The 71,336-nt window shown below is 44.3% G+C and overlaps 5 protein-coding genes across 5 annotated transcripts in view; all 5 read right to left on the reverse strand.

Annotated features, from left to right (window-relative positions):
* Positions 1–13,124: 13,124 nt before the first annotated feature.
* Positions 13,125–29,399, reverse strand: LOC144103512 (uncharacterized). The gene is made up of 9 exons (XM_077636210.1): positions 29,392–29,399; positions 25,917–26,029; positions 22,369–22,518; positions 19,609–19,730; positions 18,511–18,679; positions 17,402–17,524; positions 16,228–16,596; positions 13,888–13,983; positions 13,125–13,435 (listed from the first exon to the last, which is right to left on the reverse strand). Exons 1-9 carry the CDS (start codon positions 29,397–29,399, stop codon positions 13,125–13,127), a joined length of 1,461 nt encoding a protein of 486 aa, XP_077492336.1.
* A 1,741-nt stretch (positions 29,400–31,140) lies between these two features.
* Positions 31,141–40,612, reverse strand: LOC144105102 (venom protease-like). Its single transcript, XM_077638287.1, has 8 exons — positions 40,400–40,612; positions 40,197–40,259; positions 39,231–39,304; positions 37,360–37,457; positions 34,965–35,106; positions 33,561–33,675; positions 32,274–32,413; positions 31,141–31,394 (listed from the first exon to the last, which is right to left on the reverse strand). Exons 1-8 carry the CDS (start codon positions 40,587–40,589, stop codon positions 31,194–31,196), a joined length of 1,023 nt encoding a protein of 340 aa, XP_077494413.1. The 5' UTR covers positions 40,590–40,612; the 3' UTR covers positions 31,141–31,193.
* Positions 40,613–48,918: 8,306 nt separating this feature from the next.
* LOC144103513 (uncharacterized) lies at positions 48,919–50,701 on the reverse strand. Its single transcript, XM_077636211.1, has 2 exons — positions 50,368–50,701; positions 48,919–49,218 (listed from the first exon to the last, which is right to left on the reverse strand). Exons 1-2 carry the CDS (start codon positions 50,699–50,701, stop codon positions 48,989–48,991), a joined length of 564 nt encoding a protein of 187 aa, XP_077492337.1. The 3' UTR covers positions 48,919–48,988.
* A 1,064-nt stretch (positions 50,702–51,765) lies between these two features.
* LOC144103514 (uncharacterized) lies at positions 51,766–53,938 on the reverse strand. Its single transcript, XM_077636212.1, has 2 exons — positions 53,623–53,938; positions 51,766–52,106 (listed from the first exon to the last, which is right to left on the reverse strand). Exons 1-2 carry the CDS (start codon positions 53,936–53,938, stop codon positions 51,877–51,879), a joined length of 546 nt encoding a protein of 181 aa, XP_077492338.1. The 3' UTR covers positions 51,766–51,876.
* Positions 53,939–69,747: 15,809 nt separating this feature from the next.
* LOC144105105 (rab-like protein 2A) overlaps positions 69,748–71,336 on the reverse strand; it is a 13,299-nt gene continuing 11,710 nt past the window's right edge. Inside the window, exon 8 of the mRNA XM_077638288.1 lies at positions 69,748–70,024. Coding sequence (XP_077494414.1) covers positions 69,950–70,024 — 75 coding nt within the window. The 3' untranslated portion in view covers positions 69,748–69,949. The remainder of the gene's footprint in view (positions 70,025–71,336) is intronic.

The raw sequence follows: 71,336 nt of genomic DNA on the forward strand, positions 1-71,336 counted from the left end.
AACGGAAAGTTGTCTTCCTCGACGACACATTTCTGCATCATTGAGCATGCTTCCGATGGTTGCCATTTCGGGTATGGTACTTTTTCAGTGAATAATGGATACTGCATTTACGGGCCCGTTGATGGTGGAAGCACGAACATTCTTTTCGAATACCGGTCTTCGGGCCTCGGGTGATTGTATCACATGGGTATCACATGGTATCACATGGGTATCACGGGTATCACATGGGTGGTACTTCTGTATGGGTATCACATGGTATCACATGGTATCTCATGGGTATCACATGGTATCACATGGGTATCACGGGTATCACATGGGTGGTACTTCTGTATACAGTATTATCACTTAATGCAGTATCTGTTCAAAGTTATGATGTGGCTTTAACCTCCCTGCTAAAACGGCTGGTGGCCGTTCGAGTGACGGTCTGAGCTGTGCTCTCGAAGAAAACTTAGTCCTGGAACATTAGCTGCTGATGGCTGTCTTCTCACTACTGTGTGCGTGCAACCCCCCACCCCCCCTTCCCTCGCGTATCTGCAGGAATACATAAAGCCATTCATCTCTTTGGAAATGAATAAAGTCAAGTGGGCATTCATTGTGTTCGTAGTGGGTGTTTTCATGCATTCTTTGTGAGAGCCATCGATGTCCATTGCAATATCGGTCTTCTCATCATATTGATCTTCTTGCCGATGTGACCGTTGGGGCCATTTTCAGTATTCTCTCCCAGCGCAATCCCACGCCAAATACTCGATAAATGAACTGCTTCTATCCGATTACGGGCAGTAAACAGCAACGGAGTAATGACGTTCGCCCAGAATTATGTCAACGAAAATTCAGTGCTTTCTCCTGAAGCTTCAGGATGCTTCGTTTCGCTGATAACCTTACACCACGTCGAGCATGACGAGAGATTCGTAATCATTACGCAGCGCGATCTGTTTAGGACTAGTACTATGTTATTATTAAAACAGCACTACTAAGTTCCGCAAGTACAACAACACAGATTTAATAAAAATTTCTGAAACATGATTCAGTAGTTCATTACTGCTACCGAGCATCATAATTAGAAGACTCCAAACGTTCCTCTGGGTGTCTTTCTTAGAATTGCACTAAAGAACACGCGTCATTAAAATAGCATCGCGAAGAATCTTACGTAGTAAACATTTATTGAAATGATTTGAAACCATGCTAGAAGAACCGGACAGCTAAAATCAATGACACGCTTTTACGAGATACGCTGCAGCCTTGCAGTGACTCCGATTTCAGCCAGTGTATTTCATTCATTCATTCATTCATTCATTCATTCATTCATTCATTCATTCATTCATTCATTCATTCATTCATTCATTCATTCATTCATTCATTCATTCATATTTTTTTCATTCATACACCGGAGTGTACAGGAGGCCAAGGTGAAAGCCGTTCTACGACGGCTTGAAGGGTCCCTGGACCCCAAATACAGTGGCAGCGGAAAGCATAAACACATCAAGAAGAAAAGATTGCAGCCTTATGCTACGGTTACGTGAGCATGCGCAAACTTAGAAAAATTATTCAGAGATTATAGACAGAGATTATATGCACAGAGATTATACAGATTATACAGAGAGGATCTATGAAGTACATTCATGTATGCACAGAAAACAAGAACAGAAACATCCATGATGACAATCAGTTTGTAAATAACTGTTTAAACTCAGACAGGGTTAATTTCACAAGATCAGTGCCTTGTCTATCGTAGTCATTTAGAAGCCTCGGTAAAATATTCTGGAGCATTTGTGTACCATAATTGGTGTGGCATTTTGGGATTTTCCAGTATTCTGTATTTCTTGTGGGGTATGGCAGATCATTTTGCGTCAATCCTGCGACGTCCAAAAGGAGAGATATCGAGTGTTTTGCGCTGAAATAGAACACGCGAGACAGTATATAACGGTATAAATCATGTGCTTGGTGCACGTTGAACTGTTTAAAGAGAGGGGCAGACGATTCTGTATATTTTAGATTTGCAATTATGCGTAAGGTTCTTTGTTGTAGCTTTAACAGCCTGTTTAAATTTGTCGCGGTAGTGGTGACTTATACTAAAAAGCAGTAATGTAGAGAGGACACAATGAGAGCATTATATATCATTAGCTTTACTGATTGTGGAAAGCAGTAACGGTGGTGATTTAGTATTCAAGTGACCGAGCTTAGTTTCTGCAATAAGTTATTTACATGATCATCCCATTGCAGATTCTCTGAAAAATAAACACCCAACACCTTAGCATACGAAACAATATCTATTTTGCAATTTCTGAATCATGCTGAAAGCTAATGCGTCTGCCCTTTGGACGAAAAATCACTGCATTTGTTTATTTAGTGTTTATTTTTAGATGGTTATTGCTCGTCCACGTATCAAGCTTTCCTAACTAACTATTCGCTCTCATTACTAAATCAGTTTCACAAGGTGATAAGATAAAGATACTCGTGTCATCCGCATATATGACTAGCTTAATGGCGGGACAAATGTGGGTTATGTCATTTATATACAAATTAAAAAGTAATGGTCCGAGAAGGCTTCCTTGCGGGACGCCCGTAATAATTTGTTGTTTACTAGATAGGAAGTCATTTACTGAAACAAACTGTATCCTGTTTGAAAGATGGCTATTTATTAAATTCAAGGGGAGACCGCGGATTCCATAATGGTTTAATTTATCAAGAAAAATTGAGTGTCTTATGTAGTCGAATGCCTGGGTGAAGTCCACAAAGATACCAGCAACCAACTGTTTATCCTCAAACTTGTGTAATATGTATTCCTTTTGATCCATGAGAGCAAGTTCAGTGGACATATTTTTTTCAAAAACCGTATTGGGCTTTAGTTATAACATTGTATTTGTTGCAGAAACAAGTTATTCGCTTGAACACAACCTTTTCAAACCCTTTGAAAATACAGGATGAATATAAATAGGTCGATAGTTTGAAACATCAAGACTATCGCCTTTCTTTAAGATAGGCATGACACGTGCGACTTGCATTTTGTAATGAAATATGCCGGAAGAAATACACAAGTTAAAAACGTATGACAGAACTGGACCGATAATATCTATTACGTATTTAACAGGTCTAATCTTCACACCATCAGAGTCGCAGCTATGGTAGTTTTTCAGGTTTAAAAATGTAGAACTGACTTCAGTTGCATCTGTTGGCTCTAAAAATAAATTGTTCGGATTCTCTGGTCGGAGTACAGAACAAGTTCCATGTGTTACAGCGCTAAAGTCTCGGTGTACAAAATAGTCATTAAATGTATCGACCATATTTTGTCCATTCAACACCTGTCTATCATAAAAAATTTCTGTGACCATCTTTGTCTTTTCATTTCGCCCCATTAGAGAACTTAACTTGTTCCACGTAACGTTTGAACGCGCCGAACAAGAAGAAAAAAACGCGAAAATAGTATGTTTCCCTGGACTTCTGCAGTTCTTTGTTTAGAGAATTACGAAAGGATTCAAAATTGGAAAGGTCTGCCTCTTCGCGGGTACGCAGAAATTTTTTCAACAGACGGTCTTTCTTTTCAATTTTTCTCAGAAGCGGGCTGTTACAACCTTTTCCTCTGTGGGCAGGTTTGTAAACAAAATACTTTTTTTAGACTGAAGTGAACGAGCACAGAAGAGCCTCATAAGCAATGTTCACGTGACTCTCGCGAGAGACATTGTCCCAGCATAATTTACTAATTTCTAGACGAAAAGCATCAAGAGCTACCTGGGAAATAACTTCATAGGTTGCAGCAACAACTGGAAAAGAAATTCTTAAAATATTCGTAACAATGCTGCAGCACATCGGTAAATGATCGCTGACAGACTACGCGAGCACGCAACTTTTTATAGAAGATGGATCACAGTTAGATATAAACAGATCTAAGATGGTTTCTGAGTAAAGGGTGATTCGCGTGGTTGAGCTTATAAGATTTGCACAGCCATTACACAAGAGCATATTTTCAAATTCAATTCTGTGTGCTGGTGCAACCCATGTCAATATTAAAGTCACGACGAAGAATAATCTTGTATTGATTTTCATTAACAACTGAGAAGAGATTTTCAAGAAAATCAATGAAATCACTCATACAACCACCGGGAGGGCGGTAACAGATAGCGATGACGAGGGCATGCACCTGTACACGCACAACCTCGTAATCACGAATTACACATGAAAACTCCGACAGTAAGGTCGCTGGCAAGGACTCACTCACAGGTAAAGACACGCCTCCACCCCGGCGAATAGACCTGTACACGCAGAAGGATTTCATCCCTGGTTGCTGGAAAGTATTTGCACTGTCGGAATGCCATGTTTCCGTGAACATAAGAACGTCAAAATAATCATTTAGCTTCTGAAATAAGCAATCGAGCTCTTAAACTTTGTTACTAATTGACTGCACATTTAAATGAAAAGAGTTTAGGAGACCCTTTTTTTGTAGCTCCAAGGGTTGCAACTAAATCGTTTAATGCTACCTGGCCCAGACATGGTAATTGGACAGAAAAAAAACTATTCTTGATTTGCGATAGCAAGCTACGTTGGAAGGTCAGATTGGCTTCGTATCAAGATAGCCCAGTCACCGTCTGCCTTTCGCAGGAAGATTTTGCCGTTCCTATGCTATGCGTAACGGTGACCTTTCTCTTTAGCCCAATCCTTCACTGTGCGAAGCAGCTGGCGGTTTTGGTTCGTCATGTTTTCCTGAATGAAAAGACCAGAATTCTTTTTCTTCAGCTCATTTCTAGCTTCGAGCTGTTGATCCCTGACAGCTTGTCTGGCGTATCGAGCAATTATACCGGGCGTTTTGTCATGCTTAGCAGGCAGGAGGAGTATAGCAGAAATATCCATTTCAGAGATGATCGGTATACCAACCAAGTTGGCAATGGAATTTACTTTATCTACTAAATTTTCGTTTTCTGAGACCTTTACCCCGTGAACTTCCAGGTTTAATCGCCGACTACTCCATTCCAAGTCATTTAGCCCATTCTTCAGTCGCTCACTTTCCTCGCCTGTGCTTTGGACCCTGCCCTCTAGAGCTTCCACTCTTTTACCAAGCTTTTTTGTGTCATTTTCTTGTGTTGCCACGCGAGCTAGCAGCTGATCATATTTATCGGAAATTAACTGCACAGCTTTTTCGAAGTTAGGTACGGTTTCTTTCAGGGGCATTAGGGCGTCTAATATCTGATTAACGCATATCAAGATAGACCTGAGATCATTTATTTCATCTGACATAAATCTTTCGGTCTGATTTCCTGTTTTGCGCTTGGCAGACCTGCATGTAGGGCATACCCATTTCTGTTTTGCAGACCCAGATTTACTCTTGTATTGTTTTTCTGTTAACCCAGCGCAGCTTCCAAAGTGGTAGGAATCAGTACACTCCCTACATACAAAAAACGCTTCAGCTAAGGGAAACTCTGTGTTACATGTGAGGCAAACATTGTCAGTATGCATAATAATTAAAAAAGGCAGATGCCAATTTTTACAGCAGAGACAGCGGCGTATATTCTAGCAGTAGAATTGCAAAAAAGAAGCACCAACCTGCAAAAAGGCAGAGTTGCGTTTAGCAGTACATTCTTCGTGCTGCTGCCGCTGCCGAATGCGTTCCGCCTTCCGAAAGCAGCTATTCATCTTCAGTGTGGTTGCCAACCGCGATGCCCCTGGTGGATGCTCGATGCCCAGATGAACACGTGCGGGTTTATGCGCTGAATCAGGCCCCAGCCAATGCTTGCAGAGCAAAGTTGCGGCCGGTGATGAAAACTGCAAAAAGGCAGAGTTGCGTTTAGCAGTACATCCTTCGTGTTGCTGCCGCTGCCGAAAACTTTGCATAGTTTATTCGCCATCATAAGAGAATGCTTTTGCCAGGGAGAGGGGGAGTGGCGGGAGGTCCAAGGTCGCCGAAAGGTCTCTACGCTGTAGGGGAGGTTCTGATTCAGCGAAAGGTAGTTGTTCGGATGGCCGCTTCATAGCATTGCAAACAGCCAAGGCCTCCATAAGTATATGAGGAGGCAAAACCCTTGTTTTTGTGTGGTATCTTAGTTTCTTACCCTGTAAGCCTCTTTCCTCTCCATATCTCATCTCTTTTCTTCAGTGCATGCTAGTTAACCGGAACATCATCTCATTAACCTGCTCACATTTCCTCTTCCTTTCTTTCTTTCTTTCTTTCTTTCTTTCTTTCTTTCTTTCTTTCTTTCTTTCTTTCTTTCTTTCTTTCTTTCTTTCTTTCTTTCTTTCTTTCTTTCTTTCTTTCTTTCTTTCTTTCTTTCTTTCTTTCTTTCTTTCTTTCTTTCTTTCTTTCTTTCTTTCTTTCATTCTTTCTTTCTTTCTTTCTTTCTTTCTTTCTCTCTCTTTCTTTCTTTCTTTCTTTCCTTCCTTCTTTCTTTCTTTCTTTCTCTCTTTCTTTCTCTCTTTCTTCCTTTCTTTCTTTCTTTCTTTCTTTCTTTCTTTGCTGGCCGCCGCAGTGGCTCAGTAGTTACGGTGCTCGGCTACTGACCCGAAAGACGCGGGTTCGATCCCGGCCGCGGCGGTCGAATTTCGGTGGAGGCGAAATGCTAGCGGCCCCAGGTGGTCGAAATTTCCGGAGCCCTTCACTACGGCGTCCCTCGTAGTCCGTGTCGCTTTGGGATGTTTAACGTCCCAATACACCAACCCTTTCTCTTATCTCTGCGTTGCAGCAGTATAACGCAGTGTTCGCACCTTAAACACGCAAATATATCCTTTAGTGCTCGCTAATCCCCGAGTTCCTGTGCGCTCAGAACAGTCACATTGCTCACAGGTGTTGGCCACAAGGTGGACGCCGACATTTCAGGCCCGGCCACCAACCAGAAATGGGGCTCCATCTTGGGCATGTCCTTGCGGTCGCTGGCCACAGTCGGGATTCTGCTGGTGGTCATCGCTGTGGCCTTCACCTACGCTCTCGTCTACCGCTCAGGCCGTGCACAGCGCTGGACTCAGAAAACGGCGGCGCGATTGGCTAACGACACTTCCGAGGCCATTTGAATCACGCACGCCCACGTCATTCATGCATATGATTCTGCAATCAATGTACACACAACTAACCAGACAAGAAATGCTGTCATTTTTCCTAGTAAGGATTACGATAAAATACGGCACCTTGAGTGCCACTCTATTAAAGAGAGTTAAATAAAATACCTATGCTCAGCTTGTCTGTACCGCAGCAGTAAATGAAATATCTGAATTGCCATAAGTGTGGGTAGTTTTTTTTATGTTGCCTGTCATTCAGACGGAAAGTTAGGAAGGAATGAAGTGTTTAACAAGAAAAGAGTGCCACTATGATGTTTTTTTTCTTTCTTAGCGAAGTTCTCCTGTTCCCTCTCTTGTTTCGCTCATACGTTGTTTGAAGCTTTTTGTTTGTATTCAAATTTTGGATTTATTTAGCTTGATTTGCCTCTTGGAACTATAGTGACTTTATTGTCCTTGCAGTGCTTGAGTAATGCTTTGCTGTTTGCTTGTTTTTTGTTGCTGAAATGGTCGCAATTTATTAAGGTTTGTTTCGCATGCGACTCGGTGTTCCTTGTTCATATATGTTTGTATGTATGCATTTTTTGGGAAGATCAGGCCCTAGTAAGGTGCGAAATCACGATTTGCTTGCTCTTCCTTTGTTTGCGTGAAAATGTAAATCAGAACAAACCGAAATAATACTCGCCGCGGTGGCTCAGTGGCTAGGGCGCTCGACTACTGATCCGGAGTTCCCGGGTTCGAACCCGACCGCGGCGGCGGCGTTTTTATGGAGGAAAAACGCTAAGGCGCCCGTGTGCTGTGCGATATCAGTGCACGTTGAAGATCCCCAGGTGGTCGAAATTATTCCGGAGCCCTCCACTACGGCACCTATTCTTCCTTTCTCCTTTCACTCCCTCCTATATCCCTTCCTTAACGGCGCGGTTCTGGTGTCCAACGATATATGAGACAGATACTGCTCCATTTCCGTTCCCCAAAAACCAATTATTATTATTATTATAAACCGAAATAAAAAAGTTCGGCTTCATGTTCATCAGGTCCGCACGATTGTCGCCTTGGTTTGCCGTAAATGGCAGCTAAAAGAAAATCACGCTTAACCAACTGCGTAATATAGCACTGTGACTGGTCTTAAACACTATTGAACATCGCAAGAGAATATAACGTCTCGCTGACTACAATAATACAATTTTATAACAAAAACTTCCATTTGCTACGGGAACAAAACGCCTCGGGGGATATAAATATGCAAAATATGGCACTTCAGTACTTTTGCGAGGATATTGAATCTAAAGATGCATATCGGCAAGCATTCACATTTCAAGAGCAGGCTTAAAAAAAACAGTTTAAATCTGTTTGTGTATATGCAAATCGGGGCTAATGAATGTCGATGACTATGTTTTGTTGTGCTCATACTATGCTGTTTACGGATTTCAGGAAAGTTTAATTATTTTTATTTGAAACAATTGCAATAATATAATTTTCAAATGAGAAGATGACTACAACGCTAGACTGTTGCTTTCAGGTTATTAGTAAGAAGGTTGGAGCGGAGCTCTGCTACGATGCAGCAATCACTGGCCGTTCTCTCGCAGGTGTTGACAAACTTGGAAAGAATTACCGAATAACAAACAGAGAAGGCGAGGAAGAACACACAGAAGAAGCTGACATGAAATAACCTTAGCGAAACCGTGTTCATCGTGATGAAGAAAAATACGCCCGTCTAGAGACGACTTAGTACACTACTGGCAGCAAGAGACAAAGCCCAGGTCGCGTTTTTTTTTTTGCTATTGATATAGCTTCAACTGGCTCAACTGTCTGCGCTGATTACTTGATTCTGTTGACTCCCTCGCCGTTGATTCCGTCGCCTGCGTGAATGAACTGTATCCAGGCATGTGATTAGGATGCATTCACGGTTGTTGCGGTAACACCACAATATAACTCCATGTCATAAACGATGCAAATAGAGTGTCTTTTAGCAGAGGTACCATAAGGTGTAAATAGCTTTCTACTAGTAGCCGAAATCACGAAGAGATGGCGGCCAAGAGAATGTCTCTTGTATTCAGATATTCCATATACTAGTCTCTTAGCTTGATATTAGTGGGGCTGCACTTGTAGTGGAAAGCACAACTTCACTGGCAATCCTGAAAAAGGCGGTATTTGTCTGAAGCCTCTTAGATAAATTCAGAAATAAAATAAAGGTTGCCGCGACTGGAATTCACATCCGCGGCGGCGTGAAGAGATCATCTTCGCGGGCCACTGCACGAGGTTCTATGCTATCGCCGCTTCCTTTCTTTATTTCTTGTTTACTGTTAAAGAAAAGGTTGCTCTACTATTACTGTGCTATCACCGCAACCAATCACGCCACGTGTTAAACTGCCACACTATCGCGTTGTGCATTGCGCGTTGTCGTCTTCATCAAGTTGCATCCGTGCGCAAAAAACTATTAGCCTCCTACCCAGCATAATCCGCAGGTGGAGGTAAAGCCTCTGAGACAGTCGCAAAAAAATGCAAACGCGCATCAATGCTCCCTGGGCCAGTGGGCACCTTGGTAGCGCTTTGAGGTGCTTGGTGGTGGTGTACACATAAAAAAAAAAGGGTTCTTTCGCACAACTTTCCTTTTTAGGAATGCTAAACCAGCAGCCCAAAATTTTAGAGTGTGAGCGCTACTCCTCAGTGTACTATTTCCGATTTAGGTGTGGATGAGACAGTGACCTTCAGTGCCTCACAAGGTCAAACTAAACTTAACTGCATGGTGGTATGGCCCTAGCTATGGTAGTATGACCACGTGATCATGACTATGACCATTGGGTACCTGGTCTTGACCTTGACCCTTGACCTTGACATTTGATTTGGAACAGTGGGTAGCACATCGACAATGACCTTCAATGCCTCACAAGGTCAAACCGAACTTAACTGCATGGTGGTATGGCCCAAGCGGCGGTAGTATGACCACATGGTCATGTGACCATTACCATTGGGTACCTGATATATCTTCACCCTTGATTTTGACTTCGACTTTTACCTTGACACTTGATTGGAGACAGTAGAGACCATGCTTACAAGAGCTTTCGATCGTATACCGAGCCACATTTAATCCCAGACATTCTTTTTCTCTGCGTTGTAATAGTTGCTAGGTATTGAAGTATTTAAATAAGTGGGTGGTGCCAAATTCAGTCATATATGTTCAAAATAAATTAGAATATTTTATGGCATATCACTTTCTTTGTGGCTAGATACTCGGATTTCGCGTGAAAAACACAAGTGAGCTAGTCTCTTAATTTGCCGCAGCGTGAAAATGAAACCATTCAACGCTCTTATCTATGGCTTTAATGAGATTCAATACGTTCCTCTATTGTTATGATCTAAGTCGTAGTTTTCTTTTATGCATGTCGCTAGTTTAGCGTTCTATATACTGTGGAGAATAAAGCATTGGGCGTTAGGTATGGTTCCTTAGTCGAGGGACTGTGTTCTTTGATCTTTTTGAGTTCTTACAACTTCCGTGGTGCAAGCGGGCCGGGCAATTCATTTTCGTTTCTTCTTTGGACTTCTGGACACGTCGCATGTGTTTGCAGAGCGTTATTCCATGAACGGTAAGGGCAGGGCGACATTTTTTTTAATTACCCGAACTAGCGAATATATGTGCTACCAAGTCCGCGGCGCCAGTAGGTAGTGCGGACACAATATTATTCTGTTTATGTTTATTTTCACCCTCCTGAGCATTGTACAGGCGCTACCATGCCATTACGTTTTATTGCGTGCTACAAACAAGATAACAACTCGTTTACTTAATCTCTAAAACAACCCAAGTACACATTTTGTTGTTACGCAGATATTTCCTGTTAAAGCTAGGTCGGCTTATGTGCGAACTCTGTGTATAATCAAAGCTACTTGAGAGAGAAAAGAAATAATTTTCCATTTCTGTTGGAGATAGGATTTCTAGCCTCATTTCGTCGAAGTGGGCCTCTATGCCGTCATGCTGTGATAAAAAAGTCACATTTTTCCGTAAAAAAAATATGACCAGAGAAAAGAGGTGTTTTGGCGAAGCGTCGGCATTTCCTGTATTTATCTCGCCCCAATCACATCACATCTTCTAGGTGGTGCCCTAGAGCTGCCAGAGACACATGTTACCTCAGTGAACCTGCTGGGGCTATATTGGTTGCTCTGCATGCGCAGTATTCATTTTCGGTTCCAAGTGTCCAACCTGCTCTTCTCGATGCACTTGGAAAAACATAATTTGTTAGCTGCAAACCATGAGCGCAGCACATCTGCTAGCGCCCTTCCGCAGACCCGCAGCGCGCAGAAGTTGAAGTACATGTGACGAGACAAACTATCGCTTTTTGTCGTAATTACGGCATATTTAACTGTAATAAAAGTGCTTGATAATATTGCAAATTTCCAACATTTAAATCTCGTGACACTTTATCAGAATAATTTTATTACCGTCCTGCAGACTTCACGATGACGAAATATAGGAGCCGGTGAGAGTACATTTAAACGCTCTTTGTTGCAATGATATGCCGCATGCTTTAGGATGTGAGTTTATTTATTTATTTGCTCCCAAGGTGGAATTGTTAGGGAAAAGACAGGTTCAAAAATAACAGTGAAACAAACGCGAATGGGATTAGGGCTGGAGCACTCCAGCAGACCTTCATTAAGTCTTCCGAGAAAAGGTCAGTGTTCGTTCCAGATACGGCTGAAGTAGTGAGGTGACTCAATTCCTATCTAAGCTTGGGCATGACGGAACAGAAATAAGGATGGTCTTTGACTGTTCAAGGTACGCAACTGCACGACGAAATAAATGTGTTAGAGGAGAGCCAACCCCATTGTTAACCGGTGCCTTCTCTATAGGATTAGGCGAAGGTGTGGATGCATTAATTGTTCATCGCAAAGAAAAGGGGGAAAAAGAGTCCCAAAGGTTGTGCTAAAGAAGGAGTAGCTATTAATTGTGAATAATGAACACTGACAGAAGGGTCGACAACTCATAGTCGTCTTTCTCTGCGTGTAAAGGAGCAGCTGAGTGCGTCCTGTGAGGATCTGTAAAGTGTCCAAGGAAATAGTTGCATGTGCACTCGCAGGGAGGGGAAATTGGGAGATTTTAGACTAAGTGCGCAGGAAGAACATAAAGACTGTATAAACAACTCGTAAACAGTTAAACTTTTTAGGCTTCATAACTTCCACATGACATACGCCGAGTGTTGCGTGGATCAGAGCGCCTCGAGAAATGGTTTTCTTTGATAAACCTCTGCATTGTTCGTGCTTAAGTTTCACACAGGGGTGGCATTTGGCGGTACTTTAAACTTTTGTGCTACGTTTGGTTTGGGTAGTGTTTTGATTCGATGAGAATTAAGAGGATGTCCGCGTCAGATTCGGCGATGCGGGACGCATAAAAACGTTTGCTCAACAGATGTACGGGGAGAGCCAGCAGCTCTTGTCGAAAAAAGAACGTTCAAAGCAGCCGAATGGGAGAGGTGGAACGAAGAGGGCTCGCCAGTCCTCTAAGGGCGACAGATGGCGCTGACGGTAGAGTCGCTGCGAAAGCTCCTTTCCTTTGGTTCGTCATAGCGGCACATGATGCGAAGTTTCGATAAAGTTTCTCTGAATAAAGATACTTAATAACCCAAATTTAGCATAGATTAAAAATTACCCCAAAATGATTCTTTTTGCTAAATGTTAGCCCGAACAAATTAGCTGTTTAGTAGAGGGACACATTTTACGAGGCACTCGGGGAGAAGGAGCAGAATGCAGATACCACTAATCTAATGCAGAATATGAGGGCTGTTAGTTGTTACGGTTAAAACATTTCTGCGCCCCATACCAACACTCTGGTTATGAGGCACGTTGTAACTTGTAACCGTGGGCTTTTGCTTAGCTTTCTATTTTCCTCGCCTCGCCTCTTTTATATTTATTTTTACTTAAATATACCAAATTTGGCCCTATACCTTCTCGCACATTTTATCCGCAGTTGTAAATAAACCTGCACTGAAACTGTGTTATAGGTGCAGGCCACACTTCTTTGGGTTCAACACACTTCTGTAGTTAACTTTAGTTTAGGTTTCAGATTTAATATATGCGAGTCTTTTTTCATTAAAGTGACGAATATAGAGGCAACATAAGAATATTTCAACGCCGTACGGTGAGAGCTCCTTCAAATATTGTCTTCAAAATCGACCCAAGTTCCTAACGAGCTTCATGATGAGGTCTTTGTATACGCCTTTGTGGTAAAGGATGATTTGGCCACCGTTGTTTGTGTCACTTGGCTCAGGGAAGTAGCCTGACTGAGTGTAGAGTTCTGGCTGAGGTAATGGGTGAGAGGAGGGCCCCAATCCGCCAGCGTGCCCTTCTTGGGTGTGGTCAGTGAGCATGAAAGAGTTTGACGCTTGATACTTCTGGCCACTCAAGCCTTCGTACAGCAAGGACATCGGAGGCTTGATCGTTGGTAAGTCGTCCTCAAGTCCATGGCGGCGGTGAACTGTAAGGAGACAGGTAGGATGTTCAGGTGCGAGCAATTTAAATCTGCCTTATGAAGATACAAGCGTAGGAGGACGGAATCGTTGGATTATTTATTTGGTTATTAGAATGTCGCTAGCCAGCACTATTTATTTTGGTCCTGCGCCTTCGTACTGCACCAGGCACCAAACAAAGAAAAATTTTTAATGCTTTCACTTAGCTTATTGCCTCATATACTGATTGATAAACAGTGCAAACGATTCCGTAAGAGTGAAAAACTGATTCATACTTTCTTTTTCGAGAGGTTTTTCTTTTTGTGAAACCCCAGTTTGCATACATAATCTTGCTATTTACTTTTCTTCGTCACAAAGCCAATCGAAGGATGGCAATCAGTGGTCGATAAAAAGTATTGAATGGCAAAAAACGAGCTGAAAATCGTCCGGAAAGCCACATGTGACCTGTCCCAAGGCTTACCGCATGGAACCATTTGGTAGCGAAGCCTGAAGCCAGCGTATTCAGGCTTGTGAGTTCCGTTGGATACAAAACTGATGACTGTCGCCCCAGTATCCACTGAAAGAACAACAAATTCACAGGAACACCTAATTACATTTTGATATGGCAGTACGGTAGCGTTATAAGCAGTTAATGCCTTTAACGAAATTGAAGTCACTTCCAATCTAATGACGCCACTGTTCTCTAGCCAATCAGCGAATTTTAAAAGCGACAACACTTTTTTCGCCCGATGAGGCTTATAATGCTATGGTATTAAAACGCCTCGCATAAGTTTTGTGTAAACAGCCAATAGAAATATTGAACCTACTGCTTGGTACATCAGCACCGAAGCGCCGAAATTTGACCCGGACAAAATGAAATAAAGACGCAACGAGCAATGCTAACAAATGATATGTCGGTTAAAATAAACATATTATTACTCACCCCCGAAGATTACATTTCGGCACCAACTAGCACAATTTACGAACCATGTGCTAGCTACGACCTCTCGAACTATGATCGCGAGAGGTAGTGGCTACTGTGCTCTAGAAAGGACACATTACTATTCCATTATCGCAAGCAAAATTTCTCCGCTTTGAGCTCCTAAAATCAACGCGCCTAGAAAAAAAACCCTAATTGAGTTAAGTATTGGGGGTGTCAGTGCAAACTCTGCTTGTTGTTGCTGGCGCAGGTCGCTCAAAGACGGGTGAAGGGAAAAAATGCATACACTTTTCCCCCTACCTATTAATGCAGGAGTGGAATTAAGGGCTACAGGAAACGCTAGACAATTGGCATGGAGAAAAAAATGAGTTGAAAGAAAGAGCTGCGTAAGAAAAAAAAATTGAAACAGCAGGCACGTCGGAGAAACCACGTCCACCGAATGAAATACTGCAGCAATAGATGCCCCTAATATCCCCGCGCCTTCAACCTTCAACTCGTCTGAATGTCGTAGAAGCTTATGCAAATGGCAGCTGTCCATGTAGAAGTTAGCTAAATTTAGGGCAAAATTAACTATAACAGCGTCGCTAAAAGCTGCCTTAATTTCGTACGGAGCGCAGCTCAAGAAGAAAAGAGGAGAAGAGAGAGAGAAATACTTCATTAATGGTCAAATTAAGATCCCGTATGTACTCTTACGCCAAGCGGGAAATTTCCAACTGGTAGACATGAGGTGACGTGAGCCGCCAAGGCCAGCTTCGCTTGTCATTGAGTAGGAGGAGGAGGCTTGGGACAGTGTGGGGAACGGCTGGGTGTGGGGCAGGCGAAAATGAGGTGTAACAAATTAGCCTAGGGGCAGGTGCAATTTGGGCCTGGAGGGGTCGTCGCGGGAGGATATGGATTTGACTGTAAACATGTTATTCTGCGGGGTGGTACGAAAGAAAGCAAAGATTTCTGTAGGACACCTCACGAGACATAAATGTTATCAGCTTACTGCATACTATTTTCACGAGGTGACCAAAAAAAAACACTTCTTGCAAACAATGCAACTTGTATGCTTTGGGAACGTGAAGAATTGGAGGTGTCTCCTCTGCAGCAATCAAGCACACCTTCGTAGCCTCCCACGTATCTCTTAATGGCAAATTGTAGGATACTGTATGACGTTTGCTTGGTAAACGCATTATTTTGTAAAAATGTCTGCACTTGTATGCCATATGAGTGATAATTGTTCGAGATTTGTGTGACGAACCTGTATCAGCTTATTGTACCATACAAATTTTTTCAGAGGGTAACACTTAAATTAATGCAACAAAGTCAAACAAGTTGCTGGAAAATATTCGCCCAAGAGAATATATGCAGCGCTTTCAGCAACAATTCTGTGATAAACACGTCGCAACGAGGTAATTTGATGCCGAAAGACTGTTTGCGAGCCACAGCAGCGGAAGCGTTTGCGTCATTGCCACGGTCCTCTCATTCGACTTGAAGGTTGTTGCTGTTGTGGCCCCAGAAGCGATAACAACAACAACCTCCTAGTCGAATGAGAGGACCGTCGAAAGGATCGTTAGGAACGCGCTAAGTAGACTTCTACTTCATCAACTGGCTGTGGGATGTGGGAGAGTGTTGCTAACGTTGCGCCCAGTTGACTTACCTTGTCATATTTGAATTTGCGTTTAATGCAAAAGCATAACTAATCTCATTAAGAGAAATGCTGGTAGAGTATTTTGAGTCATACTGAAGTGCAATGATATAATTTAAACCATAAGTGCAGAAGAAAGTTTCGTGCAATACCCAATCTATTTCTACATTTGCATGCTTTGATTTTTTCGCTACCACTCTGCGAAAGGCAAAACATTTGTGTTGAATTTGGAGAAGCAAGCCGAGCATTACCGGTGTCGAAGGAGTCAGGAAAGTCATCCCCGCAGAAGGGTTGTACGCCAAGCATCAGGAAATCTGCCTGGAGCGGCGACCGGAAGCGGAACTCTTCACAACGGTTCACCACCGCCCTTTGTTTGCTGGCTTCGGCGCCGACTGGTTGCGTGGGTTCGGCGTACACACCAAAGGGGCCGGCTTTAGACAGGCGGAGCGAACAGGCGCCTGCCGCTAGCCGGAAGCAGATGGAGTAGCGCTGGAAGTTGGGATAACCCAGTTCTAGACGGCCACTGTCACTTCCGGGAGAAGTAACTTCGCCGCTGGCGTAGTTGAAGCTTGAGATGACACCTGTCGGGTCTTCGTGGTACTGTAGGCAGCCAGAAGGGGCTTGGAGAGAAAAAAATGGGTGTCATGTTATTGGTTCCATAGATTCGTGATCACGTGTCATCTGGTCAAGCGCCTGGCCTGAATATCAGTCATTCAGCCATTTTAAGGTGGACATTTTAAGTTGAGCAAGTCCTTGAATGAAGCAACTGACATTTAATATTACCCAACTCTCTTACGTAATCGTCAATTTTTGAAATGTTTTGAAAGTTTCAACCTTATTTATTTATTTGTTCAAATACCCTCACGACCAGAAGATATTACAGATTGGAGTGGCAGGACATGCATTGCATTACGTACAGTGCAGCAAGAAAAATGCTGGCCGAAGTAACGCGGCCAAAAAGAAAGAAAATCAGAAAAGAGTGAGGACATATAAAGAAAAAAAAAGCATTTCAGGCAGAAAACGATTTGCCAGTAAAAATAATTGCGAAGAAAATTTACAAAATATTATTAAGAGAGCTCACAGTCGGTAGTTTTAAAAGAATGAGGAATTTCGTCCAACTGTTTGGGAAAATGGTTCCAGCTCTCAGAGATTATTTTTATATGCTTAACTGGACAATAAAAAAAAGCGTTCAGGGGCTTAATAAACAAGTTAAGCGCCTGAAAACACCTTCTACTTTGCGCCTTTATTATAGGGTTGCTATCTCAGGCCGCTATGTAGTAGTAATTAGTTTAAATCATCGTCCTAAACGTAGTTAATCGGTACGGTGCGAATACCCAACGGCCACATCTTAACCAACCTTTTGAAGTATTAAAACGAGCTGAAAAGGAAGCTTAAAAAATTGAGAGCACATACTAGTCATCTTACCCACTCGCTGGCTGCCGCAAGGTATCTGGATGACTCTGATCCTCCAATGTCGCTGTGTCGCGTTGGGAGCGAGAAACATTGATAGTCTCACCGGTCCGCTGGACTGGCCCACGTTGACGTACACTGCACAGAGGAGGCCGGCACAGCGCCGTCACTAAAGCTTCTGAGGTCATCGAGCTTGAATTTTCAAGGTGAGTTGCAAACATTTCTTGGACTCTAAATCTCCAGAAAGTGAGGAGGGATTTTATTTCGCCCACCTCATTAAACTTAAGTGTCATTCCCAGCGGTGCTAGTGTTCGTTTGGTTCCACATTTTAGATGAAACACTTCGAGGGATGATTTTTTGAAAAGCCTTTATATATAACCAATCCATATCACAGACCACGCGGGCTGCTATTCTTATCGCCCCGTATACAGAATGTTTTCTCCAATGGTTATCAGCTTGAAACACTGATATAGACTTTTGGAAGAGTTGTCTGGGTTAGTAACCCAAATAGCACAGATAATTGGTCCAATATTTCAAAGGGATGGTTTCACTCGGTTCCTCTGTAGGACCAGCCTTTGCCAATACATACAAAATATTGGGCTGCTGTGCTGCTTGGGAATCTGCACGTCAGAGAAGCTTAAGAAATTTTCCTTGTTTTTGCGAAAACGAAAATTGACTAGCCAGGAAAGAAATTGTAACCGCATTTTGTAACAGTTCTATCTTGATCGAAATTTTTGGCTTTATACTGTTGTTAGCAGCACAAGATGATGAGAAACCTGGTAGCAACCAATAAATTTCACTCGTCTGCTACGCTGTTCAAGGAGACACTGATTTTACTAAAAAATAGATAAGCTTTGAGTAGGGCAAATATTAATTACAAAATACAGCCCGCAGCAGAGATAAAACGACGATCCCACTCCAATTTTGTTTTCATTTGGCCTGTGTCACTCACTCCGGCACTATTGCCCTCAAATATACAAGTCATCATGCTGCCATTCCACCCCTTCACACTGAATTCTTCATTTCTTCAAAGTAGGGTGGCAATAAATATATTTACGTCAGTAAATGAAAAAGTTTCAGAACAGTTGTGTTCTGCGCATTGAAAAAAAAATCAGGAACCCCACCATGTTGTCCATGGTTGATGCCGCAGATGAGGGGCAGACGACTGTTGTCGTCTTGTCCGCTGACGTGGAAGGCGTCGTGGCTGCATGTCCCAGACGCAGGGGACACGTCGGGACCGATGACGTCGAAGCGCTCCAGATTGAGCCGGAGCTGGCACACACCGGGCTGTGCCTGAGAGTTGTCGGGAATTCAACCTTGAACTGAGACTGCACTAAGAGTCGCGCGTAATATTAACTGTAATACATAAACGGGCGTCACAATCTGTCTCGCCCATGTATAAGTTGTGCACCTAGTGTGCCCAAAGCGCTAAACTTAGTGTCCGAGGAGCGGGCAAGGCACAATTGCAATCAGTCCTACCAATTAGGCTCTACAAGCCAATGAATGTTCCTTTTGACTTCTTAGCTTACCACTCGTAAAGACATACGTTAGTCATATACATGCTGTCTAACGGGATCTACAACCACAAAGTCCATGCTAGCTCCTTTCTGACATCGATTCTGCAGCGTAACCGGTAAGAAGCGGATTTCGCTTGTAGGAGGACAAAATAAAGTTACAATAGAAAATAAATTTCATATAGAACAAAACTAGTAGTATTAGTCAAAGAGTGCAAAAAATTACTTCAAATTTCTCCGTGAACAAGCATAGCGGTGCCACCGTCGTCAATCTAACTCCAAGGTGCGATCGGGTGGTACATCCAGAACAGCGCCACTGATGGTCGCCCCGTGTGTTCAGAGAGCCGCACGGGCTGGCGTAGAGAACCTGGTGGTCGCGCATTCACTTCGTGAGTTGATTGCCTCCCAGATAAACTCATTGCAACTAGGTGCCGGAGGCCCTTCGCGGCGATGGCGATGACGAGAGTGCATTCTCCGGTGTCTTGATTGACAATGACTCAGCAAAGCAGTACTTCTGTTAAATAGTAGGAAGTATATAAAATGCGCTTTCCAACTGTTCAGATTTCAGTTTGTGCAGTGGCGATTACAATAAGAGTTTGGGGCAGAACTTAAGAAGACACGAGGGCGCGGAGGCTAATAACCTAGAAATGGCCACTCCACACATGGATATTTCAGTAGGCATTTCTTGAGTGAAGAAAATGTGTCAACCTTGTGAACGGCCACAGAACACAGCAGGCCGTTCGGATCAGGAGTCAGTGAGCCACCAACCGAAACAGGATCTACAAAGTAGCTGTTGTTTCTTGATATCGTCTCGCCGCATGATCTTGATACTGCGAAAAATAAAACAAGAAATGACGAGTAAGTGAATTGCTTCAATGCAAAACATCAAGACCGACGCTATACCGGAGAAGCACTGTGGCGAGTAAAAAGATGAGCAGAAGTGATCGAATACTGGAGCTGCAAAAACAAAGAAAAAAGAAACAATTTCCGCACGCAGATGGCCTTCAGAACCTCCCCTCAGGATGGCTAGTAGACACGCACTGATATCCTATTATTGAAGTTTTTAACACGATAGCTTAATGCATCCCGTTGTTGCCATATTGACAAGGCCCATACACACCACGGGTGATTGGCCAGGGTTTAGTGAGGGGGAGCCAAGAAAAGAGGGTGCACTCTTTTCAAGCTGATAACTGTACTTTGGGCAATAAGTAAAAGATGAATTAAATATAATAAAAATAGGAGATAAGATCGCGGAATTGAATACATCGAAATTAATGGCAGATGTTTTAAATGTGTGAAATTTCGAATACATTGAGCAAACTAATCTGCCGGTAGCTGTTTCGTAATCGTGAAGGTATCCACAAACTTGTTGCAACGCAAAACCTCTGGCGCTCGCACCGTTCAGGAGAAAATCCGGCGTCGTCGCGGTCGTCAGCGCTGCGAGCGAAAAATCCTCACAGAAGGAACCTAGGTGGCACTCCTAGTTTGCTTCTGCGGGGATTTTTCGCTCAGCCACCTAGGTCACGTTACCTAGGTCACGCCACCTTGCGGCGCCGTCCCAGCCTGCCCACCTGATTGTAAGCAAACTGCCCGCCGTGGCAGGAGGCGGTTTAGTTAATGATCCGCAATTCCACCATGGTTCGCACAAGCCCCACCGGTGGCACCATCTGCCATCGCAGGGCAGAGGCGCATCACTTAACCACTGCGCCACTGCGCCACGAGTGGTATAAGGACTCCCAGGCATCTACGAATGTAAAGTCGACAATGACCAAGTACGAAAATATGGTCATTAACCCATTAACGCTCTCAAGCTATACTTTTAAAACTGGGCTTAAGTGTAACCTGTAATTTTTTTTTCCTGACCGAGAGTTGCACGCCGCGATTTTCACACTCCGGCAATCGGTAACTTGTGTAAAAAACATTTTTTCTTGCCGCTTGTGCAAGGCTCTCGTGAATGGTAAGTAGACGCCCGAAAAAGGATGAAGTGATAGCCGCAGTACAACGCTACAAATTTTTAGGAGGGTTCCGTGTCGCAGAAAAAGCGGTATCGACGGCGTTGGCCGCCAGTCGAAGAAACCGAGGGACGCAAACAATTAATGAAATTAACTCCAAAAAGAAATTGGGTTAGAGATTTGGAATCGTCCCTGGGGCCTTTTAAATTGCGAGGCTGGCACGCAGTCCAGGGACCACAAAAGCTGATGGGTTTTAATGAGCGCGTTGATGTGTCTCACTTCATGAATTTTGGTTTTGTGGGTTTTAACGTCCAAAGCGACTCAGGCTATTAAAGAACCCGTCGTGGAGGGCTCCGGATAATTTCGACCACGTGGGTATCTTTAACGTTCACTGACGTCATACAGCACACGGGCCTCAGGAATCTCGCCTCCATAGAAATACGACCGCCGCGGCCGGGACAATAATAATAATAATAATAATAATTGGTTTTTGAGGAAAGGAAATGGCGCAGTATCTGTCTCATATATCTTTGGACACCTGAACCGCGCCGTAAGGGAAGGGATAAAGAAGGGAGTGAAAGAAGATAGGAACGAATAGGTCCGTAGTGGAGGGCTCCGGAATAATTTCGACCACCTGGGGATCTTTAACGTGTACTGACATCGCACAGCACACGGGCGCCTTAGCGTTTTTCCTCCATAAAAACGCAGCCGCCGCGGTCGGGTTCGAACCCGGGAACTCCGGATCAGTATTCGGCCGGGACCGAAGGCGCGTTTTTTTGGGCGAGCAGCCGAGCACCATAACCACTAAGCCACCGCGGCGTCTGATAAGCTTAGTGAGGCTTCTTAGAGACATGTAATGATGCTTATAGGCTAATCAGGACTTAGACAACTGAGTATGCGATGCGAACATTACCCGGTAACGCTATCTCGTTCTTCTCTTGAAAGCGAAGCTTAAACGTTCCATAATTTTTTGTTAACAGAAAGTGGGTGTCCGGCACGCAGAGCATCTTTTTACAAGTGATTATAAGCAGCCATAATATCGCACTACGTTTGAACAACACCGTTCAACAGTATCATTTCTCGAGTTGAATGCATTTGTCAGGCTTCTTGGAACGGCTTTAGTACAGCCCAAGTCGAATCACTCTCGTGAAAGAGAAGTTGCAAAAAAATGGCCTATCCCCAAGTTCACGTTTAATAATTAAAAATCACAAATGACAGGAAAAGAAACTACGAATCTCGCGCTGACCTTCTTTGTCCCTGTCTTTCGCGCTGTTGAGATATACGGATGACACTATTACAGCTCGCCCAACTGTCTTTACTTCTGCAGTCGTAGGGTGCCTGCTTGGTTCATGCTAAGCAGGGCAGTGCGGTTGAATAAATGCGTGCAGTTGTCGAGTTCGTACGAAGGCTTTGATATCGGCAAGCAACACGTATTAAAGTTGCGGCAGCAACGCCCATACAAGAAAGCAGTACTTGTTTTAATAATACAAGTCGTGACAGAAGCGCCTTATCTTACCTTGACAGCAGACGCCGTAGCCCTGCGCACAGCGTCCCATGGCTACGCCGCCGTACAGGTTGCATTCGGAGCTCGTGAGGCAGACACCGCTGAAGCCATTCCTCGAGAAACATGGCTCGTTGGCGAACTCCACCCAGTTGAAGAATCCCCCTGAAGTTGGTGCGCCATATGATGTGGTTAAAAGAACGATTCTGTGATGTCCTTTATTAAATACCATACAAAGCGAAGCAGTTCAATTTTCTTTTCTTTTTAGGGGGCGGGGCGCTTGTACTTAAATAAATATCAGAGCAGGCAGCCTCCACTTTACGGAGGCACGACCACGTGCTCTCTGGTGGCAGTAAAAGACGCTAGATGTCGCTAACTCTGCACACAGTAAGACAAAGGAGCGGGATTTGGACCTAAATTCGTTCGGCTGCGATCTTGATTTACGAAAGGAATTTCCAGTCAGTCAGCCTACTAGTTAGCTTAATCAATGAACGGAAATAAAGCCCTGTGCGTTGAAGCTTTTGGTGATCATTGAAATGAGGACACCTTAACCCGCCGCGATGGCTCAGTGGTTAAGGCGCTCGTCTACTGAGCCGGAGTATCCTGGTTCGAACCCGACCACGGCGGCCGCGTTTCGATGGAGGCGAAACGCGAAAGCCGCCCGAGTGCTATGCGATGTCAGTGCACGGTGAAGATACCCAGGTGGTCGAAATGATTCCGGAAACCTCCACTACGGCACCTCTTCCTTCCTTTCTTCTTTCACTCCCTCATTTATCCCTTCCCTTACGGCGCGGTTCAGGTGTCCACCGAGGTATGTGAGAGAGTTACTGTGTCATTTTCTTTCCTCAAAAAGCAATTTTCATTTTCATTTACATCTTCCTCCAAGCATTACCTATGAATGCTGTAAAATGGAGAAAATATTATGCGAATAAGCACAATGGGGATGGAGACTAACAGGTCGTTTTAACGATTCTTCGACGCTTTCAATTCGCGGATGGGATAATGAGGATTTAAGTCAAATTTCTGACTTTCCAGCGAGAACGGGAAAGGATAGGAACGCTTTATGGTTATGGGGATATACGCATGTGATTGGCAACCATTTAATAAACATCTTTTAGACTCCTTGTCAGGAATGTGCGAAAGATTAGTGTAGAGCATGTTCTGAGAACGAGTTCTTCGAGTTTAAGAGCTGCAGTGGAGGCGGCGATCTGATACGTCTGCACTGTGAAAACGGCTGTGGAACGGGATTTAAGGCGCTCAGTATAGACACGATTGCGGTCAAAATTTCATGCGCACACCATACATTTAATACAAATATTTCGATTTAGTGCCTACATAGTGTATATAAATGTGCTGCCCATAACCAGAAACCTTAAAATATACTGCAAAGTACACCTTGCACGCATGCACTTTGATGAAGTGAAATGAGGTTGGTTTATAGGAGTGAAAAAGAAGCTGTTTCATTGCTGGATTAAAACCGTAGAAAAATGGTCTATAGACTTTATATTCTTCTTATAGACTCTATTGCCTTGTCATACATATTTCCTGTCGTCTATTCATAGTCTATAGAATGTCTATCGGCAAAACTCCCCTAAATGTGTATGGACATAAGTCTATAGATTTTCTATAGACACTCTAGGACTTGTATTGCCTATAGACTAGTCTATAGAATTTTTCTACGGAAAGTCTATAGACTACTGACAAAAGTCTGAGGACAGTCTGTAGAGTGTCTAAAGAAATTTTTCTAAGAGAATTACCGGAAATGGCCATAAGTCTTTAGACTGTCGGTAGACAGTCTACAGGATTTGTATTGCCTATAGAATAGTCTATAGAATTGCTTGTTGGAAGTCTATAAACTTTATTGTGAAAAGTCCATGGACAGTCTGTAGAGTATCTAAAGAATTTAATAAAAGAGAATTACTAAATATATGCTGAAAGAAGGCGCCGCAAAATTGAATTACAATTTTTTCACCCTGCACGACCTCGCATTAGAGCTCTGTCATATGCGACCTACATGTAACAGCGTCCCATGAAGAAAGAAATAAGTGTTCATGAGAAGAAATAAGCGGAAATAAGAAAATAGTTATTTTCGATTTATTTCAGAGCAACTCCGCAATAGAAGGACAGAAGTATCTATAATGGCATTTGAAACTCTGGCCATGCTTTCGGTTAGGACTATGATACGTCAAAACTTCCTGCCAAAAGAACTCAATTTCCAGCCTATTCGCCTTCACCTTCCCCTTCATACCTGACGTGGTAGCTGGGGAGCGGTTAAAAGAGAGAACGCAAGAGTTGTATCGCAGTCAGACTGCCGTCCCCATGCCCAGTGCGGCCATATCGAGTGCAAGCTCTGCAAAGCTTTTAAACTCGTCTGCTGTCGCTGCATACAACAGGTTCAGAATTTGGATACAAGGGCTTTCTGAACCCAAACCAATGGGCAGTTAAAGAGGGCAGTTTTTGCTCTCCGTATGTAGGTCATAACGCCAAGCGGACACAAACTGAGAGGATAAATTAATAGCGTCAATTCAGAAATTTTCAGACGCAGCACTTAGCCGGGTTGTTTTAGATGATAACCTAAAAGTCATCATGTCTCTAGGCTACTCCTTATGGGGCATTCGCGTAACACGCGCTTGTTTCAAGACATTCCCTTCCAAATTTCCTAATCTGTGTAATTACCCATAGAAAGCAGTGGCGACTAGCGCAGATCTTCCAGTGTTGTGATGCAACTGCGATGTTGGCGGTTTCATCTATAAACGGCTTCGAGCAACAGCTGAAAGTGACGGATGTTTCTATTTCTCTTTCGGCAAGCAAATAAAAAAAACATATACGATAGCAGCGTCACACTTGGGAGGATTTCGTGGCAGTAGTTTGTATCTTGCCTACTAGTTTGGGCGCACTCAGTTGGAAATTTGGACGCAACTATTTCTAAGCAAGGCTGCGCTATAAGAATATACAATTATAAACATTTCAGAAATGCGACCATCTCTAAGTGTGGAATATAAGCACGCGCACTCGCTATAGAGGCTCAAATTTATTTATTTGAAATATTTTACAGGCCCGTAGGGCATTGTGTAAGGGTGGCGGCAAAACATCAATATCAAATTTAAAAAGGGACAAACAAAAACAAGTGAACAAGGCACAATACATGAACGGTAAAAATTTGAAACACCTCACTATTATACAGAACAGTTGACATAAGAATACAGAAATAGGAACGCATGATAAGTAGAGGTATTAATTTAAGGTATTTAATTAGTAATAATTTTTTTTACCAGATTTACATCGTGCTATTTTCTTACATGGTGTCAGCTGTTAGCTTAAATGGCATGAGAAAACCGCTTTCCCGTGCTGCTTATTGTTTGTTCAAAAATATTCTGAAAGCTCAATACTGAACCGCTTGTCTACTTCTGAGGAAGGCTTCTTGGACAGCATTGTCAATGTGCAGAGAAAAAAAGAGACAGGAAAATTTGGTTTGCCCTAAAGCTTTTATGCCGACGGGGGTGCCTTTAATCGTAAAAAAAATCCCTCGTAATGCTATCTTGTTTTGTGGCTGATTCGCTTACATCTGGGAGATCGACGTGACGTGGAATTTCCAGCTTCGTCGGGGTAATCCTTAGTGCAGTTACCACCAGACGCACTTACAATCAGGAAGAACAGAAGGACGGCGTTACGTCGCCTGCAACGAGAAAGAAAGCAAACACCGATTAGAGCTCCTCACCGAATGAGGGTATCGCAGGCACTGAAACTAAATTTGATCTGATTGGCCTGCAAATAACACAAAGTGTTGGTGCAAATAACACAGCGAATTGGTTCGACATTATATGCAAGAATGCCTAACCAACTCGCCCGCCAGTACGTGCTTAGCGTGATTCGCGTGCTTGCAGAGTGTACTAAAATACAATGCGCATTTTTAACCGCATATATCAAAGAGAAAAACATCGGCATGAAATGAGCTTTACAAGCAACACCGGAAGATACGCTACGATGCTTCGGATTTAGACTTCATGTTGAATGCGACGGTAATACTATCTGCTGCATATACGGGTGCGGATTATTGGTAATGCACAAGCAATCTTTAACCAGGTTTAGTCGGCCAAAAGGTAAAAAAATTGCAAACGTCCATAACAAATTTCATATTGGCTCTGTACTGCTTCCCGCAATTCATCTGGCTATAACTATAGGATGAACTATTCGCGTTGTGGGGCTCTACGGCCCCTTCTTTAGCCATTTAAAGTTCGCGCGCTCTCTTCCAGTCATCTAGGAGCGCGCGCAGGCAGCGCAAGTGCGCATGACCGAACAATTGTTCGCCCGCGGTGGCGATCGCTGCGGTGAATCCTTGATAAGGCCAGCGAAGCGGTGCGCGGGTGGATACCTGCGGGAGCGTTGCTAGAGCTTGGCCACCGATTAGGATGGACGGCGATGGATCACCGATGGACGGCGGGGCGGCACCATACCGGGATCAAGAGCGCAGATGGAAATGGCATCCGCAACGATGGAATAGCTCTTTATTGGCGTGAGTAGTAGCGTTTTAAGCCCTCATAGCTGCCGCCTGGTCTTACCGCGTCTTACTGTATTTTCTGCGTAGTTCGTTTTACCTGCCTTTTCGACTCTGTATTTTTGTTCTGCCGCGCTCAGGTGTAGCACCTGTTTTCTTGTTGCCGTAGCCTTGCGCTGTCCCAAGAGGCAGCGCATGCTTTGCTATGTTGTTCTATGATGGGCCCCTTTGGAAGCGTTGTTTTGGTCCGGAATAATGGCAGAAAAGAAAATCTGAGAAAGTTTTGCAGAAAAGTGGTAAGCGTACGCCGAATCAACCTTCTAATAATTATTTTGAAACAAAATTGTTAGCTATATGCACCACACCTTACTGATTGCTCAGTACGGGTTAACCACAGCAGTCCATGGCTGAACGGCTATGACGCTCAGTTTCTTTGCCGAAGTACGCAGGATAGAATCTCGTTCAAAATGGCCACATTTGCATGCAGAGAAATCCAAAACACCTATGTGCAGCGCGACGCCAGTGCAAGGTAAATAACTTCAGGTGGTTGAAATCAATCTGAAGCCTTCTACTTCAGCGCCCTTGACAGCCCGTGTGAGCTGCTCTGAGACGTTGAACATCACTTACCATACCATAGAATGAACTGCGAGTTATACAGATGGTCACTACTAAAAATTAAGGAAGCGCAGACGCCAGCAGTCGTGTGAGGTGATTGGTTCGTTTTGTTAAGTAGTGAGGTTATACTTGAGCAGACTGCTGCGTGATTCGACATGTCAAGCAATTTCGGAGAAAAGCATTGAAACTTGCAAAATTTGAAGATACTTTTACGGTAATAGTGAACGTAATAGTCTATCCTTCTGATATCTAGCAAAATCCTTCTTTTCAAGTGTTTCCATCAGTCGCATCGAACAGTTAAGACGCCCATAGAAAACCTACAGGGAACGCTTTTGAGGATAGCAAGAACGTTAATAGAAAAATAATTCAAGACTGCCGTCGGGTGATCTGCATATATGTTGTTTGTTATAGTGAAATCTTACGTCATATTAAACAGTTGCATTTAATAATGTTTTCCTGCACAAAAATGCTCTTGTACAGGATTGCTGGGTATGGGCATAGGCCGTGTGGACCTCGAGGCACTTACATCGACGCCAATGTTCATTTGCTATAGTGGAACTCCATTTAAGTACTAGCATCGCCCCGCTAGAGCTGTTGAATGATCAATGAAACTTTTCCACTGCACTTAAGGAGTCTTCGAACAATTGTAATTGTCACAAACCTCTCTTAACGAGAAGGCATGCACCAGCTTCGCGAAAATTTGTCAAGCGGCTTCCGCGACGCTGCAGCAGCCCGTCTTTGTGCGGACTACGTGATTCCGAACACTCTCGCTCCTTTTAGCTTTCTTCTGCGTTTGCCCTGTTTTAAGGCAAAAGTTTGTTTTTCTCAAACGTTTCTTTGTTTTATAGATTCTTCCACGAGTAGAGCAGATGAGCATCTGGTTCCAAGTCAGAAAGCACCTTAACCAGACAAATTGGCTCTGGCGTTAAAGCGATTTGATAAAATCGTAGTGTGCACAGAAAATGCGCGTACTGTACTCATTATGTAACTTGTGCAATTTTGCATTACACCTATGTTTTTTTCTTAACAGCCGGGTCTCCTAATTCCTACACCGCTGCGTCTTATAAGGTTAATAGTATTTATTTTTTAAAGCACACCTATAAATGTCTCCATATGTGCCGCAATTTCTTCACACCAAATGCTCGTGCAATGCAACATGCCTGGATGAATTGCGCAACATCGAGGTGAATTTTTACCGAACCGGCATACTACACATATCGCCAGAAAAAAAAATCATAATTCTTTTATTTCTAGTAATATTTGCCTGAAAAAAAGAAAGCGGCGTGCACAAGTAAAAAAAAATGAATAAAGATGGAAATCTCAATCCCTCTATATCGTATGGAGCGCCTCATAAAGTGAAACACGGAAATAGGTTATGACTAACAAGACACATTTATTCAGGTTGCAACAAGAATAATTTGGTTCGGTTTTTTTTTTGGGGGGGAAAGGAAATGGCGCAGTATCTGTCTCATATATCTTTGGACACCTGAACCGCGCCGTAAGGGAAGGGATAAAGGAGGGAGTGATAGAAGAAAGGAAGAATAGGTGCCGTAGTGGAGGGCTCCGGCATAATTTCGACCACCTGGGGATCTTTAACGTGCACTGACATTGCACAGCACACGGGCGCCTTAGCGTTTTTCCTCCATAAAAACGCAGCCGCCGCGGTCGGGTTCGAACCCGGGAACTCCGGATCAGTAGTCGAGCGCCCTAACCACTGAGCCACCGCGGCGGGGCACTGCAACAAGAAGAACGCATAAAATTTTGATACGACTGATTATCGTGATACGCCTGATTATGATATTCCATGTCATTTTTCACGTTTCATACAAACAATAAACCTTCAAAGAGGTGCTCCTTAAGATCCTTTGAAAACCTCCAAATGAAGAGAGTAAACTTCCAATGGAATGAAGTAAACTTCTATTACTTACATGAGCATGACGAGGCAGCAATCCGATTACAGTCTGAGAGGATGCAACCGTCCAGAAATGCGTTTTAAGACTTGTCCTGTACAATATCAGGAAGCGTCGTTCCACTACGGCACCCTGCGTGGCGCTGATCGCAATACTGAGCGGCTCGATTCGTTCCGCAAACTGAAGGCAAACCGAAAACCTGTAAAGGTGCGGTCCCGAACTCTCGGACGAGGGCGTTTATATTTTTCCTAAGCTGACAGGGCTGGCAGGAACCACATGGCTGGCAGGAAGCGACACGGTACACAAAAAAGGTGACGCCGTGTCAAGCATCCTCCGGTCAAATAGTGCCCCACAATAAATGTTGACACTAGAGATGGAAAAGAAGAAAACTCAAAAGTAGCCAATAGGAAACATACCTGTCTGAAGTGAGCCCTATATTACTGAGCGAAAAGGTGTGCATTCACTGAGATCAGAAAATAGAAAATTAAAGCCATAAACCAGATTATCGCAAAATATTCATCTGGCGATGTTGTTGACGGAATATATGCGCTGCAAGGCGTTGGAATAAGCTTTGGCTGAGGCAAGCGAGTTTAGCTCGGCCGGCAGGGTTGGATGTTGTAGCAAGAGCGGCCAGTCTGGACATTAAGACCCATGGAATTTTAAAAATACTTCAGAAAGCAAGCGTTATGTTATAACAAGTAAGCATTAAGTAAACAGCTTTTCTGAATTATTTCCCGCAGAAAACATCCCGTGACAACCTGCAACAACAGCTTCGCTCTTGACTGCGTCTTTTGCATCGGTTTGCTTGGTAAGTTTTATGACCCGGGCCATTTCGAGAGCGTTAATGGATTATACCAGATAACAATACTAGCGGCTACAGATTTGACTGGTATATTGGGAGCCACCTTCCAGGCGGCATTTCTTTCTGCCACTTGCATAATCGGTTACGCCGACTATGCCGACTATGACACGGGAGCCATGAAGGGCTCTCTAACAGCTGCGGTCTAAAAATAAATATATCAATAATCAATATTTCAATAATCAACAATTTCTCAAACGGGCGAATTACAAACACCACCCTAAGAATCCTTAACGCCACCAAATTCTCACCAAATTCTTCCGAACTGATATGGGTCCCAGCCCATTCGGGAAATCGGGGAAAGAGGCAGCCCATCATAAAGCCCGAAGTTTCGTCGTCGGGGCAGTGGATGAGTCTGGCTCCCTGAATTTCACGAAGGACTCCATAATCACATATCATGATCTCACCAATCATTTTAAACTAGAGAGGAGAATTTTCCCCCCTCCGGACAAAAGCCTGACTAAAGAACAAGAGGTTACGCGGCGTCGTCTACAGATGAGATCGACGCGCACCCCATCACTCCTCGCGCGCATTTATCCGGATGTATGCAACCCGACCTGTAAGCACTGTGGCCAATGAACCAACCACGATCAGATCCTGTGGGATTGTAAAATAGAGCCACCTCCGGGTGATCTAGTTACCGCTCCTTCTCTCGAGCGGTGGGAGGCCGTGCTGGCTAGCTCCGGCCCCAGAACGCAAGTTCTGGCAGTGGATTGGGCTGACAAAGTCGTCGAGGGCTTTGTTCTCTCGACCACTTAACGCAACCTCTTACCAAGCTCTTTCCGGCGAATAAAATGTTTTATAATCAATATATAAAGTCAAGATTGCAGCATAATTCCTAGAACACGTGGATAACATTGATATCTATTTGGTGAGTGCAGGTGTTTTCTGAGACCCGTTTACCCGGATTTCGAGGAAACTGGTTTATTACGCAGCTGTCGTTTATTCCATTAGGAGTTTGTCACTTGAACTCTCCAGTTGGGTACAAGATGAGCCAGGTTCCGTAGAGTACGTTCTCCAGTATCCAGGGTACGAAAGCGTCCAACCGCGTGTACACTCCCGGAATGTCCTTGTCCGCGCAACCGGTTCCGTACGAGACAATGCCCACTTGCAGGAAGCGCTTGTTGTCCGCTCGCGCTATGGCCGGTCCTCCGGAATCTCCCTGAAAACCGCGGTCGTTATTGGGCCATTTTTGGAGTGAATGGGATGAGGGCACAGTAAGCAAAAGGGAGGAACGCAGGGTGTGGCATGCGGTATGTGCACGAAAAAGGTCACACCTCCGGCCTGATGCCAGCAATATTGTGAACGAATACTTTCTATCTTGGCATTTCGACTTCAGCGACTCCCAGTAGGTTCTTTGGGCCTGTGCGATAGGGGTGGAATTTAACACTTTTAAGACGAAAAACTGAAAGCAGCTCTCAGCATCAAAGTAGGTGAAGTAAAGGTATATTTGGTACGGAGGACAAGAATAATAGCATGTTTTGCGCCCTTAGCTCTATCAAAAGCATAGGCCTCCGGTGACGCGCTACATGTTTTCTTCGGCGGGCCTGAACATGTGCTAGCAAGCTGTATTTTGCGTTAGCTCTAGCAGATTTCGTCTGATAATGCTGGCTGTAAAGCATGATAGTAAAACAAATAATGATAAAGTGTGGTACAGTCTCGGCGTCTAGATATAGGTGATGCTGTCAGGGGATTATTTCCATAGTCTTTCACACTACAACCTGTTAACACAATAACAGACATAGTGTGATAAGCGCGAAAAAGGCGTCTTTAAAGTTTAGGCTCTCTTGTCTGAAGATAACTGGCGAAAACTAGCGGGAGAAACGAAGAAATAAAACATACGGAAGGAACTGTTTTATTAGTGAGTGCTAGAATATGGAACGAATTGATTGCTTCAAGATAAAGTGTAACACGTTTCATATTAATAAGTAGAATGGTGAAGTAGCAAGAGCAATGCATATTAATAAAGAAATGCATATATGCTGGCCTCTCATTTTGTATTCTTGTTTCGATCCCCTGCAAATGATGGAGGAGACCTCACCTCGCAAGCGTCTGTCGTGTCTCCGTACGCACAGAACTGCAGCGTCTTGTTGAAGCCGTGGACCCCAAACTTCCGCATGCACACGCTGTCGGGCATGACGCGCAGACTCGTAAAGTACAGCAGCCGCTGGGACGGACCCACTGGGAAAGAAGTATTAGTATGTTGGTAGCTGGTAACGCCGCACAATGTTGTAACATAGTTGATGATCCAAGGGTAAAAATTAACCAGAGCTGAAACTATAAACAAAATGTTTTATTTGCTTGTGCTGTAGATGGGAGATATTTCGAAAATTCTATGATTTTGCTCTCTCTAAATAAACTGGCTCTAGAAATGATTCTCGCGCACCAATCCAATGCGTTTTGCAGTTTCTAGCCGACCCACGATTTCTGCAAGGCATAGATAAAAACAATGACCTCTAATAAGTAATCGTAAAAGTACAACATGTCATCAAAGCTTAATTACCATAGCTTATCATAGGCTTTATTGGCTGATATTTCTGCAGCTTAGAAGAATTTATAGTTTTTGATGTAGTCGATGGTGTGACGTCATGCAGTCTGGTCAGGAATCATGGGGAGGAGGTGTACTGGTCACTAGGCAAGATCAATAAAGATGGAAAGACGTTCCGGGATCACGACGGCGCTCTTGTTCGCTATCTTCCTATCACTGTCGTACTATCTCTCTTGTTCCCTATCTTGTTCACTAAACAATGAACAGAGGAGCCGTAGTGCTCTCGAAACGTATTTCCATCTTTACTGACCATGGCCAGTGACCAGTACACTTCATCAGTTATAGTTTTTCTTTCCCAAATTTTGGCCTACGTTCAAGGCTGAGTTTCCTCTTTTTATTCACAACTGAAATATTCTACTGTGACCTATGTCATCAGAACACCAGAAGTTTTATTGCCGCTAAAATATTGAAAGCTCTTCTCATGGCCCATGTGAGTCCTGAATGTCCCCTCCAGCCATATATGAAGCTGACATGATACGTACACCGCTTACATGTTACATGTCTATGTGCACAGACCTCTTTGAGTGCGATCTTCATGCTTTTTGTAGTAATATTGCACTATATCTTGTCATTGTCTTTTTTTTAATTCATAAAGCAGCCATCTTCTGATGAGCCTCGTTAGCACCACTGTTTCGTCTCCATGTACCTTCTCTTTTTCTTTGGACTCAACATTTATGCATATCTTACTGCTTGCACGACAACTCTCATTTAATCCTGAGAAATTGATAAATGATATGACCGTGACTTTCTGAGAAAGATTTTACTGCCAAAGGTGCTCACAGTGTTTTAGGCGGCCCCATCCAGCTACACGAACATGCTTCTGGAGGATGTCGACAGGGTCTAGGGAGACGCAGATCGGTCGGGTATTTTTTGTGAATACGAAATTCCGTTCAACCTGCAAGGAAAATCGTTGGCAGTCTAGAACTCGGATGTCATGAATACTGTTAGTGACATTAATTCATTCTGCTGCGCTTTCTTTTCAGAAGATTTTCAGTTATGTCCTCCGCGCTCCCAAGCCAGCAAAACTAGTCAGCCTCGTCCCGCCGTACTGGTGGGCTGGTAGCATACTTAGTGGGCTGGTAGCATAGATGCCAACTAACTAGTCCAACAACAAGTATCGGGTGGAGAAGGTAGCCAACCCCCATTGAATCCTCGAATAAAGAGCTAACCTGTAACTCTCTTATTTACTCCGTGCTGTTAAATGTTTACTCATTCACTCATCTCTGCTTAAACGGCTAACTTACACCAGATCAGTACCAGGAATTCGGGTCAACTACTTCTAGTTTCCTTGGTTGCAAACACACAGCTCATGGCTTTGAACATTCAAAACTTTTATGGTTTTAATATAGTTAAACATAGTAGGCGTGCGAAAGGATATGCTTGCGTGCTTGGCTCATGGGTTTGCTTTGCTGGTCGTCGGCGCGTCTGGCGACGTTATTAGTTCGATAGCAGTGAAGTATGGTTTATTGGGACGTGGGAAGCACCGGTGACGAAGACTCTTGCACAAGTAATTGGTAAAGTAGCGGGGGGAAAGGCAAGTTCACATGGAGCAGTTGTTGTTGTTGTCCTCAAGAAGACACTGGAGCGTACTCTCTGTGAGGGATTGGCCAAGATACAGGCGGTGAGTCGCAGGTGGTCAAAAGGCTTTTTTTTAAAGAATGAAGATTTGGTGATTCGAACACTCTGAGATGAGTGAGTGAAAATGGGAGCGAGGCTAAACGCGCTTTTATCTTCCTTCTCACCGTGCACTTTAGCATGACAATTCCATGCTTTACGATCATTTAGTAACTGCTTCTAGCTGCCACAAAAACGGATTTCCTCTACTGTTATCACAGTAGCAACGCGAACTCCTCTTCATTTAATGGTAGCGATAAAAATAATGGTGTGATATTCCGGACCATCGCTCTCAATAACCCATGCTAAATATTCACATTCTGTGGCGCAAAAATCATATATGCTCTCCAGTTATTTTGAGAAACTCCTCTCTCAGAAATTTTCTGACAGTATATCTGTCAACAATTGTGTACAATAGCTCTGATAGAGTAAGTAGTCATACCTAGACAGAAGTGTATCACCTATTTGTTGCGATATATTCATTGCATGCCACAAAGAAGAACAGCAATCTTGAACCGATGACACTCCCCTCCACATATCAGAATCCCTCCACAAATCAGAACACCTTACCCTAAGAATAGCGAGATCATTGACAAATGTCTTTTCGTTGAAGTCTGGGTGAACCTTCATACGGTCCACCCTCCAAGAGGCACCATCTAGTTTGTCCGTGCTGTTGTAGAAGGCCACAATCCTAGTAGGGTAGGTGTCATTCCTGGACAAAGAATTACAGTGCTCACTTGGAGGGCAATGAACCTTACAGGACGGTCACACTTAAGTTCAGTATTTCGGCTTAAACTTAACGAGAAAAACTGAATCACACCAGACTATGCAGTTTATGTCGATCATGCTGGGAGCTGCTGGTGAGCTAACACTTGTGGTCTTGATGAGAAGCAGGTATCGGTAAAGTCAAGCCAAACAGAATCCACAGACAGCGAAGGATATGTTAGCGGGCAACCTATTTGGAACACAAACAGATAGTAGATATTGCAATAATTAAATGATTGCAGACACAAAGATTTTGAATGCCCGTTTTTTTTTTGCCGTGCAAGAGTCCTACAGGCGTATTATGAAAATGAGCTTAAAGCACCAGTGAAAAACGCTATTAATTCATTACAACCGATTTTGTACCGGCAGTTTGGTCTCGGTTGGCACCAATGTTGACGTGTACCTTGACGTCACGGTCGACCGGTCATCCCGGGGCCGTATTCTATAAGCTGTCCATTTTCTGTTGTTCATTTCGGGTCCATTTGTTCTTCTGTCACTGGTAACACAGATATACCCGCGGCTTTCAAGCGTCCCTTAGAAGTGACCCGGCCATTGGGCAGTTGGCAACCGGACATCACCGCTGGTTCAATATCGCAGCCAATAGAGAGTTTTAGTTTCACGTACGTAGAGGCTTCACGTAAGTAGAGCTCTTACGGGTGACCAGTGCGCATGCGCAGAACGCAAAGGGTTTGCGTGAGACTTACGGACGTACGTGAGATTCGAATTATTACGTTACGATCTCTGCGTTGCTTGCGTACGTAGCGTTGACAAACATGGCAGCGCCCTGCCCGCCCGCTTCACAGCGATAACAGCTTCGTCGCTAATCCCTCGACGCGATATCGTGTTATAAAGTGCTGTATTTGCCATCGATTTGCCCATTTTAACCCTCGCATAAAGTTTCAAGCGACAAATACCTTTTGTTTTTCAGATATAAGGGCGATTTCCCAGCTGTTAAGCCTGACGAAGCAGCGCTCCGACGCTGTTCGACTGGCTTGGCTTTGACTCGTCTTGTCTTAGAGTGACTACAGCAGTGTCTTCATCTGTCAGTAGAAGAACGCGCGGCGTCTGTCGCGTACGTGCAGCTAAAAGGGTTTGAAACTACATGCGCGTATGCTACGTAGACTTCTCACGTTTGCGTACGTGAACTCTGTACGTACGTGAAACTAAAACTCTCTAATGACACCAAGTGGAGAGGTCTGGTTTGCCAACCACACATTGCTCGGGTCGCTTTCTATATACCCCTGAAAGCCGCGGGTATATCTGAGTTACCAGTGACAGATGACCAAATGGATGCGAAATGGACAGCGGAAGTCGTCTGATAGAATACGGCCCCTGGGACTACATGAATACTAATAACGTCGGCGTCGCTGGCAAACACTGGTTGTTGTTCACAAGTTGCTGTCACTCGTTTGCAGCGCTCCTAAGGGTTTCTTTACTTCTTCTATCGTTACTGGCGGGATCTCCACTTGCTGCTCTCGCTCTACTGAAATTCTCAATAACGTCCTGATTACACAGGCTTCTGTACAGATTTATGTAGAACATTTAAGGTACTTTAACAATCTTATCCCATTGAGATTGCTCTTCTTGTCTATTAGCGCATACATCTGATTTTTGTATATATTCCTTGTTTTGCCTTGAGAGCCGTTTAGCTACTTACGTTCCTTAGAGCATGTTTGAATCTCTAAATATTTTACTTCCTTCCGTTGGATACCCTGAGCTGAGTGATTTGCTTATTGATATGAGATTTATCTATTCGTTTCACGTGCAGGTTTCAGGTACAGCCTAGTGCGAAAAAATATTTTATCATCCCTAGAGGGTGGAGACGGTAGTGAATACGTTGATGTCGTATCGTAGTTTACGCATACTTTCTACTCTACGTACTACTCACCTGTTCGCACCTGAACTATACCGAAACATTAATCTAAGCGAGTTGGTCTGAAGTCATAGAGTGGTCTGAAGGTGTTTCTCACTTTAATCGCCAAGGTATTATGCTTCTATTTTTAATGATTGCCGTTTCAATTATTCACATTATGCGTAAATGACCGGCTTGAATGAGAACGCCGATTTTATGATGATGCAACTGATCTCCTTGTATAAAGGTGGGGAAAGCCGTAAGTCTCTCTGTGAGTGCAATGACAATACCGTAGAAATAAAAGTGCACCTAAAACATGTGAAAGAGGCAAGAAAAAACCTTACTTACTGCTTAATGCAGTGCGCAGCTGTTAAGATATTTTTCTCCGTCAAAATAGTTCCAGAGCAGGTAGTGTATTCGCCATGAATCTTTATCGCCAGAAAGATCTGAAATTTAAAATGAAATTTAAAACACACATATCTTTACGATGAAAAGTAAAATTCTAGGGATGATCGAAATAGGTACGTTAATGGTTAAAAAAATCGGGCTGCATTTTGCTGCTATTCAAATTATTTGTTTCATTTGTGTGTATTGCGTAGTAATGTTCGAACAGGATTGGTGGCTTTGAATCCATTTCGTCCTCACCTAGTGCACCCTTGAAGTCGATATAGAATACAAGTTGTTCTTGAATCGGTCCTGGACTGTTGCTGCACTAATTGGTTAACATGGGTTATTAACTGCGCCTTGTAGTGTTGTTTTCTAGAGATAAGTACTCCATTTAGAGTCCCATATAAATGAAAGAGCAGTGAGCCGGCGAAGCGGGCTACCAAAGGTTGTGATAAGTATTTCAGTTTAAGAATATTACTGACAGCGCTTTGGTCAGGGGAACATTTTATTGCAAAAGCATTATATCGCTCATCGTCAACGAAACACGACGTTGTCGCTGTTGACTGCCAAAGTGGTCACGAAAAACACCGGATAACGTCACCATGGTATCAAAGAAAAATAAATTCCTTCATATGTTGGGACAATTGAAGCCATAATTTTCAGATTGAGAAGCGAGCACGCAACCCGTAGGCTCCAAACCAGCATTCCTTTTTCGCGAAAGAGTCTGAGCCTAGTTTATACGTGGCATTGACTGCATGCTGATGAGCAGGTGTGCCATTAGAAATAAAGAAAATATAATAATACTAGATAAAAATAAAAATATAAAGAGAGAAAAATAAAAACAATGATTTCGCATTCAATGAAAGTAAGTGTTCTCAAATTCTCTCCGAAGTTCTTTACGGCTTGTTTCTCGCGAATTCGCAAGAGGCTATATTTCTGCTGGCATAGAAAGTGCTTCAGCTAAGTCGCCAATATTATTTAAAATTTCTTTCGTGTTAGGCATAAAAAAGAAATGGTTTTTGGTGCACTGTAATATCAGTGACGGTGGACGTCGGAAAAAAGGAGATTCATGTTAACAAGCTGGGTAACTAAATTTTAACAGCTAACTTGCAGATATTACAGTTAGCCGCAGGATGTAGTAATGTTTTGAGTTTCATCGTTGTAAGAGCCAAATAAGTTTCCAGAATTACGTAAACGCGATTATTCACGGCGCTGCGGCGCTGATCGTGTTGTCCATGGCGATGGGCCGAACAAAAACCGTTCGGCTGTTGTGCGCATGTAGCAGCACCCTGGGACGGGTAATTGCACGGCGCATTTCCTATGTGACCTCTACTCCACCAGGGCGCGGCAGCTGGAGCAGGGAGCCGCGCGGCACTGGTAGAAGAGGAAAGGTCACGTGACATGCACGCCAGTGAATGGTGTGTCTCGGTGGCCGCGTGCGTTCTACAGTTACATGGTTCCAGTGTGACCCGTCAGAAGGCTCAATATTTGTGGCGCCACAGCCCCAGCACTGATAACCTGGTTTTAATTATTAAAACTGATATGTTTATTATACTACCATAAACAAATTTCCACTTATAAGAATAATTTCCACTTCGCTAAAAGTTAAAGATCCACTAATAAAACTGAGTTACCAGTCTTCTGTTTAGCGCGATTCTTCACTGTTTTCGCCTCAATCCTCACCGAAATTATTATTTGCATGTTTTTTTGGTGCTCAAGAAGTCTTATTTAAGCTCTAGTTGTGTATTTCTCCGAAAAAACAAAGAAAAGAAAACAATGAAAACAGTTAATATAACTGAGCATGGTCTGTGTACAGACTGAAACCTGCTTACCATCCAAGGAAGTTGGTTTCGCTGAGCCAGAAGCCCGTTGACAATTCTCGCAGTAGGTCCGGCTAGACCGCACTCTGTGTTGAAGGGCGTGTTGATAAAACCACTTACAATACGCGGCTAACATCAAGTGCTAGATCTGACATGCTTTACACCAGTTGATCAAAAAAAAATCGTCAAATGCGCTGCATTAGACATTATTAATACGAGCAGGCTGGCACAAAATTTTAAATGAGCAATTTACTACCTCCTCTTACATAAGAAATAAGTAAGCACATTCGCAGGGTCACTGAGAAAGCTGAAAACATCGCTTTACCTGCCTATCCGCTAGTATGTGTTATCGTTTAGAATGTTAGCGCTCAATGATGCTTTTTTTTTGCATTCAGACATCTGTCGTAGAATTTTCAAGCGTAACATGCCTGAAATTTCAATGGAGTTTTAGTTCTGCGTATCCAGCAGTGGTTTAAGACACCGTAAGAATGCAATTCAGTAAAAAGTTCTGATGGGCGAGTGGGTTCATCGTAGAGAAAGAATACTTTTAGCGTGAAACCACTAAGAAAGGACGAGGACATTGTGTTCTGTCCTCGTGCTTTCTTAGTTCTTTTGCGCTAGAAAAGTATCCTTTTTCCACGGTAAGCATGTAAATACGTGTTGAACTACACATGAACTTGTGAATTCAATGAGAGGCAGTAAAAACCTCAGTATAAAGGAAAACTGCAACCATGGCCTTTATTCTCTCATAATTTTTTTTTTAATTTGTTCACCTGCCTTCCTCTTACTTCTCTCATTAGACATCGCTGCTGGCATTAGAGGAAGTGTTTGCTTGTTGGGCTCATAAATTCATGCCTTAATCATAACAAAATGGAGAAATATATCCTACATGGATAAAAAAGTGCTCATAAACAAAATGCAGCCCTGAGCTTCAGGAGAATCATATATTTGTTGGAAACAATGTTGATGTAAACTCACCTTTGGAATTAATGGAGAGCTGTCCATTCGTTAACTGAAAGCCGATGCGTTCACGTGTTACTCCTTAAAGAAACAAGGAAGCACAGATTTTCATACGCATCACTTCTCCTTCAATCTTAGGTATAATGTTTACGCCGCCAACCTTGTACATGAAAATTTCTTAAGAAACTTAAATATTGCACGCAATATATGCTGAAGTCTACCTGTGCGGGGTGAAGCAGGACCAAGAAAGAATAGATAATTTGCCAAGAAGAAATTATATAAGGTGGGATTGACCAGAAACAGGGGGCTCCCATTCTTCTGGCGCAAGGCATTCAGTGGGCTTGACTGCGTATTAGCACCTAACACTAAGCGAATGCCTGCTTTCAGAAACACGTAAACATTTATGGGCATACAGCTTTTTTTCTGACATGCAAGATCTCTATAAACATCTCTTGTTCAAACTAAGAATAATGAAAGTATGCAAAGAGCAGCTGATGTCTTTTGGAGGTTGTTTGTGGGAAACCAATCTCACTAATACACGTCGTATAAGACATAGGCTGCAGAATATTTTGAAAGAACGTCGGCATCATGCCGAAATCACGAGTTTTGTGGTCGCTACATGCGCATAGGCCGAAGAACGCAACAGATGGGCCGTCCCGTTTTCATCTATTATTAAGACCTTAAATGCTGTAAATTCTGTATAGATAACAGCTGCAACAGTCAACAGCATGAACCACCTTTCATCTTGTTATATTTGTTCCTGTGTTACATTTCCGGTAAATCTAGTGGTCGTGTCACTTGATTTGGAACGAAAACTGAAAAATTCAGTTCGTTCTTCTATTGGATTCGAGCTTTTTTTGCTGTATGTGCTGGCGGTATTAAATAACTGTGCATGCAGTGGCTTTCCAGTGAAGACAAGAGCAGTACTTTCTATAGCACGAGTTGGCAAGAGGTTTTAAGTGAGCTGAATATTGCTTTTATTAAGAGAGAATAGATTAAGGATGAAAACAATTTATTTACACAGTACAACTCTGCATATTGTCACAGAGAAAACACTGATGAATCTGTACGCAGCAAAAGACGTAAATTCTATGAATTGTTTGAGGCATTTTGAATTCTGCATGACCTAGCTTTAAAAATGCTAAGCGGGCCGATCTTCGTGAAATAAAAATAGATTCAGAACTGAGAAAATAGTGCTGCCCCTGGCTACTGGGAAGTAATTTTGGGGAGTAGGAAGATTATTTGTATTTTTGATTTCTTTCCTTATAAGCTATAAAACTGAAAGAAAAATTCAGTCCATTTGGGTAATTAAGCCAAATGTTGATATGTGCGCTAGCATGATGTCAATTGCCGTTTGGAGCTACGACCTACTAGGTGGTACCAGGCTTCCACCTAATTACTACCCCAACGTCTTATTCCGTTTAGCTATCGTGCAAGCATAATTCGAATCACGTTCTCCTCTTAACCTTTCCTACTCACTCCGCTTAGCTCGATGCGCCTGGGGGCGATGCCGCCTAATTAGCGCCCCAGGTACTCGCCTGGTTACCACCCACCGCACCTTGGTTACCGCCCGCTGCACCCTGATTACCACCACGTGCTGCAACTTGGTGCTGCACCTGCAGCACCAGTATATAGGCTAGTGCAGTAAAAAATAGCCCATTTGAACAGAAAGTTGCTACGAAACTTTTCATACAGAGCGTGACTAACGTGGGTTTATATGCCATTCCTTCTGCGGAGATGAGGTTAAAGGAGGTCTGGGTTTCCTGACCTGGGCATCATTTGTAGAAGGTATTGCCAACGGAAACTTACCAGAGGTTTGCATGGCTGCTGCCTCGGCGCTTCTCGTACTGCCTTGAGAGGCAGTGTGTGCCATCTTCCCAGCGTACAGGAGTGATTAGTCTCATTGCTTCAGTGCGATGATATCTTTCTCCAATTCGCGAGCCAAATACATACGTGACAGTGACGCCACCTGTCACGCTCATGTAACTGCGGTGACCGCGGACACCTTTGTGAAACCATGCGCGGGTTTCTTCATGCCAAGTACCTCAAAATTTCGCAAATTATGTGAAATTTCTAATCATATATATATATATATATATATATATATATATATATATATATATATATATATATATATATATATATATATATATATATATGTATATATATATCCCCTCTTGTGTACATCGACGTCACTTCGCTAGCTTACGTATGTTGCTTCCAAATTAAAAGAGAGAAGCTCAAGAAAAGCACTGCGCTGACCCACAAACCTCGCTTCATCATTCCTTTCATCCATGCAATTGCACACAGCTTTAAACACACCTTTGCGGGGTAGAGAATAATACAGGCCTTGTATATCAATGCTGGAACAGGAACACCTCCGTTGACTTTATTGCCTCAAAAACTAGACCGGCATATCTCCACTCTTCACCAGAAAAGGATGTTCAACAATCAAAGTTGAAAGGTTCCTCTGCAGGTGTCCTGAGACCATATACTGCCAGGTGCCAGCTTCAGAAATGACAGCTATAAAAAGGAAATCCACTTTGTGTGTCTTCGCAGAAAAGAACAAATCTAATTCCGTTATTTCTATTTTTAGAAATGAGGGGGCTAACGACCCGAGATTTCATACATTTGGCAGTAAAACTGCGCGCTTTTTCACATCCTGATGATCAACAGTGACGCGCATAAAACGCTTCCTGGCAGCTGCCGAACCATTTTTATTGAACGTCAGCTCGGGAATCATCCCAAAGTTTCCTTAATTATCTGATAATACGAGCCGCAAATCGTTATTACCAAAATAATCGACAACAGCACAAAAGTCCTTACCCCGTTTCGGTCCTCCCGGTGACATTCCTAAGGCGTTGACGGTCTCCTCTAGGAACCTCGGCCGAAGCTCATCGTTGACATTCCTGGAAATGCTCCTTCACGCACTCAGCATTTTCACTGGTGAAAGAGCAGGCTCATGGAGGCAACTCGGTGCTTGTTACAGTGTCTTACGCAGATGCGGTGGCAGATTTGCGTCGCCCAGACGCTGTGCTCTTCCAGCTTGCTTCTCAGTCCCCTCCTGCCTTGGAACGTGTGGAAGCATGGAAGCTCACTATAACCATCGCCTACTATGAGGTTGCAAACCGTTGCTTGTAGACCCTGGTTTTCTGATGTTCATTTCTAGATTGTTCGCACGCCACCCACCAGAAGTTATTTAAATATCGTGCTTGCCGCCAAAGCTCTGAACTTCGGTTACGGCAAATTCGTCTGGAATGCCCTGTATACGGCTATAAGAGCCCGTACATGATCTGAATATCCGTGGGACACAGAAGATCTGTGGTTTTCTTAGGATTGTACACTGATCTTGAGCACGGGAGTTGTTGGGTCTTGTTGATTGTTGCTATAATTATGTGGCTTAAAAAAAAAAAACGTTGTTACCAGTCTGCACTCGTCTGTGTTGTTTCTGTTTGTCTGTCTTTCGTCCGGCTGCGCTATTCCACGCAATATACTGCATTTTCTTTTTTATATTTTCTTACTTATAAGAAACACGTGTACAGTGAATATAGCCTTTCTGGTTATTACAACGCAATACTCTATTGATTAAGGCAAATTTCAGTTTGTCATGATGGTCCATTTAATGTGTAAAGGCTTGACAAGCATTTTGCTTAATAAATTGCTCGTTCTTCAGTGCGAACTACTGATTCCGTTAAGATTCTTGCATTAAAAAAATCGGGTGCCCGGGACTAAATGAATGCTTGCTAAACAGCGTTCTGCCAATCTAAGCATTTCAGAATTGTGCATACATCTGAAGCAAACAATTTTTTTTGATATATACAGATTTATCTTGATAAATATAAAAGCCCTAAAAACTATACAGATAAAGGACTTCATTGTCGAGGTTCGTGTAGACGTTGATTGTATTGTTTTGCTTGTGCCATGTTTCGAAATAAGAAGAACTGCCCATTAGGTGTTTTTAGGCGAGCTTTATTAATCGTTGAAGCAACAAAGGTGCATTGGTGTGGGTGTGAAGCGCACTCAGTGAACTGCACATTTAATGCCGTGGAAAACAAGAACCCGAGAAGTGCCGTTGCCTAGTGTCGAAGCCCCAGCAAATGTAATAGGGTTCGTAGCTGCACACGCGTAGCGTGGGACAGTCGATTGTCAACGCGCAGGATGAATGTCTCATTACAGGGCGACATAAGAAATGACCGTCATTCTGTGCGTGACCGCATCGTGAGCTGAATCTTCGTCGCTGTCGTTCGTGGTTGGTTCCGTGTTCACTTTCGGCGACGGATGCCAACTGGCGAATAAAGAAACGGCGTAAATCAACATTGCAAACAGGCAAATAAGAACAACCGATCTGAACAAGAACAGCCGCTGTGAGAGGCTGAGGAGTGGGTGCCGCCTGTCTGCCGCTGCCGTACCTCTGTCGTGGCGCACGGTCAACTGCGGAGAAAAGAATACAAGTTATTAATAGCTTATTTTATTGCTGTTGGTCTCAAGAGGATGGTCCTAGAGTCAATGGTTCGGCACAGGGGATACAGTAGATACCAGCAGCAATTCCGCAATCAAGAACATTGTGTAACCAAGGAATCATGTGGTGCTTTCGCCTCGAAAAAACCAAGAATGCAGTAGAGTTGAAAAATACAGTGAGGTATGATTATTTGGTGCGCTCGCCAGATGGAATCCAGTAATTCTTAATTATTAACATATTATCTTGCAGGATTTTAATCTGTTTACCGAGTTTGTTGCGCTAAAAGACAAGGACAAAAGAAACAAAGTGGCCTTTTTGCGCTGGAAATTCGGCAAAGAAGTACTAACTAGCCTGTAAGAGTGTTCTCGCTCGAAATCTACATTCGAAGTGAATAGAACTATCTGGTATATGATCGGTGTGCATTTGGTTAATTGAGAACAAATATGATAGTATCTACGCATTTTGAACCAGCTCATAGCAGCTATTAGTTAGTTTTGAAATTTATTTACATGCCTTTTTTTTCAGTTTATCATGTCAATGAAAATTCTACATTTTTCCTCTGAAATGTTCCGATAACAAAAACATAAAAAAATTGTGAGCTCCATCTTTTAATTTAACTGTGTTAAACGACTGCTAAAAGGTATCTCAATATTCGCGCTTACATCATGAATTCACGCTGAAGTTTTCGAATGACAGTTTGAAGCTTATAGTTTAGGCTGTCGGCAAAGAACTTATATATTTCACTGAAAGAAAGTGTTGGCGAGAAATTAGACTAAATAGACCCCAAAATGCTTGTGCAATAGAAGCTGACCGCACTGTCAGTTTTCTTGCAGTCCATATACTCGGGCTATTTACAAAGTTCAAGATCCGTAAAACGAATCAACCGTGCTGGCGGAAGAGTTGACCACCGATTCTGAGCGGAACATCTTGCGCCGAAAAACGCATTAATCTGATTAATCTGTATATTGTTTACAAGGAAGGTCCAAAACATGCATTGGGCGAATATTGTGGCCCCGACCCAATCCAACAGGTGCCCATAACTGTGACCTTATCTTAAGCAACTCACATCCCGACGACTGCCGAAAATAGGCATCGCTATAACCTCCAATGATAGCCGCGCGCACTCTTAATTTCGTGTGAGAACTACTTGACTGTAATAAAGTCTTTTGCGAAAGCATTCCTCGGCGTGCTTTCTTGCCTGCTTACCACCGCCTTCTGTCAGAAGATTAGGCTATGGGCTAGTTCTGCAAGGCAGTTTTCTTATCATCTCAGAACTAGAGCCACTTTAAACCACGATAATGTTTTTAAAGGGCTCCGTGAACACAATGATTTGCGCTGAAAAACAAGGCCACTAACAATTGCTGTATCTGGCTGCATGTCGACTATTATTGCCAGTAGCTACGGCAGCAATCATGTTTTACCGGATCATTTGAATTCGCTAATACACGACACCTTGGATGGGGTTTGAATTCATCTTAATTATTATTTGAACAAAACGCGCTGTGGTTTCTGAACTGTCGGACAAGAGACAAATTATCCGGTCCTTAGGCGGGGCATAAACTATTTGGTAAGATTCTGAAACCTAACTTTTCTGCTGCATAAAAGCTCCCACGAAAACTGATGTGTCTAGATAATTTGGTATTATACCATGTTCCTGGATTCTGAGTGCCGATTTAGAATATTAGATAAGTGAGTGTTCTTGAGAAACGAATGGAGAGATACTTGTAAGGCTAACTTTGGATTCGTGCGCACCAGGGCTTGATTTATTGGAGTGCTGCTGGAGGGAAATAGTAACAAAATAAGAGAAATAAATTAAGAGTGCCAAGCATGCGGTGAAAATCTCGATTCTTTCAGTGTCCTGAATATTGTGACAGATTTTGGGCTAATAAATAATAAATATAGTTTCTGAGGAAGAAATACGGCAATGAATCTAAAGTTTCTCATGTCACCAGGCGTAAAATTTCGGATAAGTAGATCACGCATAATTAAAAATGTCTACCATAAGATTAATGGCTTTTCTTCTTTGTTTTCAGCACACTAACGTTCCAAACTATAAAGCCGGAGTGACATCCACTGCGAAAATGCACGAAACTGGGCACGGGACAGCTTTACGGAAAGGCATACGGGGCGAGATTTTCTTACCATGTTTAATCCGACTTTTCCTCTTGTAAAAATGACAAAAGTCAAGACCTACAGCACGCTAAAACAAGAAAACGAGCTCACCGGCATCTAAGTCGTTATGAGAGACCAAACGCGAGTGTTTGTGTGTTTCGCACCTGCTGCAATTGAGAATAGCTCTGGGCAGGCACGCAGATGTTATTTCTTAAGGCTAACATATGAGCTCCCTGTCTCTAAGCACATGGAGTAATAAATCTGTTCTTTCTAAACCCTTTGAAAGCTGCATACATGCTTCATCTAGACGTTGCAAGGAACCCCGAAAAAGCTTCGTCGTCATCACCCTGACGCCATGTAAAGGCTCAATCTGGTGATGGCATTCACGCTAATTTGTGATCTTAAGGTTAAACATTTAAGAAAAGCATTTCTGTATTCATATTTTTATTTCATACTAGGAGCACATGTTAAATGTAGCATTGATGGCGTTTTTCAGGTCAATTTGAAATGTACCGCCACCTGTGTTTTGTTTTTCGAAATATCGAATTTAGACACGGGGCATGCTCATATAACAGAAGGGCCCGCATTGTTTGCACTTTCAGCGATTCTTTTTAGAATTTCATCTTGACCACACAGACTGCTAGCCAGAACTTAGACGCACTGTTTTATTTTTTCGACTGTCATCCACTGCATCTCGATTTACAGCGGAGGATGTTTTCTGAGGAGAAAACTGTGGCTTCTGCTTCTACACGGCTCTGCGGTTATATGACGTGTGATGGGTACTCAGTGATATCCATTATCAACATCATGTCTTCGTTTCGCGCATATCTTTCACAGATTTACAAATAAAATATCACCATATCAAGTGTACAAGCTCAGTACAAAACACAGGGTTTCGTCCTTGTGCCGAAGAATGCAGAGCACTCCGCAATTAGCTTTTCAACTTCACCATGCCATGCGCAGTGCAGCAGGTTACTAACTCCGTTGAAGAGAAACAATTAAGCCATTCGCGCCAAATGCTAGTTGCTCATGCCCTCATAAAAAGTAAAGCACTAGCTATTTGCACCATGCAGTCGCTTCTTATACGCTTGAACCCGAACACTGCAAAAAAAAAAAGTCTTTTTTTAAAGTACCTTCCGGCAGTATCATACACCACATGGGCGTTAGTAAGGGGACCAAATTTTGTGGCTGCTTGGCTAAGGTATAGATTTTGAAGCACTCGTTTGCACAACCTCAGGCAGGGCTGGCAGTAGAAAGAAAGCCATTTGAATGAGTAGTTGAGTGCTCTCGATGGACACAGTACATTTACGAATGGAAAACTTTGTTCAAAAATGTCCATTAAGAAACCATTCAAAAAGTCGCAATAAATTTTTGCTTTTTTAACGAAGTGATTGAGCAAAAGCAGCTCTCAGCCACGCCTGATAGAAATCATATAACGCGTATGTTTTTTCACTGGTTTTTGAATTTCTGTATGAGACAGACAGATCGGTTATTATTGAATGTTTAAGTTATCCATTGCCTTATTTCAGTAAGGTCCGAGGAATGTTTTGAGCTTGAGCCTATGCTAGATTGAATGGCTTGAAATGAACAGGAGCAGGAATAAATTTTGTTGTACGGGGACAACTCGAGGCCACTTGAGGGCTTGAAACGTGTAGCATTTTGAGTGATTTCACATAAACCATGATGCAGTAACTAGCCATGGGCTTAATGAACAATACTAACTACGTGCAAAGCCGGAATATGTTTTCAAGTTAAGGAATTTACAAGAATTTCGTTAACTGCCACCCTCCTCGCTTAAAAAAGAAAGTAGGAATTCTAAACTGCAAAAAAGTTTCAAAGTAGTTCATTTTATAGAATTTGATACGCTTGCTTGTATCTTTTAACAATGCCTACGGAATCTGGACGGCAGTCGGAGTAATGTATGGCGTTAACTACAATGAGCACCCACTTTTGTAATCCGAGATTTCAAATTACAAATGCGCAATAAGGCAGAGAGGATGATGTGCTTTTCCTGTCGTAATTATGCATGCTATTCCACCCCTCTACGTTGAAAAAAAGTTTTTCTTTTCGTCAACAACGAAATAAACACGGGAGCGGACGCAAAGAAACTTATAAGTAAACTTCATTGCATAGATTTAGTGCCCTCAGGTGGATCTGAAAGTGCGTGCGTTGAGTTTTTATTCGAAAGCTAAAGGTGGTTTCGACGAATAATATTTCTGTGAGCCAGAAGGCGCGTCTGTCAGCCCGACGGTGACACTGTGTCATTGCGAGTGGTGGACTTGACGCTGTTCGCCAGGGGCGCGACACGCCCACCGCGAAAGATGATAGCGAAGGTGAAGACTGCCACGAGGCCAACCAGCACGAACACGACGAGGCCGAATGAGCCCAGCGCTGGGCCGAGGACGGAGCGCCATCGCTTCTTCTTCATCTCTGCATCAGACTTCTTTTTCTTTGGGTGCGACTTGCCCTCTGCGCAGGGGAGAAACATTTTGGCATCCAGGTGTCAGCACGTGGCCTAAGCGCCGATCAACGCTACGAGCCGGTTCATGAAAACATTTACTGATCAAGTTGGCTGAAGGCCTCTAGTTTGGGAAGAGAAAGCTTCCTGACCTGAAAACCTTGATCAATGGTTGGGGTGCTTGTCTACGAACCGTACGTCATCACATAGTCTTTTGTCTATTTTGAAGGCGGCTGTATGCAATAACGATCCTGGGTTGGGCATTGTAAGTGCATGTAAACAATCCCACGCGGTCGAAAACAACCTGAATCCCTGCGTTGGAGCATTTCTTATGGCCTGTGTCTAGCTCCAGCACAGTAAGCGGGAACAAATACCATGTATTAGTTCTCTCTTATTTGTTCTCAAAGACGAGCAAGCCATTAGGATACATAGAGCGCCACGGGAAATTCAGCTCATCGTGGTAATAATTTATTAGAAAATTTACCTGAAATCTCTCCGGTTTTGGTTTCAAGAACTGAACCTTCATTGTGACGTTCAAGAACACTGCAGTGTAATTGCGGTTTTCTTAGTTTTACTTTACCCAGTCCATTACGGTACACTACCTAATAGCCACATTGAGAGACTATAAATAATCAACTGTTACATTGCAATCTTTGTATACTGCAAATGACCATATGTCTTCTTGTCAGTCACAACCACCGTTCGATCATTGAAAGTGTGCCAGCCTGGGAGCAAAGCACTTTTCCTAATTCCGAAATGTCAGCTGCAGCATTTGCTTGACCAGTGTTGCACTATTTTGCTGCTATTGCACCTATCTCCAGACGGTGCTCCGTGAGATCTTATACTACGTAAAAGAAGAACTGAAATAACTTAATGCAGAAAACAAATCCTTAATTTCGAATCATGATTCAAATACAATACTGCTTTACGCACCCTTAAGAAATTGGCTGCAAATATATTGCTCTCTCTACATCTTTAAGCCCCACATACCATACCAGCAGCGGAATACGTTACCTCACCCTGGTAGCTTCCACTTCACTGCAAACGCCTAGCGGAAGATAAATCCACTAAAATCTTTAACATTTAGAAGTAGAAGTGTTAAAGGGGCAGTGCCGTGGTTGTTTTCGTTTATAGGCCCTTTAACGTCCGACTGCACGTACCTTTCTTTGTTGACGACGGCAGGTCCTTGGGCTCCTCGCTGAATTTGATGATGGATCTCCGGGTTTCAGATCGTGCGGGTCTGTTTAGTGCCGCCGTGTTGTCTACCGCACGGCTGTCGGCGGTGTCGGCGGTGTCGGCTGGAACCACGGAGCCTAGCTCGTTCAGGCCAGAAAGCTGCTGCTCCGTCTCCCTGCAGATTATTCCGAAGGACTCGAGCAGGTCGGTTGCGATCTCAGCGCACTCTTCCCCGCCGTACGATCTACGGCTTGAGGCTGTACTCGTTGATATCTTGGAGAGAGATTCGCTGGTATCATTCTCCTGTGCGCCAGACATCTCCTTACGTACTGGATGTCTTCTTCTTCTTTAGCCGAACTATTGGATGAAGATGAAATCACTTTATTAGAGCGCTTACTGTATCAGCCTAACGTCTCCCGTTCCACGTTGTTGGCGGCCCGTCCGCAGCAAAATAGAGACAACATACACAGACGCACAAAGCTGCCGGCTCGGGCATGGCCATCCAGCAATCGCGTATGTGGACTTCAGCCTCCGACAAAGGCCAGCTTAGGCAACCGTGCTTGAACCTGAGGCTATAATTCAGAGCGTCATGCAGGGTATACACTAACGAACAGAAAGCCTTGTTCTGCAATGACTATTAAGAAACCACTAAAAAAGTCACCGGAAAAAATTTACTCTTCATTTTTTAAATGTAGTCATTGAACAAACCCACCAGCCCGCCATGCATGACATAGATATGTTTTTTCATTATCTTGAGTATTTTTGCACGAGACAGAAGTATCTCAGTTACCGCTGAACCATTGCAGTACCTAAAATCTTATTTCTATGAGAGCCGATGAAGGTTTTGAGTTACAGCCTTTGCTCTGAGGAGCGATTTAAATTGACTGAGAAAGAATTTTTATTGTGTGCTATTTACTAGAGGCCGCGAAGAGAATTTAAATGAGTAAGCACGTGGTTGATTTCACGTGCACAATGATTCAGCCTGGAATCAAGGGTTTCACTTACTACGTGCAAACACGGAATACATTTTCATGTTATGGAATTCACCAGGAGTTCTTTACCTCCCGCCTCCCCTTACTTCATTGGAAATTGGACAAAGGTGCAAAGTATTTCTTTTTAGCGCTTTTTATGCGCCTACTTTTTTTCTTTAACAAGACCTGTCGATGGTGGTCGGCAGGTGGAGTAATTGATGCGGGAACAAGAGATTCTAGCCAAACATTCGTAATCAGAGATTTGAAATGAGAAAAACGCTGCGAGGGCAGACATGATGATCCCATTGTTCTGCTTTCATTATGCATGCTATTCCACCCCTCTAAGTTGAATAAATTGCTTGTTCTTCGGCAACAGCCAAATAAACGAAAGTGGGCGTAAGTAAACTTGGAAGTAAACTTTATTGCAAAGATAAATCGCCCTGAGGTGAATCTTAAATTGCGTGCATTGAGTTTTATTCGAAGCTAAACATGGTTTCAACGAATATTTCTTCGAGCCAGAAGTCAGCCGGATAGTGACGCTGTGTCGTTGCGTGTCGCCGCATTGGCGCTGTGCGCCAGGGGCGCGACGCGCCCACCGCGAAAGACGATAGCGAAGGCGAAGACTGCCACGAGGCCAACGAGCACGAACACTACGAGGCTGACTGAGCCCAGCGCTGGGCCGAGGACGGAGCTCCATCGCTTCTTCTTTACCTCTGTGTCAGACTTCTTTTTCTTCAGGTGGAACTTGCTTTCTGCAGTGGGGAGAAACGTTTTTGCAGGCAGATGTCAGCATCTCACCAAAGCATGGATCAACGCGATGAGTCACTTCTAAAAAAAAGAATAGCAGATGGCTTAGCATGGCAAAGCGCAGAATATCACGCAGTAGCACCAGTTACGATGGGCACTTTTTAAGGTCGTTACGTGCTTAAGGAGTTTGAGCTAAAGGTCTTTGGCCTGAATGTTTTCTATCTAAAGGCCTTTGCGCGGAAGGTATTTACCATGAAGACCTTCATCGTAAAGGCAGTTAACTACGGAGGTCCTTGAACTAAAGGCCTGTACCCTGAACGCATTTGCTTTGAGGGCCTTCAACCAGGTGTTCTCTTCATCCAGGCCTGCACCAAGGTATTCCTGAAATCTGAAAAGGCGGCTATTAGGGCTACCGCAAACAATGTATTGAGAAAGTTTGTCTGAGGGCCCTAGTTCGTGTGAAATAAAGGTTGTTGGCCACTAAAGCTTAGTCAATGCCTATGGCGCTTATTTACGAACTCTGGGTCGTCGCATCGACTTTGACCTATTTTGAAGGAGGACAGGCAAAAACGACCCCGAATTTGGCGATGTATATGTATGCAAAGGACACTAGGTGGTCTAAAATATTCCGGAGCCCTCGATTAGAGCGTTTCTCATAGGCTGCGTCTAGCTCCGGTACTGTAAATGAGAGAGAACACCAAACCTTTGTTGTCTCTAGTTCGCAAGGATGCGCAAGACATTATAAAACATGGATTGCCGAGTGGTATTCTGTGGCGCCTGGTTAATCACTTATAATGAAATTTATCTCAGACTATTTCGGCTTTGAGTTCAACCTCGTTAATCACTTGTAGCGAAATTTGTCTCAGATTCTTTCGGTTTTGATTTCAACAGCTGAATATAAGTACAAGAGGATTGCAGTATACTAGTTTTTTTTTTAAATAAAGTTTTGACTAAACAGATAGGCTCGCCTGCATTACAGCTGCAGTGAGGAAAGCTGAATAACCAGCTCTTATATAGCAGTTCTTGCACACATCGAATGGCCTTACATCTTCTCGTACGTCGCAACCACCACTCAATTGTTGAATGTGAGCCTGCTGGGGAACAAAATTTTTCCGAGATCCGAAACGTCAAATGGAGCGTTTTCAGGATCAGTGTTTCACTAGTAGGTAATTATGTCACTAATTCACGGTACTTGGTGAAACTTAATACTGCGTAAAACAGGAGCTGAAGTGACATAATGGCAAAAAAATTATAAATCCGTCATTTGTCGTAGGCTTATTTCTAATTATGATTCACGTAGAAGAATACATTGCGCACATCTGATGTCTCTACGCCTTTAAGCCCAACCTACCATACGAGCTTAGGAAGGCTTGACCTTACCCCCGCAGCTGCCCGTTTACTGCAGACACGTAGTGGGAGGGAAAGCCAATGAAATCTTTTGCTTTTAGGAATTGGAGTGTTCAAGCAGCGGTGTCGTGACTTTTTGCATTACAGGTTCCTTTAAATTTGGACTGCACTCACCTTTCATTGTTGACGATGGCAGTTCCTTAGACCCCTCGCTGACTCTGATGATGGATCGCCGGGTTTCAGATCGTCCGGGTCTGTTTAGCGCCACAGTGCTTGCCACTGAATGGCTGCCGGCCGGAACCGCGGAAGCTAGCTCGTTTAGCACTGATAGCTGCTGCTCCATCTCCCTGCTGATTATTCCGAACGGCTCAAGCAGCTCAGCTGCCAAATCAGCGCTCTCCTCACCGCCGTACGAAAGACGGCTCAAGTGTGTACTCGATGATTTCGCGGAGGAGGATTCAATGGTGTCGTCGTCCTGAGCGCCAGACATCTTCTGTTCATGCACTCGGTGCCTTCTTCTTCCTCAAAGACGCCATTGGATGAAGATGAAATCGCTTTATTAGAGGGCTTACTGTATTTGTCTAACGTCGTCGTTGTTGTTGCCTTAGTGACATGGCACATACCCACAACAGGGGATAGGCCAGGGTTCAGGGAAGAGGGCCAAAAGAAGCGTCCTGTTCCACGTTGTCGGTGTGGTCTCGTTCGCAGGAATATATAGGCAACATACACGCATGTCCAAAGCTGCCGACTCCGGCATGACCATACTACGACCACGTATGTGGACTCCAACATCCGTCGAAGGCCAAATTGGGCAACCGAACTCGATTTTGAGGCCCTAATTCAGAGCGCGATGCAGAGTATACTTCCCCTCTGCCTCTAATCAACCCAGTCATTCACAGGACGCTGCTGTTTATTAGTGCTTGTTCAGTGATAGCTCAGTGGCAGTGGCCAAGGAGTTGATTGGCATCAGTTCGTGGCGCCGTCATTCTGTTAACCATTTCACGAAGTTACTCGAGCTGATAACTCGTGGTACTCTAAAGGCAAACCGCTAAAATTTAATAAAGATATTTAAATGACTCCACTGACGATGCCGTGAGCCAGCCTGGTGGCTCACGAGCAATTGATTTTTGGGGCATTGCAAGCCAAGTGGGGTGCTTTAGTCAACATCAGGAAGGTCCCCAAGCAACTCAAATTCTATGGGGCCATCTACAACTGCTACCCCTTCTTTGCGAAAGCCGAAGCGTGCTTCAACTGCCGGAAACCTGGACATCGAAGCGGCGAGTGCACGGCTCCTCGCCAAAAACTCCGCCACAGTTGCGGAGCGAATCATCCACTGTCCCCGAGGTCAAATACATCTTGTGCAACGGATCCCACTTTACGAGTTCCAAGGAGTCGCTTCAACCTGCAGGGTGACAAGAAACCAGGCCAACTCTGCCAATGAAGAAACGGAGGGGAAGTAGTTGCCGACTTACCGAGAGTCACGTAGCCGGCAGCGGTTCAACTTGTGAGGCCGCGCCAACTCCCGTTCTAGATCCAAGTCGGGAAAGGAGAAGAGCTCGACCTCACCGAAAGAAACAAGGAGCAGATAACCGTCCTTCCTTCCCCTGGGCAGCGAGGCCCAGCCGCATCCGAAAAACAGATGAGCTGGGGCCCGCGACCTCTGTCCTTCGTCCGGGAGAATAATCAGCTAAAGACACAGTTGGAAAAGCAGAGCGAACAAATCCAGCAACAAAGCCAAGAAACTTAAAACCTTAGCAAACAGATGCAAATGCTAATGCAAAAATCAACCACCACAGAAAAGATGGATATCCGCAGAGATACCCCTACTCCTACACCCGTAGCCAGCCCTCCAAGCTCCCCCACACAATGCCTCAACGTGAAACGCAAGGCCAAAGAACCAAACTCTACCTCAATCTATAGTACAATGTCCCTAGTGACAATCTTTAAAGCTATTGATATCCTCGAACAAAAGATAGAAAACATGTCCAAGGAAACCAAAACTTGGGCACCAACAGTCAACAGCCGCCTGGTAGCGCTCGAGCAAAAGATGAGTGCACAAGATGCAATCATCGCTCACCGTCAGAGCAGACTAGACAAACTATCCTCCACCCAAACCAAATTCAACCCATTTGCTCTCGCTAAGCTAATTCATGATGGAAACAACCCGCAAGGAACTTAGAATGTGGCAGTGGAACTGCAGAGGTTACCGCTCTCAACGCAGTAACCTGCAGCTCCACATACATTCCCTCCCCGACGCAGAAATCCCAGCGGTCTTCGTGTTGCAGGAAACGCAAATCCCTGCAAACTCCTCAACCACACCCCTCACAAACCAAACAAATCCACCACCCAGCGGATAGTCATCGTTGTCCACCGAGTCTACACTGCTACAAAACACCCAATCGAACAAGAAAATATAGGCTGCCACTTGATAGAGCACCTTCCCAAAACTAAAAGAAGCCCTGGCTTATTCATTCTCAAAATGTACAGCGCCACAAAACGCTTAATATCAGCGCGAAAAACCTGATACTAATCCTAGATTTTAATGCGGGAGACATAAGCTGCGGTTATAAGCACAACTGCAGAAAAGGATCACAACTCTGGACACTAATGCAAAACAAGGGCCTAGCTCTAGTTAACGATACGCAACAGCACACGCGCATAGGAAGCCTGCCAAAAACGACGAGCAGTGTCAATGGACCAACACGCAGACCTCCCTAGACAGCGACCGCTACGTCATTCAAACAATCTTCGGCCTGAAGTCAGTCACCCCCTCTGTAAAAGGACAACTCAAAATCACAGACTGGGATAATTTCCGGAATCTCCGGAAGGAATCCCCTACTGAGGTAGAAAACCTTGCAAACTGGGTGAATACGCTCACGAAGGACGTCGAAAGTGCCATATCCCAAGTTCTGAGTAATCGGGAAACGGAAATAATAGACAGCAGATTTTTGCACATGTAGGAAGCACACTCCAGTATGCAAAAAAGATGGCTCAGAAACAAGCACAACAGACTTCTCAAACTAATGATAGCGGCCCTTGTAAAAAGATCAAAACACATACAGCACACCTAACCCGTCAACAGTAGGGCCAGATTTGCTACAGAGCGGAATGAAATTTGTGACTGAAAGACATGGAAACTTCTACGTTGCCTCTTGGACCCAGAAAACGCTAAAGGCTCCCAACAACGTAACGTAACCCGCATCGTACACAAGTTAGATGTGGACGACAGCACCCTTATCACAAACATAAAAGACAGGTATCTCACATCCACAGCTAGGGCCTCACCCCCAGAAACTCAGGCCCTCCGAACCCTGAGCTCCACGAAGACATATCGACGTGAGAAGTGAGAGCAGCCATACCACGTCGGCGCCGGGCGCAGATAAAATCGTCAATAAAACATTACGGAACCTTGACGAAAATTCAATCCAAGCCATAACCAAACTGTTCAACAAAGACTGGAAGGAGGGCACCCTCTCCCGGTACGGACTCTCGCTAAGGTCACCTTAATTCGAAAACCAGGTAAACCACTTCAATTGGCAAACCTCCGTTCCTTCTCGCTAACTTCGTTCCTAGGAAAACTCTTCGAACACGTAATCCTCGGCCGTCTCCAAACCCACATGCACGAACACGACCTCTTCCCCCATACGATGCTGCGATTTAGAAGCAACCTGTCCACGTAGGTCGTGATGCATCAAATCTCGGATGAAATTCTACACCCGAGACACGGCAAGCGCACGACATCACTCCTAGACATAGACCCCAAGCAAGCGTTTGACAACGTCCAGCCCGAAGTCATACTAAAGGCCCTATCTGACTTAGGCGCAGGATCTAGAACACACGCGTATGTAACCGCATTTCTGAATGACAGGAGAGGTTGGGTCCGCGGAATCCCCTCCCTTCCGTCTAGAAAGCAGGGATGCACCCAAGGCTCAGTTTATCTCCACTACCCTTCATCACCCTCATAGCCATGGCCCGAAAATTAGGGGGGTATCCCACATCTATCCCACTCCTCCTGCACAGACGACAGCAACCTGTGGGCGACCACAGCAAATGTCAGCGACATGAAGAAAACCCTCCAAGCGGCAGCGTAATGCGCGGCCTGTATAGGCTTCGCATGCTCGCCGACGAAATCCGAAATCCTGCTGCTCCGCCCGACCGCGGACCGTCACATAAAGGGGAACACCTCTACACAAGTGACGGTCGACGGCCTCCCAGTACCGGAGGCACAGAAATTCCGCATTCTGGGAATGCTCGTCTAAAGCAACGGCCTCAGTAAAGAGACCATCTACAAACTTACGGTCATGACATATGAAACCATCAGGCTAATCAAAAGAGTAGCAGACAAGGAATGCGAAAACACTACCTTAGGCGGTTAGTGCAAGCATTCGTGATTAGCAGATTGGTATACTCACTCTCCTATCTTTACTTCACAAAGATAGAAGAGGAAAGAGTAAATGCGCTAATAAGAAAGGCCTAAAAATCGGTCCGAAATCTCCCACAAGGGACCTCAACCAACCGACTCCTCCACATGAAGGTCCACAACACTCTACAAGAGCAGACTGAAGCCCACCGCACAGCACAGATGAACAGGCGATCCTCCACAAACACGGGCAGACATACCCTAGCCACAGTAAAGATTCAATAAACGGGTTCCCCTCCGGAGAACACTGACATCATTACTAAACACACCAAGGAAAAACTAATCGCCCACCCACTACCCAAGAATGTGCACCCAGCCCACGACCCGGAAAGACGCGAACCTCGCGCCAAAGCCTTGTATGAAAAGTACGTGAACAACGAAGACGCAGTCTACGTAGATGCGGCAGAATATACATTCAATCCAGCTTACGCCTTAAGCGTGGTGTCACACGGCCTCAAACAAAAGGCTTCGGGCTCGATAAGGGCAACCACCTCCCTCGAAGTGGAGGAGGCGGCCATAGCACTGGCCCTAGCATCTACCACTGCCACATTCGTAATGAGCGACTCCAAAACCTCAATCAGGAATTTTGCAAAGGGCAAGATCCATTTTGCCACCTACAAAACTCTCCAATCAAGCCCCCTCCCATACCTCAGACCAATTCAACTAGTTTGGGGGCAAGCCCACACTGGCAACCCCGGAAACGAGGAGGCGCATTATGTTGCCGAGCGTACGCCAATCGATCAGGCCAAACAGTCGAGAGGGATTGCGCGAGGGAGAGACTAATCACCTACAATGAAATCACGCAACAGTATAGAGAGGAAAGGCTCACATACCAGCCACCACACTACCACACCACCACTGTCCAGAACGTTTCTTTAACCCGCCTATCTGGCACTAACCCAGCCGGGTCAATACAAACCCGAATGTTCTCTTTGTGGGGCTCCGAGAGCAAACCTCGAACACATACTATTGTTATGCCGAGAATTCCCACCACAATCTCACTGGAACCTCGCAGACCTATAGAACGATGGGAGATGGCGGTCTCTAGCTCAGAGGCGGCCTCAGAGAAGAGGCTGGTGGAATGGGCGGAGAAGGTCGCCAGAAGTCATCGACTGATGGCCGCCACCAGGGATTAAGAATCAAGCCATCCAAACCTCCCCTTACGCCTTCCCTTACTCGGTACATCAATAAAGTTGTTACGTACCTTCCTTGGGAAAGGTAGTGGGTGAGGGAGGGAGGAAAAACAAAGTAGGGGAGGGGCACCGAAGGAGTTACCGCTCTAGGTTGCGTACGGGAAAGTAAAGCTTGGGGAACCGCATAATTATGTGAGCCGAACGAGGCAGAGTCTACCGGAAGTTGATGCACGGGGACTTTGTTGATAGCCACACCCATGACTGAAGATTTGTTCCAGCTTATTGACAGTGGTTATGCTGGACATGTGTAAAGTGGATATTTTGAGGTCGTATATTTGTGAGGCAAATCGTTGGAAATAAATATTGGTTAGAATGAGTACAGTGAGGAATTTACATTAAGTAGCATAATCGACAATAGGGTGTTTGTGAAATTGATATGAGCGCAGAATCGCGTGAGGGCTCGCCGTGCTTTCACCAGCGCTCTACCTCTCCCCGCACTGGCGGCGGCGTGGAATTAGCGTTTGTTTCTATTTCGGCAGATACAGTTTTTTTCGTGAAAATGGGCTCGCTGGTGGCACAACGCCTCCCCGTCGCCACTGACGCCATCGAATTACCGGAAAAAATGCACCATGCGTCGGTGCGGCCCATTCCTCCATTTGCCACGCGTACGAGTGCACGTACCCAACACGCGTCGCCTTGTGCGTTATACCCCTTCCATACTGCCTCGCCGGCGTTCTGAAAATACGCAGTACACATCAGCAGTGCCTTGGCGTGCTGCCATGTTTGCTGGGCGAGCCACTGTCGCCGGCCCTTCCGCCAAAGCATAAACACGCAATGCCGTTACTGCCGCTCAGTATCGTGGCATGTTGATAAGGCGGGCGCTGTGGACAGTGCCGACTCGGCGCGAAACGGCTGACGAACGAGCTAAGGGGAGCTAATGGTCTGAGAGTTTTAACGAGTCTGGTCCGTACGCACCCGCAAGAAGCGCACCATAAAGGCGGCACAGGAGAGTGTAGGTGCTCGCGGAACTCACAAAAGCAGCCCGTGGGACCCCTGGGCTCCGCAAAACTGAATTTGAGAGCCTCTGCTGTATGGCAATTGCATCTTAAAGAAGATGTGACAAATGGAGAACGTTGGGCACAAAAAGTGGTCTGGCATTCTGGCTTTCGTTACATTTGATTTGATTAAAATCGAGAACGTTTTCTGTTTATCTGGCTATTTTTGCGATTTGTTTTAAAATCTTTTTACCTCAATACTTCTCACACAAAATTGCAATATATAACCCAGTTGAAACCCTTTTGCGTTATTGTTACTGCATTGAGTTCAAACAACCGGGGCAATTTTCTCAATAGATTCAGTTTCTAATTTAAAAACATCACTTTCAACTTTCCTCATTGAGCGGTAAACCTGCGGACAGAGATGAGAACTTTATTTGTCTTGCTCTCATTTGCCTTAACGCCTTCAGAGCATGTCAGCCCATTCTGAGAGCAGCTGGACACACTGCTGGGCGAATTGTTCTGGTTGTGAGTAGGAACCTCTGTGATTTTCTTTCTCTCTGTCTTTCCTACAGAAGGAGGGTCACGCGCGGCATTGTCTTCACTGCCTTGGCTTGTAGAAAAAATAAGACCGTGACTTTGAAATGGCAGGAGCATACTCAAACAACGAACGCGAAATTTTTTAATTCACTATGCGATCGTCGTTCTATAACCCCTGCATATGGCCACGAAACAAATTTCAGTATTTTATCATCAGTGCGACGAATTATCCTGCGTTCGCATGGGTTTCACTTGAGTTGAGTGGTTGTAAACTACCGGTGGGATTAGCCCTGGTTAGCAGTGCCGTGGTCACGAGTACATTTAAAGGGGTGAAAGGGCAAGGTTCCGGGGAATCCGTTGCACGAAGCCTCCAAGTGGAGGCACTAGGGTTGGAGCCGATTTTCCCGACAACCTCTGAAGTTTCGATTCATCAAAATCCAAAGGCTTCACCCACCAACACGAACTACCCACCTACCTTCAATATCTATCAACCTCCACCTCAAGGTAAATACTGCGACAGCATTGCAGCGTATTACTGAATTCCTGAATTACTGCAGCGTATTACTGAAATTTGCTTTTGTAACACACACACACACACACACACACACACACACACACACACACACACACACACACACACACACACACACACACACACACACACACACACACACACACACACACACACACACACACACACACACACACACACACACACACACACACACACACACACACACGCACACACACACACACACACACACACACACACGCGCACGCGCACACACACACACACACACACACACACACACACACACGCACGCGCACGCGCACACGCGCGCACGCGCACGCGCACACGCGCGCACGCGCACGCGCACACGCACACGCGCACACGCACACGCACACGCGCACACACACGCACACACGCGCGCACACACGCGCACACACGCGCACACACACACACGCGCACACACGCGCACACGCATATATATATAAACTTAAACAACTTGTCCATAAAGGTGAGAGCTGAGTGGAATTGAAAGATATTATTAAAAATTTTCTCAATTCAACGTACGCGAGCAGCCCGCAGTCGCGTAAGTGTAAGAGTATGCAGTGTCCAGGGCGACTAAATATACAGTGCCGTAACTTAAAAAGAGAGGCCTGAAAACAAAAACGCTTCACACGAAAAACGTTAGGCCCCATTGCATCCTTCCAGCTGGAAATGGCAAACCAGTAATGATTCTTCAGAACTCGCAGGAGAGTGCAGGCGCTTCCAATGCAAACGACACAACCACACCACGGGAAGAGTTACTAGTCGGACGACTTGCCACACCCACCGGATGCTACCTCATCTTCTGGGTGACATGGCATTTTACTGTCCCAAGGAATGAGCACGCTCGCCAGGTGGCCTGCGAGCAACAAAAGCAGTTTTCCCCGGGCCGCATAGGAGTTCAGACAGGATTGCGGGGCAAAGATTATGCGTTCATTTCTTCTCAGCAGAGCATATCTGCTGGTGCCATGAGGACAGTCGCATGCACCCACCTCCCCTTCTCTGCACACTGTCGAGGCAGCGGAGGCTGTCCTGAATTGGCCGCTGCTAAACCACACCTTCCCCTCGCCTCGAAACAAATGCAAGTCAACCCACTGAAACCTCTGGAAGCTGTATCGCTTCTGCAGGCCGACATCAGACCCTGTATGGCATTATATGGGAATGCGCGTGGAAAGCGCAACCCCTCAAAATCGTCGCGGAAAGAGTCAGTGTCCTTCAGTGTACCCAACCACCGGATTGCTTGCAGATAGCAGGCATCTTTGAGTTTTCGAACTGAGAGGCATAGCCTCAGCAACGAAAATACACGGTAATAAAGTTTTCTTTCTCTCTCTGGGGCTGCGAAAAGAAGGAATGGAATGAAAAGAAATATTCAAATTATTTGGCTAATTCACGCTAGAAGTACCCGACGACTATAATAAATGTGAAGCATGATTGCAGCAGTTTTTTACGCAAACATTTTTTTCGTGGTTCTGGCCGTACCAGTTCTAACAATTTTAAAATGTGAATCACACCTATTGATATTTTGAATGCAAAACCTTCTTGGCCTAAAAAAAAGCAAGGATATACAAGGAGACACCAAAAAAAAAACGTCAAAAACACACTAACAAAAATTATTATGCGCAAAACGAGAGCCCCTTATCAATAATATGAATCCAAATAGAGCTTAGAAATATGTATCTTAGTAAGCAACCATTGCAGCTCTAATGGTCGCGCGTGTGTATTGATGAGGGCTCTGGTCAATTATTTCACCACTGGCAAACAACGCAGTGCCACCACAAATTCGCATATGACTTGCCCTATAGACAAAATCATATGCAAGGATAAGGCCTGCTGACATAAATTATATTAATAATACATAAATATTACGGCCGCATGGATCGTTCGCATTGGTGACGTGTGCGAGCGGTGCATAGATTGCTTTGACTTATGAGGAAATATTTTTACTTGCTTTTTAGGACTTCTGCCAAAGTGTCTTAATGTTTGTTTAAGCTGACTTGTGGTGTTTGCATCCTTTTTATCTTGTAGTGTGTGTTGCCTACAGCATGCTTGGTTGTGATTGATGTGCAAGTTATTATGGTTGTGCAGATGAAGGTGTTCTGAAACCAGTGAGACGATTTATTATTGCATTCTCCTTCGTACATTCGCTTTCTTCTACCGAGACGCACATGAGTTGTCAGTGAACCTCACGTCAACAGCTGCCCATTTTTCAATACAGCAACAGCTGTTGCCACGCGAGAATCTTAAGCGCGCCTTTACCCGAACAAGATCGGCGCCTGCGCAAGCCGACGCTCTTGCGGCGCTGCCTGGCAACCATCTTCTGAAATGTCAGACATCTCCCGAATGTCTTTCAGACGTTTTAGAAATGCTGATGAAGAACATGCTTTCCTCTGCACAGTGTACAGGCATGTGCATCTCATTGCATATTGACGAGCGTCACGTTGGAAAATAATCTCCAAAAGCCAGTGGCGTTCGAAGCCGTACTAGATTTTTTAGGTAATATTGTACCCTAAGAGCATGCGCAGCTATTGCCTGACGTTCCGGCTCTGGCGCTTTTTCACATTGCTTTGAACGCGTGCAGAAAATGCCGCCCAGGAGTCTTCGGGAGTGAACACTGTGTGCCTGCGTGCGTGCGTCCGTGCCTTTGTGTATGTATGTGAGAGTGCGCACGCATGGGGGCAGGGGGATGTTACAAGAAAGACTCAGGTATTGTTTCACTCAAAGTAAACACCTGCATCGTGCCGCGTTTTGAGGAGAGGGATAGAGAACGAACGCAAGAAGGTAATGAAAAAATGTTTTTTTTTCTTCTGCAAGGTAATGACATCAGTGGATCGCGTATTATTAAGGTATTTTCCATTCACACTTATCCCGAACTCTTCCCAGTCAAGGTAACTGAATGCCACCTGTAGGAACGCGGCGATTAGCATTAAAGAGATCGTGTCTCTAAAGATATCTTCCAGTATTTCTCCATACGGCTCTTCTACACGCTGGTTGCGCAATGCCTGCATGACCGGTGAGGTATAGACAGAGTCAAATGCTTTCTTGTAATCTACGAAGGCTCTATATAAGGAGTGGTTATGTTCCGCGTATTTTTATATCGCCTGATTAATAGTGTTCATATGGTCTACTGTAGAGTAGCTTTTACGCAAGCCTGCGTGGTCCTTTGCTTGATTGAAGCGTAAGCTTTTCCTGACCCTATTAGCGATTACCCAAGCAAATACACAGCACGCAACAGGTAGTAAGCTGATCTGTCTGTAATTTTTCATTTGCTTGACGTCCCTTTACTTATGGATTCAGACACATTTATCTATCTCCCAATATGCCAATGCGGTCGGGGTCAGGGTAAGCTCTAATGAAATATTAACTGCGCATATTTATAGCCATGTATGTTTTTGCCGAGCTTTTATATACAGTTGAACTCATAATTTTCAGTGCTTTTTGGTTACACAGTAGCAGTGAGCACTTCGGAAGCTTGTGCTCAGGACAACTCAGAGCCAGAGTGCTCCGTCTGTCAGGATTTACAATGCATGTTGTGGTAATTTGAAACGTTCCCTACCTATAAGGCTAAGATGAGGAGGCAGTGTATAAAGAATGTTTTTTTTTTGCTTTCAGAATCATGATGAAGAAGCAAGTGTGATATATAAAAACATTGCTCTTCAAGTGTGCTGTATAAAAGCTAGCGTTTCGAATATTTTCAGAACAGGGTGTTTCTCCTTGAGTTATGCTAATTTATTTAGCCTCTTTTCCAGGGCGATCTTGTGAACTTCTGTTTGCAGTGTGCAGTATTCTTGGTTCTAGAGTTGCATGATTTCCTTGCGTTCGCTGAAAGCTGTTTACATTTGGCCAAATTATTAACTGTGCATTAAATTCATATTTGCGGTAACGAAAGCATGCGCATGACAACGAACTGCAACATTTGTCCTCTTATTTTAATGATTTGATTTTTTGGAACAAAGATTCAGTTTTAAAATTATATGTTCAGACTGGAATATATGGTAATGTTTCAAAAGGACTCGCTACTGTAATGCCTGAGGGCCTTGTGGCAGATAAGACCCTCATAGATACATTTTTTCCCTTGGCCTCCTGGTATATGATTTAGGGCACACTTTTATGTCGATTTACTTATGAACTCCGTTACCTTCCTACAGCTTCATTGGGCAAGGTGTGCTTTCAAGAGTAGAGGTGCCTTTTTCAGCAGATAAGTTCCGCTGTTGTGTACAGTCATCACCACAGTTCTCGAGCGTGACTCAGTCTAGGCTGCGAACTCGGCCTATGCAATGCGCGACTGTGTGTCAGCGAAGTAAGGTTTCCGCACATCACAGAGATCAGTGGGTTAGGGAGGTAAACAAGGCGGGGAGGAGGAATCAGGTGTGTAAGCGTGGCAGCGCTCGTAACATATAAAAAAGAGCGCACGTTTTGAGGTGGATAACTATCAACAAAGAATTCAACTGTCGCAACAGGAGATGAGCGAGCCGACCAACCTAGCGGCAGGGCTAACCTAGAGAGAGCGATTCATTCAGGGATCCCTGAGCTGCCATCTCCTGGTCTTCGCTCCTTCGTCCGCTTCTGAGAGAGGCGCACGCATGCAGCTGGAACAAGGCGCCGCCCCAACGTTCCAGCCGGTTATGATTAAAATCACTGAGACAAGAGTACTTTTATGCTTTGAATCCGAAAGCATTATTTTTATTTTTACATTTCATTATAATGTACTTTTTATTTTTTCTATCTTCCTTTCTAATGACCCACCAACCCATTAGCACACTGTCGTAAGCCAACGCTTACTCTAGGTTCACCTTTGTTCGCCCGGACGCAATGTGGTTTTGGGTCCTATGGGCTGCGTGCTCGCCTCGCTATCTTAAAGGCCTAGGTTGGATTCCCCCTATCTTCGAAATAAATATTTTTCTTTGGCACCACGGCGACGTCATTTTGGTTTGTTGGGACCACTGCTTCTCGTCAACGACGACAACGCCGGGTATCGTTACCGATGAGCCAAATAATGCCTTTGCATTAAAACGTCGCATTAAGTCCAAGGGGGTCGAAAGGCCACGGAAAGCAGTCCGATTTTCTGTGCGAAGATCGGAGGAAGTGCTCCGGTCACGGCCCAAAGCACGAGCTTTCGGATGGCGTTGATGCAACGCCTGAAGGCTGGAGCACGAGGATCAACGACGTGCAACTGAAGGGCGTGTGTTCAAAGAAACGGCGAGAAGCTTGACTGTGAGAAAGGCAGGGCGCACATGAATGAGTCTGGTTGCGGCAACTTAGCAAACGGCGGGGAAAAGCGTTTGCTGGTGCGTCGGCTCCGTATCCTGCGCGTCACCGATGGCATAGCGGCGTGTTCTGAGGCTTCGGTAGTACAGATGTGGGCCGGTAGTGACGTGTAGGTTGCGTGCGTTGAGCATACGCAGCCGGATGTAATGGTCGGGCGAGGCGGGTCTTGGGAGCGCGACATTGTTGACCTGTCAAAAAGGTGGCCAGAGACGCTGGTGAAGGCGCATGCTTTGAGAATCTGGAGGTGGCTGTAGTATTTGGACTGAGGCAGCGTGGTGCAAATAGGCGGGTTATTGCGGTGAAGAGGAGTGGCCAGGATCGAGAGAACCTGTATTCATAGTGCTGCCGCTGTGGAGGCAGCTGCAACGGAAGAATGTCCGAGATGGCGGAGATGGTAGTAGTTGGCTGCGGTGGTGCAGCAGATGTGAATCAAAGTTTCGGGCGAATAGTGCCGCGTGCTAAGTCTTGCTGCAGTGTTCCAGCAGGAAGGCTATTGGGGGCTTGCACTATTGAGGAGCATTGGGAGAGAGCTGAATTCTAGATTTTAACCCGCAGGGACTGATTTTTTCGTAGAGCTGCAGAGCTGGCATGTGGTGGTTCTTGCCTTTTTCATGCTCTTGTGATTGAGGAGAGAAGCCGCAGCAAGGTGCTGCCACAAAACATTATCTATGCGTGTCAATATTCCTCTGGGCTTTTTTGCTTATTTGGTGGCGTTTTATCTCTGCACTTGCATGGAGCGGCCGTAAGCAAGAAAAATACATTTGGAAGTAAGGTCACGTTTCGTCGTGTGGTCTTTCCTGTCCCGTCGTGGTTCAGCCCTGTTTAGCAGTTGTGAACAACCAACTCGTCCAATAAGCGTCAACGAACGCACAAATGTTGACCAAGTTGATTGGTGATTTTGATTTTTTTTAAAGTAACTTCAGCACCTTTCCTTTATGTCAACTCAGAACAAAGCCCGCGGGATTAAAAAAAACAAAAAAACTTTGGAGACGTTTAAGCTCCACCTTAAGAGTGAAACGCTGTAGCTTTCCCTCGTTGTCAAGGTGTAAGAATATATCGTGCTCGTTGTCGAATCCCGTCGAACTAGATGGCACATCAGCATACATGGAAGGCGAAAACTCAGAAGAAAGCCCTGCACTCGTACCCAGCAAATCTGGACAAAAAGCATTTCTCAACAAGAAAGAGTGAATGAGCGCAGCTGTTTCATCTATTGTAAGATTTCACTATACGAATCAATATATCCGGAGGTTTCCCGTGGGCAGGCTTACATTTTTTTTCTGTCGTAAAAAACGTCCTCCATTGGTTTTTTATGGTAGTCTCAACAGCTCCATGTGAGCGATGGAAAAGCCTTAAAAGAAAGATTTTGCGACGCATTGGAAAGAGTAAACCATTACCTTCAATATTTCCCTAACAGTTCTTTCGAATACCAAAATTTTTGTGCAGGAATGGTGGATATGCGATCACGCTCCTACACACGTGTATCAGGAGCAAGAAAGCGCCCGCCATTATACCATCCACATGACGGCATCACTCCACGACTGTGGTTCCTCCAAGACGAACGGTGACGTCACACTCACAACATTCTTCGTGGCCTCCGCGAGCAATGAAATGCTAGCGCAAGGTTTTTCACCACGAACGACGCGACGACTACGCCGGCTTTTACTCCTCACAAGCTCCTAAACGCTTTTGCGTTAACATTGTAAAGTGACTGCTCTCCCGTGTCACTATGTTAGCACCCTCAGACCTGCCCCGAGTGAAAGAACACGCTGACGCAAAGCCGCAGTCAGCTGCAATAAAATCAACATGGCACTCGTCGCAGACATGGTTCCGCGATAAGCCTGGGCGATTCATTTTGTCAGAATCATTATGCAGCAGCAGGAGCACGACCACGCGGTCGCCATTTATGGAATAGGACAGATAATCTTGCACTCGAATCTTGTCGCGCCCAAGTGGCTGCATATTGATTCTAGGGAAGCGAAGAGCCCGTGCTCATCGCAGAATCATCGCTGTGACCGGTGGCCTGAATATTCGTCGCGGTTTGTGCAACCTTCTTTTTCCAGTCAGCGCACCTCTGGGAGCGTTGAAATGGGAATTGCGGGCGCAAAGTGACCAGTTTAAATCTCTTAGGGTTTATATTGAAGTAAAAGAAAGCAAACACACTATAATCGATAATATATTTTATAAAAAAACGAAGTAGTCAGCTTTTGCCTTGCGCTAGTAGTTTTCAATGAAAATTTCGTAATAAAGTTAACATTTAAAAATTTAATTATTTATCTGTTTTAATGACAAAATTTGAAGGCTTCAAAAATTATGCCTACGCTGCTTAGATGACCGCCTGCAGTAAATTAACCGTCATGGAGCACGTTTTATATTTTTAACGCTTGGCAGAAGTTAAGCTGAAGCGTCTCTTATATTCACACTTCCCTCATACACACATTGCCACTAATCATAGTCCTGGTTGTTCTTCGCTTCCCTTGCCCACTGTAGAATAACAGGACAGACAATCAGCGGATGATGAACGACAATAACAACCTCTCTTGCTTTTCAGTAAATATCCTTCTTTCTCTCTCTCTAAATTTTGTTACAAATAACTCCTTTTCGCTGTAGAATGTCTATCAAACATAGCGTAAAAGTGTCCTTTATAGTCGCGCCACTTTTTACTCCACAGCTGTTTCGTTGGCTTCATTGAGAACTCAGGCCACCAAGCTCTTGTCGCTTGTTTTGGCACGTCGACCTACACTACTTTGAGTTTGTATCAGTTATTCAACTTTATCCCCGAACCCCTCCGTCGGCCATTTTCCTCTTTATTCGCGTATCTATTACAAACTCTACTACGTCTTCTATACTTTCAGGCAGGCTTCTTGAGCATAGTACATGCTACCATTGAACGCTGCGTACTCCCCAGTTGACTCCTAACTTTCGAGCAGGCCAATGGTCACCCGTGCAGTACCAAATCATTATATCGTATGAAAGCCTTACTAGATTCACTACACAGAAATCTGACATTCAACTCAAGCATACTATTTTTTGCAGTGGTAGATTGTTCTGCAACTCTACTTCTGTAGACGGAATGTTTACATTTGTCTAATTGCATGGTAGATGAGGTCAGCACTGACTCGTAGAAGCGAAGGTAAAAGAAGTAAACTCAACTAATTGGTAAAAACTATTTAGAAGGTATTTTAAGCTAATCCTTATTAAGGTGGAAGGACAAGCGAGCCACATACGCATTTGTTTCCTAATTACATAATAAATATGGTTGGCCCGCTCTTTGAAAAAAAGAGCTTTCATTTCTTATGTTTCTAGCTCATCAAATCTCCGGAACAATGTACTGTTCTTAGCCAAGAAATCGAGTGAGAGAATGTAATACTAGCACAGAGGAGGTCTCGTTTCGTTGTTCGTCTTTATTCACAAATGCATAATATTTTATAATTATCCTAAGAAATACTGCATCTTCTTTACTTGGAGTCCAGTACACACAACTGGCGAATTGATGTACAGCACCGCACTCAAAGACACGCTAAAAAGATATCCGTATATACAGCTGAAAGGCAGCAAGCACCACCTCGAGCGTATGCTGTTTCGTAGCGCCACCTTCATCTCATGCCGGTTTGACAGACGTGCTTCCACAGGATGTTGAAGACGTGTCCTCGGTTTCGCCATCACTGCTGAACCCCTGTAATCAATGTCAAGGCTTATCAGGAAAAGCTTGAAGGAACATAATAATATAACGATTGTGCGAAACTATCATTCCGGCCACGGTATGCATTAGGAGCCGTAGTATATAGTAATTCTTTTCGTTTCCAATTCATTTTGTTTTCTCAGATTGGTCCCGGCCCCTAGTGACGTAGCCTGTGACGGTTGATGTCACGTTCGCAGTGGGAAAAAGGCGCCCATGATGCACGTGTCATAATACATCTACGCCCATGCCGCACGCGTGGGCTGGCGCCGACGCTGACCAGTTACTGTGAACGAGAACGCGTTTAAAACGCCTGACGAGCTGTATCACCGCTAATCGCGGCTTGAGAAAGAAGCTGTACGATAGTTGGGCGGTTAGGCGTTTTCTTAATGACGTTTAACGTCCCAAAGCGGCGCAGGCTATGAGGGACGCCGCAGTGGAGGGTTCCGGATAATTTGGGCCACCTGGGATTTTTTAGCGTGCACTGCCACCGCACCGTACACGGGCCTCTAGATTGTCCCCTTCATTGAAATGTGATCGCCGCGGCTTGGGTCAAACCCGCGTCTTGCGACGAAGTGGTGGCTTTACTTTTATTCTCAGATGTATCTTGTACATTTTCGTGTGTTCCTATCGGGCACTGCATATATTGTTTAATACTTCTTATTGGTGATACTTTTATTATTTATGCTTGCTTTCATTGCGTACTGCATAGATTGATTACTATACCACACAGGGTGTATGTCTTGATATTAGCTTCTGTAATTATTTTGCTTTCTAAACTGGCAGTCAGGACTGCTGCTTTAGAGGGGACGCGGCAAATAAAATGGATAATGTGGTCAAAAAACGTTTCTTTATTAATTAATTTTTTTCCCTAGACCTCTCCTCTTAATCTGCCTAGTGAAGAAAAATTATTGCGTGCGAGTGAGTGAGTGAAAAATATTTACTGAAAAAGACAAACTGAGGTTAGTTGGGTGGGCCCTCATTCCCGAAGCCCATATGCTGTTGCCACTGCTCTTTCCCGGTTGACCAGCCTCCCAGGCCTCAGTTGTTGAGTTATTGATTCTCAAACTATATGGATTGTTCTGGCACGCGCATACCATGTGATATAAGTTAGCCATTTCGCTGTAGAAAGCACAATGTGTATCGTACGAATTTGGAAGTCTGTTATTGCGAAGTATGCGGTACAAATTTAAAAAATGAAGCTTTTTTGATGGAATCGCGATTCTGATGGTAATGGTTCATCGCGAACTCCGCGGGTTTCCCGGCGACGAAGCACCACCATCTTAGTATTAGCATAAAAAGGTGGGGT

The sequence above is a fragment of the Amblyomma americanum genome, chromosome 9 (genome assembly GCF_052857255.1).
Source record: "Amblyomma americanum isolate KBUSLIRL-KWMA chromosome 9, ASM5285725v1, whole genome shotgun sequence".
Lineage (NCBI taxonomy): Eukaryota > Metazoa > Arthropoda > Arachnida > Ixodida > Ixodidae > Amblyomma > Amblyomma americanum.

Coding starts and splice junctions, on each gene's coding strand:
- LOC144103512 (XM_077636210.1), bottom strand. Junction 17,525..18,510: donor CATCAACCATGGACAACATG/GTGGGGTTCCTG, acceptor TCCTCTGTGCAG/TGTACGTCAACGTGGGCCAG. Junction 13,984..16,227: donor TCCTGACTCCTTCGACACCG/GTAATGCTCGGC, acceptor TTGTTCTTTCAG/TGGATACTGGGGCGACAGTC.
- LOC144105102 (XM_077638287.1), bottom strand. CDS start 40,589: ATGCCCATAAATGTTTACGTGTTTCTGAAAGCAGGCATTCGCTTAGTG. Junction 39,305..40,196: donor GCTCTCCATTAATTCCAAAG/GTGAGTTTACAT, acceptor CCTTCAACACAG/AGTGCGGTCTAGCCGGACCT. Junction 33,676..34,964: donor ATGATCTCGCTATTCTTAGG/GTAAGGTGTTCT, acceptor TTTTCCTTGCAG/GTTGAACGGAATTTCGTATT.
- LOC144103513 (XM_077636211.1), bottom strand. CDS start 50,701: ATGTCTGGCGCACAGGAGAATGATACCAGCGAATCTCTCTCCAAGATA. Junction 49,219..50,367: donor GCCGTCGTCAACAAAGAAAG/GTACGTGCAGTC, acceptor TCCCCTGCGCAG/AGGGCAAGTCGCACCCAAAG.
- LOC144103514 (XM_077636212.1), bottom strand. CDS start 53,938: ATGTCTGGCGCTCAGGACGACGACACCATTGAATCCTCCTCCGCGAAA. Junction 52,107..53,622: donor GCCATCGTCAACAATGAAAG/GTGAGTGCAGTC, acceptor TCCCCACTGCAG/AAAGCAAGTTCCACCTGAAG.